Raw genomic sequence first — 72,089 nt, forward strand, 5'->3', positions numbered from 1 at the left:
TATAATTTTGTATCTTAAAATGTGGATGATATAGCATGTCATGTTAGGGTATTTAGATGGACTGACCCAGCTTTTTGAATGCTTGTGATGGTTTTATCTTCTCATTTTGTTGTATACGGCTAGCCTTATCTGATCATTCTTGGTGATTTGACATATTCACCCATTTGGTCTTAGATCTGAAAATGAGCAAATAAATGGGTTTTTCAAAAATAAAAAAATGGTTGTAATTTTTATGTAAGATGAAAAGATTCTTGAAGGTGTATATTGAATTTTTTTTTTAATTATTTTAAAATTTAAATTTTTTAAAGAAATACGATGAATTCAAAAATAAATTATTGTTCAGCATTTAGTTCTACGCCAAAGTCCTTCAAAGAAGGAAAAGTGCAGGGAGAATTTGAATGTTGAATATTTTCGACTTTCGAGCTTTGATTTGGTGTGGGTAGGTAGCAAAGTTAGATGAGTGATTTGAGCGGATGGTTAGAGCTTTTCAAGTAGAAATAAATGGCATTAAAAGGTATTAGAGAAGCTTATTAGCGTGCCTGCTCCTTGCCCATCATTGCTGACACCAAACAACAGCTCATCACACTCCCTCGGTTTAATTTTTTCAACTTCTTTTGAGGCATATTTATCAACATTCCTGACACTTGAACCATACGATTTTGCAGCTTTCCCCTTCATTCCCTTTTAATTATTAAGCAACTGAAAAGTCATTGAACATAAAGATGAATTCTAACTTTACTTTACCACCTTTCTTGTATGCCAAGCAAGGAATGCTTTCGACACACCAACCACCGCAACCTCACATGCCCGAACCAGGGCCACCCGTCAAAGCTAGGCTTATCCTCTGCAGACCTGGTTCTTATTCCATCCTAGATACCGAAACTTTAGTGGACTTTCAATAAAGGACCTATGAAAAATGCAAAAAGCGGATGATTTAGAAATCACGACTTGAATTTGTGTCCTCGTTTTTGGGATTCAGGAAAGTAAAATTGGGTAGATTTATTCTCTCAATCATGAACTTGCAAGAATTAGGAATCACCAAATATGTAAAGAACCACAACATAGAACTTTTAATTTAAAAGAGTGCTCATCTTTTTTACCAGAGCCACAACAGATGGCCTCCACCAGTCTAATCCAAATTTTGAACAATGACTTGTATTAAATATGGACTGCAAATACCAGAAACATAAAAATGTATTCAGAATACATCATGTCCTAATCTCACACGGTTTTGATGCAGGTTTGAAAGCCGAGTAATTTTCCATCTTTATGTGCTCACCCAACGATATCATATATCAGCTGTCCGGCAGTCTCATTGGCAGCACTTCAGCTGGTGGGCGCAAAGTGCAAACCATCTCTTTTGTCTTCCCAAAATAAACCTGCACATTTATGTGGGCAGTGAGCTCTCTAAATATGTACGATCAAGAAACAATGCTTTGGGACCTTATGGTAAGGCAGCAACAAATACAATCAAAGATGAGCAGAGAACAGGATACCTGATCCAAAGAGTTTCTCAGCTTACTCTCCATCTCTTCTATCATCTTTCCCATGTTACAAAGATGGCCATCAGCAATTGAGAGATCCATATTCATCTAGAAAAAAGGGGAACAAAACTCTTGAGCTTGCTATCTAGAATATTACATCTCTCCAAGGACAGGCAACAAACTCTTAATTATCACTTCATCCTTTGTGTGTTATCACAGAATTCAACCTTACCAATAATACAGTATAAGGGTGAGTATTCAATCAGTAAACATTACTTTCGAGTGCAAAGGAAATTATATGTACAATTGAAGATGAATTATCATGGAATATCTAACTCCTTAAAGAGACATCCAACCATGTGGATGGACTCTAAAGTCTATTAAGCAGGGCATTTCACCTGGAGAACTAACTTTGCTAACAAAAGTTCCATTAAGCATGGACAGCACCAAAATGGGTAGTGAAACTACAAGCAGGCAAGCAGGGGCCATAATTTCTCAAATATTGAGTTGCTTGCCTCTCATTGCCAGTTCCATGAGAGCTGTATCATGTTAGCAGGCAGTATAACATTCTCCAGAACATCTAAGCTCCATTTGGTGCAAGGGGATAAGATCCAGAAAAAGGTTCCAGAGAGAACTCCCAATATTGACAGTTATATTGACAATAATTCATGTGCCCTCCCAAATGAAAGGAGAATTTTCATTTTCATTCATATCTGTTATGCATGTAACTAAACAATATTGCATGCCAACATCATGATTATAGTTACAGATGATTCACACAACCAAGTAAGTAGCCTCATTCTGACCATCAAGCAGCCCAAGATCAGCACTCGATAATGCTACTTGTGGAACAAATGCTACATAATGTATTATTATTGTACAAAAGCAAAAGAAAACTAATTTGGCTTCTCTACTCAATTTGCTACATTACTATCTGAAACTCCAAGGTATGCAACTCATCACTATAACTAGAACAGCCTTCAGCAAAAGAGTTGAGCCTAAATTTTCAATAATTTTGTTAATCTTCTTAATGTAAATTACAATAAAGAAAGGTATTTGCAATGAAAATGCAAGAGCAGTAGCCATCTAGTTGGTAATTCATATCATACAAAGAATGAGGGATTACAAATGAATATGAGACAGCAAATTAAAGATCCCAAATTCTTTGACAAGCAGCAGCAAAAACCCCTGTGTAAGTACTTAAAAGAGCGTCAAATAGGTAGGAAAATTACATGACACCAAAACTACCTCTTCCTATGAATAGAGCTCATTCATACTTGAGAACAAATAAAATCAATTGCAGAACCTGTCTCTTTCTTCTTATTAAGATGACTGTAAACCTCCTTTTGCATGCACCATTGGATCATTCAATTGTCGATCAGAGTGATTTTTATCTTTCAAGATTTATAGACTAATTGCTTTTATAGGCAGGAAAGCAAATTTCAGTAATGTTGTGCTTCTTCCTAACTTTTCATAGATATGTTTCAAACATTCATAAATGAGCATAAAAGTTAAATTCTTAAACTAAATAACAAACATGAAGTACCTGTCTTCGAATTGATCCTGACAAACTGAATGTGCCTGATGACTGATCATTTGTAGTCAATGACAGCATAACAGTACTGGTTAAACAGTAATGGGTTATTCCTTCCTCATCTGGCCCAACCTACATGAAACAATTAGAGTTGCATGATGACAGATAAATGTATGACAAAATACTTGTAACAAGAATAGAAGGGGAGAGACAAACTGAACCCCCATCATTTTTGGATTCCATCAGCTGAGTCACTGGCAGATAGATTCTACCTCTATAACATGTATAGCATCCCATGACCCCTCCTGCAGATAACCTCTTCTGCCATGTCCTGTCTTTGATCCATCTTTATTCACAAGAATGATTGAGAATCAGTAAATAAAGTACAAACATTTATCCACTGGAAAATTGAAAAAATTACCTTTCTTTATTAAGAAGCAACCCACAAATCCTTCATTCTCGTCCTCCCACATATAAACTGATGAAATGCCACCTTCATAATACCTACCAATTTATTGGTTAATTGAAATGCTAATTTTGTGCTTCTTTTGAAAATGAGAGGAATGCAAAAAGGATCTGGAAAATAGATTATTTTTCATGTCAAAATTATCAAAGGAATGAACTCAAGTACGAGGTAAGTAAAGGACCTCACTGGTCACGGTAAATTGAGAAGACTTCATTTGCTTCAATTTCAAGTTTCCTCAACTCTGAAGATGGGTAGGGGCCGTCTTCCAGTGGTGGATGGTATTTATTTGACCAAGGTGATCTGCAACAAAAATTGGAACATAAAATATGATATACAAGTTATAGCTGATTTTCACTAGAGAGAAAAATGCAAGGTCATAAAAATTTTACTGAAGACATTGCCCTAGAGTGAAATTGGCAAAGCAATATTTAGGTACCTGACCCCAAATAATTGGATAATTTTTTCTGAATTGTATTGTGAAGTTCTTGTAAGTCTCGTAGGAGTTCTATTAATGTGCTAAGAAACCAATATATGGAAAGGAATCATTGATTTTAAAATATGTAAGGCTCCATGGTGCCAGTGTATTGCATGCTATGAGGTACATGTTGTATACATACAGTTACAACCCTCTGCATGTGGATTTGTCATATTATATATATTTGTTATAAACAAGTGAAAAGAGCCAAAAATATTTTTAACGATGAGATCATCGAGTTTAGAGGTAGGTGGCATGCTCCCCACATCATGCAACTGCAATTTATGGGATTCCTGCACAAAAATTTCCTAGAAGTGCTCATGATGAATGAACTCATCTTGAAAAGAGCTCAGTTTCCAATCCCCAATTCACAGGCTATGAGCAAGTCCACCGCCATTTATGCAGATTAGATCACTAAGACACCAGAAGGTGGCAATGCATAGTAAAACCTCTAGAGGTGGTGTAACAGGTGCCTGGGATCAAATCCCTTCATTAGGGTTTGTGTTAGTATGGGTACAGGTGAAATATGGCCCCATCATAACTCATTACTGCCCTTGGAATAAAATAGAAAAAAGAAGATAGCTATCATTTAAACTACAATTTTTGAAAGCAAATGGTTGTGCATTTACCTGTAAGAGTCAGCATCTCTGTTGTATTCACACAATATAAACTCCTTTCCACTGTCCACATCACATAAAACCTGCTTTCTCAAACTAAAAACCTTAGTCCTATACTTTCCAACTTATTCAACAGAGGAAGCAATAGTACAGAGAACCAATATTATGCCATAGAGACAAGGAAAATCGCTTTTTCACTGAATATAAGAATATTTCCAAAGGGATGCAAACTTAGGAAACAAGAATATTTGTTACCAAATATAATAAAGTAGACAGGACAATCAGTATAAGGCATGGCAGACTCTCCCACTGATAAAGGAAAAAGTGATATTTCCAATTTTTTTTAAAAAAAATAAAACCATAGAGAAACTAAGATATATTTGACAATGTTATCTGAATACATTTGAAAGATCTTTTTTAGTTTTTTTGAAAAAAGGTGTATCAAATATATGTTAAAATTATTAGCTCACAAACACGTTTTGGGAGTAAATTAGAGAATCAGAAAACTTTCAAAAATTTCACAATTATACGAGTTTAGAACAATAAAAATAGAGCAACTATTTGATGTACAATGCATGTTCCTAACGGAAACTTCAATTCATTAACTGTAAATTGTTTAAGCCCTGCAGGTTGTACTTAGGTTTCATGTGTTTAAAAAAATATGAATCTAATATGGCCTGATCTAGAAAATTTGTACATACCATTTAAATTAAATTGCAGAAGCTCTGAAAAAAATAATTGGACAAACAACCACAACATCAGATATTAATCGATTATAGATTCATTTGTAGCAATAAGCAATTTCTTTTAATCAAGGTCTTGGGGAATGTTTTTACCAGCTATGTCAACAAAAGAGAAGAGTCAACAGAGCAAAGAGTGAGTTTAGCACTGGTTCTGAGAGTAATTGTTTCTGCCTCAAGTGATATTTCCAGTATACCATGATTATCTCCCTCTCTTTGGCATTTTCTATTGACATTTCTATTTAGAAAAAAAAAAATCATCATCAATCATTTAAAGCTCTACTGGTAATTTATAAAACGCTCCTGATCCAATTGCTGAGACTCGATTTTTATGCTTTTAGAGTCTAGTACAAGTGCTAGGGCTAGGCAGCTTCAATATCTCTTCACCAAGGGTAATGTTTGGCTAGTGAATCAAAGTGCGATCTACATTTCCTTTTTAGGTTCTACATCAGCATAAGAGGAGCACGTTTCTTTATTCAGATGTGGTGGAGACAGTGCGCATTGAAATTTAAAATTCAAAAATTCAAAATTGATTTTTTCTTTCATTTTCCCAGGCTTTCACGGCAACCAACCGCGAGCTAGGGCTAAACACCTTCACACCACACCCTAAAACCTCCAAATATCAAGAATCTGAAACAATCCACAAAAGAAGTCCAAAAATCCAAAGAGAAAAAACACACAGAATTGAAGAGAGAGTTAGAGACCTGGAGAGGCTGATCGACTTGAGAGAGGAGATCGGAGGAGTGGTGAGGCAAGAGGCCGAGCAGCGCGGAGAGAGCCGTCTCCGAGTGCTTGGGATGAATCCGTCGCATCAGCCCCAACGCCGCCTCCATTTTATTCAACAGTTGAATTCGGTTAGGCTCTAGGCCCACCACCGCAACCACCACACAGCGGTCAACGTCGGCACCACCGGCGCTGCTCAGCCACCGGAACGACGACGAGAGAGCGTCGTTGGTTTGATTGGTCCGAGTTTCCCTCGCGGGAACCTTGTATACGAAGTTCGTGAGATTTGGTTTTTGGGGTGACTTCCGGTGCTTCGCAAGCCCATTTTCTTATTATAGGCCTACACACACCTCATTATTTTATTTCTCTTTTCAAACAAAAATAATCATTGCTTTTAGCTGCTTAGAAAAGGTTAGAATATTCAATATTGTTTTTTCACTTTTTCTTTTCAGATAAATAATAATAAGACATTAAGATCCATTAAAAATAATTTTTTTTAAAATAAATTATTTGTTAGAATAAAATTGAATTTTTTTTAGGTATTTATATTATTTATGAAGAATAGATTTGAGAAATTTTTTTTTCATATTTGAGTTTTCCAATAAAATTTTATTTATGAAAATAATTGAAATTATTTTTAAAAATCTATTTTTAATTAAGATATCATTTAAATGCATTTTTTTGTTTTTTGTTTTTTTTTACCCCTCAAGGTAATCTAATTGATTAAAGTGAACATTGGAAGTGTGTGAGTTGTCCTAATAAATGACACATGGTTCTCGATTTGAATCATATCATAAAGGAAGAATAAATTTGAGAAAATTGTTTTTTATATTTGAGTTTTCCAATAAAATTTTATTCATAAAATAATTAAAATTATTTTTAAAAATTAAAAACTCTTAGATATTGTTTAAATACATTTCTTGTGTGTTTTTTTTAACGTAATCCAATTGATGAAAATGAACATTAAAAGTGTGAATGGTTCTAATAAATGATACATGGTTTTAGGTTTGAATCCTGTTATTTGTGAAACCCTAAATTTATTGCATTGATTGTGATGAGATGGTCAACATTGCAAGGTTTTGGTCTCCATGGAGAGTTAAGGGTTTGGCCATGGAAGATTCCTCGGTTTAAAAATAAAAAATAAAAAAATACATTTTTTGTTTTATGTTTTTGCAAATGGAAAATGATAACAATGTCTATGCAAAATATAAAAACACTTTGAAACTAATCCTACCCTAAAAAGATAAAAATTATTCATGAATTGCTTAAAAAATTGAGGTATCAAAAAAAATTTACTACATTAAATTTTAAAAATAATTTTTAAGGAGAAAAGATAAGTTCCTACTTTATATACAAGATTTATTATATAAAATATAAAAATGATTATTAAAAAGAAATTGAATGAAAAAGAGGCTAGGATTTTTGAAATCTTGATTATTTCCAAGGATGGGGAATCCATGGAGCAAATGCATAAGGGTGTTTGGAAGTTGGAAAAGGTGTAATCCAAACTTGAAGACACATGGGCGACTTTATTGATACAGAAGCATATGGATATGGTAATGTAGGCGTGAAATGTGTAGTGAATTGAGGAGACAATTCCCCCTAATTCAGGGGAATACTTTTAGATCTCTTAATAGAATAGAAATTGAAAAGGGAATATTACAAGGCAGTATAGAAGGGAAGGGAATGGATAAATGTGGAGGGTGAGCATCATGGAGAGTGAGTTGTGTTTGGGTCCCTTTTGCCCACAGTGATGATGCTAACTGATGACTTGATTTCATGGCACCACACACAGCCATGCCAGCCATTTGCTTTTGTTTTTGCATGCCCATTTGGACCCACATCCACTCCTCTAATCATTCAACCACTCTCCCCCTTTCCTCCAAATCTACCATAAGCCCTTTGCCTCTTTCCCATGGTTGATTTATGTTATATACCACTTCCAACTTCCAAGTGAAACATGAAAGGGCAAATTTAAGATTGGATACAAAGGCCTTGTTTGGATTGATGTCTCAGAAAACATTTTTTTTGTATTCAACCAACTTAAAATACTGAAAAATAACTTCATATCGTCTATATAAATATAGGGGCATTGTGTACTTAGCATTTAACATCCTTCATCAGTATTAAAGTACATAATGAAGTCACTTGCATATTGCATATCATTAAAAGGCCTTGGTAATAACAAAAAAAGTCACCCCGGGTATAGATACAATTTGTTTTGAAATTTTCTCATATACTTCAACTCAAATTCAGTTCAGGAATCTGAAATTCTATTAGCAGCTTGTGCTTCTTTTGCAACAAGTATTTCAGTCTGGGTTCAGGCCAGATACTTTAACAAGGCTCAGGGTGAATATTGGACCACAATGGCCCAGACTCAAACCATCTAGACTGAGATTTCACTCTTTGGCCGGGTTGAAAATCACCTGTTTCATGCTCAAAGTAGATTTCTGGCAGAGACAATACACTTTGGGTTGCAGAAAAGCTATTCCTCACAGGAAAGCACCCGTCACGATGAGTTACTCTTTATCAAAGTTCAAAAGCTCAGGGGACCATTGAGTTGTAGCTCAGCAGTGAAGGGTGGGTTAGGCTAAGGGTGAGGTCCCAGAGTTGATTCAAAAAGCCGAAGAGCGTCTGTTATCACAAAAGGAAACATGAAACCTGAGAGTTGCTTTCATTTCCCCTGAGTAAAGGTCAGGTGATAGAGACAATTATCATAATTCATTTTATGAAACCAATTATTTCTCATTTCAAAGACAACATTACAGTGATGAACAGGAACTAATGTATATGAAACAATAATCTAGAAAATACTAGAGTAATGAACAAAACTGGTATGTTAAAAAAATAAAACTAAGCTAATGGACACATAAAATTAGCGACACTACTGAAAGCACCGAAATCTTTCTTCTCAGTTGTCTTGTTAAACTCTTACCTCATGTTCTTGAGTTTAATTTGGCTCGTCGCTCTTCATATGATGCTGTAACCAGTTGAACCAATAATAAGAGTTAGAAACCTTATTAGGTGTTGACATAAAATGTAGGAGATGACAAAACTTGGAGAAAGAGAGGAAAAAAACAGAAGAAGGAAATGCTGTAAGTGGGGGTTTTTATAAAAATGAAATACTAGAACTGATTTCACAACTTTTTTTTAAAAAAGCATGGGTAGTCTCATCCAGCTAGCAAGCTGCTTAACTACCAAAGGAAAAATAAACAAGGAAAAAATGAACCTCTGTATGCAAGGAAAATTATGCATCTAGCACTTCTGTTTGTTTTGACAGAAGTAATATATCCTTTATGACTATGGACAGCTGATAGCAATGATGTGAAATGCGTGCACTCCTCATTGTCATTTTCAAAGTTCAACACAAGTTCTAGAAATAACTTACGTAAATTTACTTACTAAGAAAAAATATTCTGATTTTTGGAGGAAGTTTTTCTTGTATAATGGACAAAGGATTACTAGACTTTGCTTTGCAATGTATACACTTCCAAAGGTAAATTTCAATAACAAATAGATAATATATATACACACACACATACATACATACATAGATTAACATTGAGGTTAGAATGAATAGTTCAAAACAAGTCTTTTCATGCATCCAATCATTTATTGAGAATAAAAAGCCATCAATAGAAACCCATCTTGTGAGCTCTCCCTAAATTTAAATTCTGTGGCTTGTATTTTTATACGCACAACATCATCACACCAAAACCCATATTTGAGTCCTACAATCAAAATTTTAGGTCCCCACTCATTAGAAGCTTACGTCTCTCTTGAAGTTTCACACGCCATATTCAAATTTAGTTTTACGGCTTGTGTGATCAAACAGAGATAGTTTTGGAGCTCAATTTTAATGATGAGGCTGATGAATGGAACTCATCCTAATTGTGCTTGAGGAAAGAGCTTGTGAGAAAATAAAGGTACCCTCATAATAGTCCTGCCATTAATTAAAAACTCCCACCAATTCCATATGAATAACATTCAAGCAACCAAGGGTTCCCATCTTATATCATGAAATAAATTTGCTAGTAAATATATTTAAAATGTGTATGGTATTGTAGGACTCACGCTCAGTTGGCCGTGACATTAGATCAATATGAGCAGCCTCCTTCTTGATGGTTCCATTATTTAGTGAATTCTGTTCTGAAGATTCAAAGGTGGCCTCATCAGTTAAGAATATAAACAAGCAGAGAGAAGTAAATGGAAAGAAGAATGATATGAAGGATTATTACTTTCGGCACTATTTGCTGAAGGCAAACAGGATAGCAGAGCCTCATGAAAGATTGCAGCTTGGAGCTGGTAAGTTAGGCACTCATTTTCCAAGTGCATGCGTAAAGCTTGGCTAGCATCTATGCATAACAAAGTAAAGCTTTCAGAAGAAATTCAATATTGCATGTAAAACCATACAGCAATCAGCCAGCATATAATGTAATAGAAAAATAGGATGCGAAAACAAGTGTATGAACTGCCCAAATTCAAACAGGCTCATTCTGATATCATTTACTATGAAATTCCAATCAGGAATCAAGTTTGTTTTACTTAGACAACCTGACTTGCATTTTCATTTTAGTAAGACGACTGCTGACATATTGAATAACTATGCCAAATTAGATGCGCAGTTATTTGGCAACAATATAAAAGTAAAATAACAGATATACAATGATTTTTGTAGATTCGAAAAATTGACAGAACCATAATTTCCAGAGTCCAAAACAAATAAAGTAAAACAAGCAAAGGTCTATTTCGCTACACTAATAGTAAAAAATGATACAGATGCCAGGTGCAGGAAGCAAAAGGAGGAGGGGGGGAGGGGGGGGAGGGGTGGTGGTGGTGGGGGGTGGAGCACTGTTGTGGTGCCATAAAAATGCTAAATTCACCAAATTTGATCCCCTCTTGATATTTAAAGCAGAACCATAACAAAAAGTCTCATTTTTTTTTCTTGATTAAGTCAAGTTATTTCATATGCTTCTGTGATTATTAATATATGAAATGGTGTTTGTCATGTCTTATAGACAAGATTTATTGAGTGTAGTGCAAGGCAATTTAAATGTTTGAAGAAACAAAAAGTTTAAAACAGATCCAGCTTTGCACCTGTGATTGAAGTACCTGATGAACAAATAAACTTGAGACCTTCAAATTCACAGGATTGAAGAACCAATGGAATCTCAGGGGCCATGACATATTGAGGTTTTCTTGATGTCCTTTCTGTATCCAATAATGCATCTACCACCTACACGCATAAAAACCAGATATGAGTTCCTTCCAAATTGTAGAAGTAGAAGATCTACGGGCAAAAGTCACTTTCCAAGAGATGGAAATTAGGTTTCCTCTAAGCAAAGGAACCATTTTTAATAGTACTTAAAAGATGCAGCTGAAGGGGCCTGCAAGCAAGAAGCTATGGCCCATTAGTTGGTAAATGATTTTGAGTTTTCCTATGCCAATTTTTTAACTTATAAACTTCCTTTTATTGATTGTTGTTTCAGGAGTGACTAAGCATTGAAAACACAACCATTTTCAGCCACAAACATGGAATGCCATTATTTAATTTATCAAACCTTTTGAAACTTCTGATGCACATAGCATAAAGATGACTCATGAATATATAGCAATAAATAGTCAGCACAAAGCAACATGCAAGAGGATTCATCTTCTAATGTCCCATCTAAAAGACCTGATAAAAAACATTAATTGTAAATTTTAGTTCGACTGTTAGAATATCATTTCTTAATGGGTATGGCCATATCAGAAGATTTCAGGTGCATGTGTAAGCTACATGCACTCTGTTGAATGAAGTTCTTGCCACCTCCATTCATCTCATCTGTCTATGTGTGCCTGCCCAACAAAGAAACATGCAATGTGGTGACAACAAACTGTTATTACCCATCCTTTTGGTTTTCTTGATCCCCTTGTAGATGTTTCTTTTTATAATTTATGAGTATGCCTGCTATGGTCTTGGACAAAATAAAATAAGCTGTAAAATTCAAAGTCGCTGGTTTTGCGTACATTGAATTCCTTCCCTGGGTGAAAAGAGTCTCACAGAAACAAAATCTAGAAAACAAGCAGTTATAAGGATTTCTGGTACGCACATCAGGGGATTCAAGACCTTGGCCAATCATAAATAGTACAGCAACCATGCACCGGACCTGGTGCCATAGGAAAGCACTGCCTTTAATTTTTATTGCCCAAAGTTGATTTCCATCATATCTGCAGATAATTTTGAATTTTTTACAAAAATTTTGCAGAATTCTGTACAAGAAAAATAAATAGACAATTCTCTTTTTCCTCTTACATTAAGAAGCTACTCTGCCAAAAATAAGTTACCCAAAATATGTGGCAAAATTAACAAACACAATTATACACAAATTGAGCAGAAAGGGATACATCAAAATACCCCTAAGGCCAGGTTTTAGAATTTAGACAACAAATATATCAACTAAACTATATATCCTGAATCACACTGTAAAGATACAATTGGGTTTCTTACAAAGATATGATAAAGAAGTTCTACACAAGAATAGTTAGGACAAACAAATGTAATTTTCCGTAAAAGCATATGCATGTTAAAGTATAATAGTATGAACTCCTATTTTAGCAATAATCATGAAGTAATAGAACATTTTCTTTTAGTAATATGCTGATATGAATACTCAATCAAGACCATTTTACCACAAAATGAGCCATATAAAGGCACCTAATACCCTCTATCTCTTCCCTCACAAGCAATCCAACATCTAATTACATTCCCCCAAGCTAGATAAGTAATACAGTTGAATAACTACATTTATTACAAACTTGAGCATCCATAATACATTCTTAGCTATATCTATCAATATATATCCATAAGCAAGTACGAATATATGCATGTATTAGTGTATAAAGTACATATTCAATCTTAAACTCTAGGGAGACTAATCCTGTGAACTCTGATTAGGAATTGGATAATCGCAATTTATATGTTCTTTGCTTCATGTTCATGTTCCATTGGAACAAAAAAATGGTTGCATGATCTTTTCAACAAAAAAATCAAATTTGGTTACAGTTCATGCCAAATACAAGTTTGGCTTCAGATTGGATTTTCGGTTCAGTATAGTAGCCTTGTTCCTGATTTTCAATCATGTAAGCCTAGGCTTCTATTCAACATAACTCCACTGATGCTACTTAATCAGTTAATCTTGAACCTGGAGACTAAAGAAGTTACACCATAATGAATATAGAGCCTAAATTTTCTACATCTTCCACATTACACAGACACGTTTACAGTAAGACACACATAGATGTGCACACACAGATATATATACATTTAAGTTTGGAAAAAAAAAATGGACCTAAAGAGAAACAGCAAAATTCAACTAAGCAAATCTCTATTGGACCATTTTGGCTCAGCTACCCAAATCCTTGCAATTTTTCTCTGTCTAATACAGGCAGAGAACTGTTTCAACAATCAATATCTCTCGTCATTTCACTTTCTTGCTCCAAGAATTGAATTGTCAACAGTTAAAAGGAGGCATTTTCTTACTTTTATTCTAATGGTACACTTTTGATGTGCCTTTCTTGTTTCTACAATGTTATACACTTCCCATGAATCTACAGCCATCATTAGTGTTCATTAGCTATGATAAATAATAATAATCATAATAACAATAATAAAAACGTGCAATCATCAGTATTCATTGGCTATGACTATACTGTCTCAGGGAAAAACAAGAAAAAAATGTCATATAAATAAGGTTTCTCCATGCTAGGTTACTTTTCAAATGAAGCCCTTTTGGGGGGTCTTATTATTGGTAAAGGAATCACTAATTTGTGATTTCCTTTTCTAGCAGGGAACTTGGTCAACTATATATATATATATATAATTCATAGCCAATAACATAATGTGATTATAGTGTTATGCATTTATGTCATCCCCAAATGTAGATGCAGTTCTTGCTGAATCACAATAAATCTTCTAGTGCACACATTAGTTTTCTCAATTACTTCATCACCTTTTCTTGGTGAGGGTGCATTTTTGGGTGAACCAACATTGGTATTAGAGCTTTCTCTCATTCTATTCAGAGCTGCAAAATAATTTTTTGTTGTAGGTGGATTCAACTGGTTTCCTGTCAAGTTGCATTTGACCACATTGGTCATGAACCATAAGGTTTTAATGAACATTTATATGGGGTAATTTTTCAAGGAAACTTCTTTGGGGTTTAAATGTTGGGAAGAAATTACTAATTTGTGTGATAAGGAATTTAGTTCCAAACTTGGTATATAATGTGATTCTTTGTCCAACAAAGAATTTGGTTGCGAACTTGGTATGTCTCTCAGCCATCAATGAGAGGCTCACTAGAGTGAGACGAGTGTCTGAGGATTAGTAAAGAGGCAAGGAGGAGAACAGAAGAGCATCATGAGCAAGGAAATAAGGTTATATTTCATGGATTAGGCACCAAGAACAAGGAATGGGGTTTTATTTCAGGGCATGGTTCTTATTATGGAACTTCCGGACAAAATAACATAAGATGCAGTCAAATAACAGAAGAGCAAGCAGTAAAACAATTTAGACGTTAAAAATTATAAAGCTTGGTGTCATCAGTCAGGATCAATGAAGGATATTTGCTAATTCAAACAAGTAATGGGACAGAAAATTTGTTTACTAATGTCAACCTATTATTGGTAGGAGCAATTTCAAATGAAATGATATGTCGTCTGTAGTTGTGAACATTCACTGCATCCATCTTACAGAAATTTCGGAAGTCATGTTCCCCAAGAAATTTCTTACCAGCACTCTCCATTGCCTGGTGAAGCACAAACCAAAGAAAAGGGAGTTTTTCAGCCTTCTACCTTTTCAGTGTGAGCAGTACTTTAATGGGTTGACAAAATATTAAACCATAGGAAAGGGGAAAAAAAATTTCCTACCAATATATTCAGATTTCCTCTCCAGAAAAAGTACTTATATTCTCTGCTCAAACAGCTAAACCTGCACTTGTTAAGAAAGCATTAGATTACACTAAACTGAGTGAAAGTAAGTGTGATAACTGAGCAATTGAAATTCCTATCAAGCCATTGAACTGACCACACTAAAAACAAAGCACTTGGCCACAATTCTGCCACTACGGAACTAAACATGTGCATAAAAAAAGAACCATACAACCAAAGATCATTTTTAGCAGCCAAATTTCATGAGCTTTAAAATACCAGGGAGAACCATTGGATCCACAAACTTTTAAGAGGTTAAAGATCTTGATTAAGTGTTTTACCAGAAAGATCATGATGAAGCATTTTCAAATAAGATTAGGAAGGTCAAAAACCATCCATAATCCATGACTAGAAAAGTTACTCTGGTATGCCAACTTCAAATTTCTTAGATTTCAACAAATTCTTACAAGCCAGTTTAAACTCCCTTCAAATCAAGTCTGTTGTGATTACTACCAATATATATATATATATAGATATATATATATATATATATATATATAGATATATATATATAGATATATATATAAGGAAAAAAAAAACTGGCAACAGAACTGATTTAAAACTTTGTCAACAATAACTTGAGTCATGAAAAGATCCAAAAGAATACAGGCCATATTGATGAATGGCTTCTGGTTGTCCACTCTTTATCATTCACTAAGAAATTCTGACAAAAAATAGACTTTGGACAGAAAATAACATATATAGGATCTAACCCTTAAAGGGACCCCCCTTTCTCCCTCACCCCCCAGCCCCCCCTTTTTTTTTTCACTTCAATTAATTTTGAGGGGGAAAAACGTTATAAAAGAACTGAGTCCTTTTGGCAAAACCTGGATAGACATACAACTTGATCATCATTGTTAGATCCAAAAGGGGAAAAAAAAAGAGGACAGGGAAATATTGTAAAGATAGACAAACCTTGCATGGAAACCAATTGGAACAGGACACCAGCCCATAACTCGAATATCTTTAGGAAGGACTCTATTGAGTACCCTCACATAATCAATTTCTCCTTCTAATAAAAGAAAAAATTAGAACAAAAATAAGCATGTGTGTTCAAGATGATCATATACTAAATCACTTGAAATTCCATCTGCAGAGATGCAAATGATTCAAATAAAGGCTAATTTTAATAATTTACACATTCTTACGTGTCAAACTATTTCAAACAAGTCAGGAAACCTACTATTTTCTACCTTAATTACATGGCTAGTTCCCTGTTACTTGTGTTGTTTTAATGCATCCCTCTCTCCCCCCTTTCAGCACAAAGCTCAAGCTTCTTGCATTCAAATGATTCATGCCTTCAGACAAAAAGATATGTTTTCAAGAAAAGGTTAGATACAGGAGCTAGGGTGGAGGTCAACAATTTTTTGCTCTTGTTTTATCGAGTCCTGTAGGGACCAGAGGGTAAGAAGTTTTGGTAGAAGGAGTTTTTTCATAGGGAAATCCTATCAAATTTCTTTCTTTTTGTATGAACAACACTTTTAAATAGGATTCTAACTATTTATAATTGGGTGAAAAATGTTGCGTGTGAGGAGAAAAAGGAGACAGTGAATTGTCTTTCAGTAAATACTAGATGGGTCTCCTTTCCAACCTGGTAGTAAGTAAATGGGCAATGCTGATGGTGCTGGTTTAACTTTCCATGGTTGGAAAGGAAGGTTTGTGAAACTGAGTGATTGGTACAGTATGAAAGGCAGGGCCCTTATGTATGATGCTGACTATTTGGAGGAAATAAACTAACATTTAGAGTGGGCTTTCTCTACCTAAATTAAAATGAGTTTCATCATATTCTCTATTTCATTATGTTTCAGGGGTGGATGATAATGAATGGGGATCTTCACTGACCTTTGTTGACCAGTTTTGGCTTTCTTTCAACACTATGATGGTGCGGCCAGTTTGGTATTACTGCATCTTTTAAGAAAATCACCTTTATCTGTGGTAGATCAATCAGTTAGTACCAAAAGCTACTAACTATTTGCTAAACTATGGTCTTAAAAATGTTGTAAGTTTCAAAAATAATATTTGAGTGTATAGTAAATTGGATTATTAACTTGCTGTGGACATGTATAACAACCAAAATAGAGGTGTTAAAAGTTTCAACAGTTTCCTTCATTTCAATACAAAAATCAACTTTTAATTAAAGAATTCATGCCATTATTTAAAAACCAATTATTACAATAATATTTTCATTTTTATTTTTGAAAAGGAATATTATAATATTTTCATCTTTACTTTTAAAAAGGAATACTCTCTCTCTCTCTCTCTTTTTTTTTTTTTAATGGAATTCAAGCATATTCATAATAATGGGTTCTTTTCTTTTACATTTTACAATAAGTAGTAAAAATTACAGATCCCAAAAGACTATATCATAGAGTAGAAAAGGATCAGAAAAGAAAAGTATGAGAAGAAAACGTTAAAGGAAATTCTTTGAAGACAAAATAGACAATTTAAAATAAAATACCCAAATTCTTGGAAAATCACCTTTGAAAAGTTACCTTTTCAATGTACTCAAAACCGTTTTTAAAGTATGTTGTATTATTTATGAATCACTTTTTATTTTCTTTATCACACAGGTCAGTGGCTTAAAATATTATTAAAAAGGTGATTTTGAGGGGTCTAAAATCAACCCCACGTGGTCTTGGCCTTGTAGAATTTGCATGTACTCAGATTATGCCTCCTTTTTATTGACACTTAACAGTGGATTTTTCAATTATAAATAAAATATGCTTTGTAACTATTGCCCTGTACTTGGTCATATGGTTATCTCAAGATTCTTAATCCATGAAGTTGATCAGCTGATAATGAAGAAGGGAAATCAAATCCTCACTGTGACTTGTACTTATACTAATATGAGGACCATTTCATTAGTTACCATTCCATTGTAAATAGCATTTTTTCCCTACATGATCTTATTTTACATCTATAAGCTTAATTAGTCTAAAATTACTATGAATCTCAGTTGAGATTAAGGTTGTATTGACTTCAGCATATTTTTATAAACATAACAAGCTAAATTTAGATAGTGCAGAGATTTTGGAAAACTGGAAGGAATTTCCTGGGGAATGGTATTAAGGAGGAGTTTACACATCAGTTGGTTGGGAACCAATTTATAGCCCCAACGAGGTTGGGAAAACTGGTTATCTGGTTAGGTACAGGCATGACCAAAGCCTTGGTAGGAAAGTTGTTAGGAGGGTTGAGAGGACTACATTGTTATTTAATGAAATTAAAGATATGAAAGTTTAAGGAAGTAGAAAACACAAGGAAGTAATGGGTGGTCAGAAGCTTCTTCTAATCATAGATCATCTCATAAGGAGGGCCTGGACTATAACAAAGTGTTGTTTGTGCAAGTCAAGTGAGGAATAAGCTAATCACAATCTCATCCATTGTGTGTGTATGTACGTTATGATCTTTACCACTTTCTTTGTCCACAGTGTGCCGTGTTGCCCCTTTCTATGAAGGATGAATTTTCTAGTTGATTGGAAGTTTGTTGGAAAAATTAGAAAGAGGGTATAAAGGATGGATCCTCTATGTTTGCTCTGGTTTATCTAGGAAGAGTGGGACATAGAGATTGAAGGACTAGAGCACTTGTGGTGTTGAAAGATTCTTTTCTCAAATAGCTTTGTTTGTGTAAATTTGTCTTTGTTGGATTTTGTAGATAATCTGAGCAGGAATTGAGGTTTGGGTATTGCTTTGTATTTTTTGTTTTTGTTTTTTTTTGTTTTTTGTTTTTGTTTTTTTTTTTTTTTTTTTTTTTGTTTTGTTGCTCCTTGGGTACTTCTTGGTGTATTAGGGTTACAGTCCTTCTTATTTAGGAACGACCTATTTATAATATTTACAATTTGCAATCAAAGAAAAGGACTTATTACCTCTCCCCCAAAAAACTAAGTGGGTTCCTCAGAAGAACTAATTGATTATAAGCTTTTTAATCATTAATTTAGATGAAAAATTGAATTAAGATGATGCCATTGTATTGTCTAAAAATAAAAACTGACAAACAACATGAATAGCAAAGCTCAATAGTATATATTAAAATTTTCAAAAAGAACAATTCAACAAACCATATTGTTCTTCTGGAACAACTTTCGTAGAATTTTCTTCCCTTGCACCAATTTCCTTAAGGTTTGATCGTAAAAATAGAGCAATCACCTACACCAAACATTCCTTGTGCTTTCAATGATTTGACAAGATGCTTCACAAATAGCCACTAGAGGCATATGGTGTTGTGCAATTACAATAAAATTAATCATATACAAGAACCATGAGATTTTTGTTAGACTTACTTGCATCAATGGAAAAGAGGAAAAAATCCACTAGTAGTGGTAAGCAACAACATAAACCCTTGATATTGTCTTTGTATTCTCTACAGTTCTAACAAAATGAGTGAAAATATCTAATCAAAAGAGAAAAGAAAGAGAGAGGGAAGAAAAAAAGGGAGAAAAAAAGAACTCTACCAAAAGATCAACTTTTAGAGCTGACCCTAAACCTTCATATTAGGCTTGTTGGGTAGCCTATATGGACCTTCCGCTATGCCTAGTAGTCCTAGCTCCTATGCCATCTAAAAGGGCTACTTTGCCCTTTAGGTATAAAAGTCTAGAAACATAAGAATGGAAGACAACTCACTAAAAACAGAAAAAACATGAAAACAAATGGAGGATATCACTAGATAACTTCAACCATGAAAATAATAAATGATGCCAATGAGGAACAACGTTGGAAATATCCTTTGAAGAATTACAAAAGAAGGGAAAATTTTGGTTCTAATGTCGAAGTCTTAATTTGGGACACTAATGACAATTTAAATTCATGTTGGACTACCATTTCATCGGTTTGTTAAGTTTCTATTTTAGTTAATGGTTAACTTTTTATCAAGTTTCTATTTCTTTTAGTCTTCTTATTATATTAGAAAAAGTTTCTTTTCATTTCTAAACAAAATTCATTCCCTATATCTATCTTTATTCCTGCAAGAAAAGATAAGGAATTAAGAATTTCTTCCTATTGTGGAAGGGTTATAAGAGTCCATGTATACCTATGTAATCTTTCAAATTCAAAAATAAAATTTTAGTAAAAATTTCAGCATCTTTCATGCTTCCTTTGAGGGTGTGATTTCCTTTTTCCTTAAGTGTGATTGCTTAGGAAACCCTAGGTGTGATTGTCTAGGAACCTATATGTGATTGCCAAGGATTACTTTTCTTTTTTCTGGCCATCTTTTATTTTCTTCCTCTTATCCTATAACACAAGAAAATCATGTAGTGCTGGAAATGTTAAGATCCTGCATTAGATGCCATCTTCAAATAGGTTTAAGAAGATGATTTCAAACAATACAAGTTTATGCCACCAAACTAGAACTTAGTTTTGTTCAAAATTATAGCTTCTTCAAAACTCAAACCTTTTTGCAAATAATTTCAATGAGGATGCCTGTTATCAGAAATAATAAATTTCAATAATGTATATAATTTTGATATTCATTTCTTTTCCTTGCAAAGTTCCACTAAGAACATAATGAAGAACCACATCACACCATATACATTGTTTTTACAAAGAAAGTTAGATGATGAATGAGTCTTGAGAAAATTACATTTGCATTTAATTTACATTTAGGTTGCATAATACATAGGATTTCAAAAGCATAATTTATATTATTGGTTTTGCATGCATTTTGAAAAAGTGCATAGCCTATGGTGATGGCAAATAGATTGAGGAAGGCGGTGGGGTTAATCGTTTCTAAGTCTCAGAAAACCTTTATTTATTTATTTTTTGATCAGAAACGAAGAAGATTATATTAATAAAAGAACAAATACAGGAGAGAAAAAAGAGACAATAGAAAGAGAAAAAAACCAAGGGAAGGATGAGAGGTCCTTCCTACACAAATACCAAGGAAAAACACCCAACAATAGTGTCAAAGGACAGCTTTGCTGTCCACACCTTCCTTATTTTAGCCCTCCACACCTTCCATATTTTAGCCCACACTTGCTGTCCACACTTCTTTCCTTAATTTAACCCACCCTTCTTTCCTTATTTTAGCCCACAATTGTTTCCTTATTTCTCCATTTATTATTCTGTACAGTTAGCATATATTATTTGACAGATTATAGTTTACATGTATAGGGCTAGAATCATGCTGGAATTTATTTGCTTTTATTTGCTTTCCATGTAAAGTATCCTTGTAAAGTCTATATATAATATACAAAACTCAAGGCCAAGGTATTCGGTCATTTACACAATATTTTGACATGGTATCAGAGCAAGGTTGCTAATTTTTCTTCCCTCAAATTCTTTTCTGTCTTTTCGGTTTCGGAGGTGCCTCTTGTGTCTTTTCAGTCAAGTCTGTGTTGATCCGTGCTGCACCCAACCACAACCATTTTTCTCAGTATTTCTGTGGTTGTTCAGTTTTCTTCTAGGATTTTTTTTTGGTCCATCCTTTTGTCTCGGGTTCTATTTATTTTCTATGGATTCCGCACCTCTGTGTGTTAAGTTTACAGGTACAAATTATTCTACCTGGGCATTTCAGTTTGAACTTTTTCTCAAGGGAAAAGACCTTTGGGGGTCATATTGATGGCATGGATGTTGAAAAACCATCCACTTTTGACAAATCTCAGGATGTTGGGTCTTCTCCTTCATGGGCTGTGCTTGATGCACGCATCATGTCTTGGCTTCTTGGTTCAGTGGAGCCTCATATTGTCACCCACTTGCGGCCCCATCGCTCCGCTCAATCTATGTGGGCTTATTTGAAGAAAGTTTATCATCAAGATAACGATGCTCGTCGCTTTCAATTAGAACATGCGATTGCCATGTTTCAACATGGTAGTCTTTCCATCCAGAACTACTACTCAGCATTTCTGACTCTTTGGCATGAATATGCTGATTTGGTTACAGCGGATGTTCCTATTACCGCTCTCTCAACTATTCAGACTATTCACGCGACTACCCAGCGTGATCAGTTTCTTATGAAACTACGTCCGGAATATGAATCTGTCCGCTCCTCTTTACTGAATAGATCTCCTGTTCCCTCTCTTGATATTTGTTTTGGTGAGTTACTTCGCGAAGAGCAACGCCTTAGTACTCAAGCTATTTTGGAGCAATCTCATGGTAGTTCCGGGACGACAACTGTAGCTTATGCAGCCCAAGGCCGCGGACCACCTATGCATTCTAAAAACTTGCAGTGTTTTGCTGCAAGGAATATGGCATATTGTTGCCACTGCCCTAAGAAGTTTGTTCTTATTGCAAGAAGAAGGGTCACATTATCAAAGAATGTCGTATTCGCCCCAGAATCGTCAAGCCCAAGCATTTCAGACTTCGGTTATATCCCTCTTGTAGCAACTTCTGCAACACACGACTCTCCTCAGCTGCGTGCTCTGTTCCTGCACCTCCTGCACCAGATTACTGCACCCCAGAAATGGTGCAACGGATGTTAATTTCAGCATTATCAGCAATGGGGTTTCAAGTAACAATTCTACTAAACTCTGGTACGTGGACTCGGGGGCCTCTAATCACATGACTAATAAATCCCACCGCTTTGGTGTCATGTTCGGCCCTACGCTGGTCAATCTTCCATTCAGACTGCCAATGGCACTCTTTGCCCATAGCTGCTATCGGCGATGCCTCCTCTAAGTTCACTGACGTGTTTCTTGCTCCTCAGCTTTCCACGAATCTTATTTCTGTTGGCCAATTAGTTGATAACAATTGTGCTGTTAATTTTTCTGGTAATGGTTGTGTTGTGCAGGACCAGTAATGGGAAGCCGATCGCAAAGGGACCTAAAGTGGGGCGCTTGTTTCCACTATTTTTACCTGTTCCAGATTTTTCTCCACTTTCTCTATTAAGTCTTTTGCTTGTAATAATGTTTCAGATCTAGTATGGTGTGGCATCGTCGTTTAGGCCATCCAATACTCAAATCTTATCTCATGTATTGAACTCTGATTTACCTGGTAATAAGATCGTTATTCTTTATCTCTTGAGTGTGATTCTTGCAACTTGGTAAAAGTAAAACTCTCCCTTCCCTTTGCATGCAAGTAGAGCATCTCACTGCTTTGATCTTATCCATAGTGATTTTGGGGACCTTCCCGGTTAGTTCACATGAGAAATTTAAATATTATGTGACTTTCATTGATGATCATAGCAAATTTACTTGGGTCTACTTTCTTCGCTCTAAATCTGAGGTCTTTCGAACTTTTACTGAGTTTTTAGCGTATGTTGACAATCAATTTTCTACTTCTATTAAGACATAATGCACAGATTCCGGTGGTGAGTATTTGTCTACTGAGTTTCAAGCATTCTTGGCTTCTAAGGGTATTATTCATCAACGTTCATGTCCCTCTACTCCTCAACAAAATGGAGTTGCCGAACGCAAAAATCGTCATCTTTTAGATGTGGTACGTACTCTCTTGTTAGAATCTTCTGTTCCATCCATGGTTTTAGGTAGAGGCTCTAAAAACTGCTACTCACTTGATTAATCGTTACCTTCTCAAGTCCTACATATGAGTCTCCCTATTTCCGCTTATTTGCTAAGCAACCTAGTTATGATCACCTTCGTATTTTTTGTTGTGTATGCTTTGTTCATTTACCTCCTCATGAGCGACATAAATTATCTGCTCAATCTGTTCGATGTGCTTTCTTGGGATATAATATGTGTCAAAAGGATTTGTTGCTATGATCCTACATTACATCGTACACGTATTTCTAGAATGTTATTTTCTTTGAAAATCAACATTTCTTTCCTATATCATCTTCTACTGTCATCCTCTTCTACTGTGGTCCTTCCCTCCTTTGAGCAACAGTTCTCAGATCTTCATCCAGTCAGTTCTCGCTTTCAACTAGGTATTGTGTATACAAGACGCTCCCGCCCACAGTCTCTTTCGGTGGCTCACCCGATATCTGATCCTACCATGCTCTAGATGCAGTCAGTTGCAGCACCTTCAGTACGTCGCCTTCTCGAGTGTCTGTACCTCCGAATAGGTATGGATTTCCCTCTCCAGTTCTGGCAATTCTATTTCAGCCCTTACTGCTGCATTGTCCAAATTTGATATTCCCACATGCTACTCACATGCTACTAAGCATGATTGTTGGCGACAAGCTATGCAGGAAGAAATGCCGCTCTAGAGGCCAACACACTTGGACATTGAGCCCTGTCCTCCCACTATTGTTCCTCTGGGTTGCAAATGGGTTACTCAGTCAAGGTCCGATCTGATGGAAGTTTGGATCGTACAAAGCTCGACTTGTTGCACTTAGAATAATCAGGAATATGGTGTCAATTATGAAGAGACCTTTGCTCCTGTGGCTAAAATGACTACTGTTCATACGATTCTAGCTCTTGCTGCTTCCAGTGATTGGTCACTACATCAGAGGATGTAAAAAATGATTTCTTCATGGGGATCTTAAAGAGTGTATTTATATGAAGCCACCCTCGGATGTTTCCCTCTCCGACTTCACATGTGTGTAAGCTTCGTCGCTCTCTTTATGGTCTCAAACAGGCTCCGAGGCCTGGTTTGATAAATTCCGCACCACTTTATTACAATTTTCATTCAGGCAGAGCAGTATGACACTTCCTTGTTTCTTCGGAAATCAGACATGGGTATGTTGTTCTTTTGGTTTATGTTGATGATATTGTGATCACTGGTTCCGATTCTGCTTTACTTGGTCAGCTCAAAACTCAACTCTCCGAGTCCTTTCATATGAAAGATCTTGGGTCTCTCACATATTTTCTTGGTCTTGAGGTGCATCATAGTCCCTCTGGTATTTCCCTTAATCAACATAAGTATGCGAGTGACTTGGTGGCTACAGCTGGTCTACAAGGGGCTACTTCTGTTGATACTCCCATAGAATTAAATGTCAAGCTTCGCAAAGAGGAGGGCGACTTACTTGCTGATCCCAGTTTATACAGGAAGTATGCGAGTGACCGGACATTTCTTTTGCTGTACAACAAGTCAGCCAGTTCCTTCAGACTCCTCGTCATCTTCATTTGGCTGCCGTTCGTAGGATCATACGCTATGTTCAAGGCACTTCTACTCGTGGCTTGTTCTTCCCTGCAGGCAATTCTACTCGCCTTGCTGCTTATAGTGATGCTGACTGGGCTGGTTGTGCGGATACCCGTCGCTCCATCACTGGTTGGTGTGTGTTCTTAGGTGATGCATTGATATCTTGGAAAAGTAAGAAGCAAGACAGAGTCTCTAAGTCATCTACAGAATCTGAGTACCGGGCGATGTCTCTTGCTTGTTCTGAAATCATTTGGCTTCGAGGTTTGCTTGCGGAGTTAGATTTTTCTGAGACCGATCCTACACCTCTACATGCCGATAATACAAGCACTATTCAGATCACGGCCAATCCTGTCTATCATGAGCGCACAAAGCATATTGAAGTGGACTATCACTCTATCCGTGAAGCCTTTGAAGCTCGTGTTATCACTCTTCCACATATTTCCACCGACTTACAAATAGCTGATATCTTCACCAAGGCTCTCCCTCGTCATCGACATTGCTTGCTAAGTAGCAAATTGATGCTTGTTGATCAACCTGCATCAATTTGAGGGGGGCTGTCAAAGGACAACTTTGCTGTCCACACCTTCCATATTTTAGTCCACACTTGCTGTCCACACTTCTTTCCTTAATTTAACCCACCCTTCTTTCCTTATTTTAGCCCACAATTGTTTCCTTATTTCTCCATTTATTATTCTGTACAGTTAGCATATATTATTTGACAGATTATAGTTTACATGTATAGGGCTAGAATCATGCTGGAATTTATTTGCTTTTATTTGCTTTCCATGTAAAGCATCCTTGTAAAGTCTATATATAATATACAAAACTCAAGGCCAAGGTATTCGGTCATTTACACAATATTTTGACAAATAAAACTCTAAAAACAAAATAAACCCCATCAATCTTCAAACTCTTGAGACGCAAACCCCAATCCAATTGAGTTGTAGAATGCTTAGAGGAACTCCTCTAAAAGCTTCAGTACAAGAAGCCTATAGAGAATAATAAAACCGGATCAAATCCTAAACCATCTCTTCCGTTCTCCCTTTATCCTCAAAGATCCTATTGTTTCTTTCTTGCCACACCATCCAAATCAAAGTAAGGCAAGCAATTTGCCAAAGTGCCTTGCCTCTTAATGAGTTCCCCAAGCCTTTAAAAGAAATAACCAACATGTCCTCAAGGCTCCTTGGAGGGACCCAAATCAAACCTACTAGATTAAACAACCTGTGCCAAAGTCCAATGGTAACGGGACAATGAAGAAAAAGATGGTCAATCGACTCTCCATTTCCTTTGCAAAGAATGTACCATTGAGGACAGAGGGCTTTGTAAGGTCTTGTCAATTGCAACTTGTCATTAGTGTTTACCTTCCCATGTGCTACTAACCAAGCGAGTGCCTTAACCTTTGAAGGGACTTTTGAGCTCCATAAAAACTTGGCCGGAAGGAACATCAAAGGATTTGAAACTTTTGACAAGGCATAGAAAAAAGATTTCACTGAAAACGAGCCTGACGAAGACAAAGACCACGCTCTTGAGTCTGATGAAGAAGGAGAAAGAAACACAAAATTAAGGGAGGACATTAATCTCTGAAGGAGATCAATTTCTGAATCCGTTAGATTGCGGCGAAAGTTAAAATTCCAAGACAATGGTAAGGAATTGCCAAGGACATTTGAGACAATAAGGTTTTTCACAGAAATAACTCTGTAGAGATCAACAAATTAAGAACACAAAGTTTGGTTTCCCCACCAAAGATCTTCCCAAAACCAAATTCTCTCCCCATTGCCCACCACTAGGCGGACAAAAGGGGAGAACTCCTGGAAAACTTGAGCAATAGCCTTCCAAGGACATTTGTGAGACCATCTAACCACCATATTGGCGTCCCATCCATTAGGATGTGTCCCATATATACTCGTAATAACCTTATGCCAAAGACCGCTCCTTTCTCTAAGGAACCTCCAGAGCCATTTCCCTAAGAGGAATATTTCTCATAGAAGTCTTCCCAAAGCCCAACTCCCATCTCCTTTGGTCTACTAACAACCTCCATCTGATTAGGTGATCTTTCTTCCATTCCCCAGCCCCAGACCAAAGAAAATCCCTTTGCATCTTTCATCTTTGAAGCTATAGATACAGGGATTTTGAAGAGGGAGAGGAAGTAGCTAGGGATGTGAGACAGACAAGACTGAATTAAAGTAATCCTCCCTCCCAAAGACAAATAGGCCTTTTTCCACCCATCCAGCCTCCTCGAAATTCTCTCAACCACTGGATCCCAAAAGCCTATTGTCTTTGGGTTCCCTCCCAAAGGAAGGCCTAAATAAGACAAAGGCCACTCTGACACTCTGCACTCCAAAACTAAAGCCAAACTAGACAACACCTCTGCCTAGTGTTAATACCTGAAATGGTGTTTTTTTCTAAGTTGATTTTTAAACCAGATACTTGCCCAAAAACCAAAAGGATAATCTTAAGGTTTTGAAGAAGGTCCAAAGAGGCTTTAGAGAAAAATATGGTATCATTAGCAAACTATAACAAGGACACTCTAGTCCTATCCCTCCCCACAAGGAAACCCTCAGTTTTCCCAGTTTCCTCAGCTCTAATCATCAACCTACTTAGAACATCTGTTACTAGAGTAAAAAGGAAAGGAGAAAGAGGATCTCCCTGTCTCAAACCTTTAGAGGCCTTAACCCAACCCTTTGCATTCCCATTAACTAGGATTGCAAAACTAGAAGAAGATAAACAGCCCCTCATCCAAGATCTCCCTTTCTGGCTGAACCCCTTCCTTTGAAGCACATGATCTAAAAAACCCCAATCCACATGATCATAAGCCTTCTCAAAATCAATTTTGAAGACTACCCCTTCCTCGCCTGACCTTCTTTTCTCATCCACCACTTCATTGGCTATCAATACAACATCCAAAATTTGTCTCCCTTCCACAAAGGCTCCTTGAGAGCCAAAGATTGTTTCATGTAGAACTTTGCGTAAACGCCCTGATAAGACCTTAGCAATTATCTTATATAAACTTGTAACCAAACTAATAGGTCTATAATCTGAGATTTTAAAAGTTTGGCTTTTCTTAGGCACCATAGCAATGAATGTCGCATTTGTACTTTGATTTATTACCCCCTTAGTGTGGAACTCAAAAAACACCCTCATTAGATCCTCTTTTATCACATCCCAACACTCTTGATAAACTACTATAGTAAAGCCATCAGGGCCAGGGGCCTTTTCCTTATTCAATTGGAAAACTGCCATTCGAACCTCCTCTTCAGAAAACGGTCTATCCAACCAAATTGCACTCTGTTCAGAAATAGGGGCCCAATCAATCCCTTCAATCTTCCAAGAGTCACCTTCGGGTTTGGAATAGAGATTCCCAAAGAAATTTACAATCTCCTCAGAAATAATCTCAATGTTATTTAAAGTCTTCCCCCTCTCAAAAATCAGAGACTTTATGAACTTCCTGCTTCTTCTTCCAGTGGCCACTCTGTGAAAAAACTTAGAGTTGCAATCCTCTTCTTTAATCCACTTAACCCTAGATTTTTGTCTCCATTGCACCTCTTCCTTCAATAACAAATCCTCTAGCTCCTTCCTTCTTAGGGTCCTTTCCGAAACCAGATCAAGATTTAAATTCCTTTCTTGTTCAATTCGATCAATTCTGCCTAAGTTCATAAGAATGTGCTTTTTCCTCTCTCTTAAATCTCCAAAGACCACTATATTCCACTCTTTCAACTTTGATTTAATAAACTTTAGTTTCCTCATAAACTTGTGACTTTCCCAACCTTCAACTGTACATTCTTGCCACCAATCTCTAAACTTCTCTTTAAACTCAGGATGGAGCAACCACATATTCTCAAACCTAAAAGGAGTCGGTCCCCATTTTAAAGGATTAGTTTCCAAACAAATTGGGCTATGGTCAGAGGTCCATCTAGGAAGGGCCTCTTGAATACTTTGAGAGAAAAAAGAATCCCACTCAGAAGAGAACAAAAACCTATCTAACCTCTTGCAAATAGGATCGACTTACATGTTTGATCATGTAAAAGCCGCATTCCTAAGAGGGGGATCCAACAAACCACTTTCTTTTATAAACTCATCAAAACACCTCATGTTGACTGTTAACCTAGAGTCACCCATCTTCTTAGATATCCTCCTGATCACATTAAAATCCCCTCCTACGCACCACCTTGGGGACGTCAGACCATTCAGGTCTTGAAGCTCCATCCAGAAGTCCTTCCTCCACATTGCCTTATTCGGGCCATACACTGAGGTTAACCAAAAAAACCCTTCCTCATCAGAGTTCAATTTTACAGTAACAGAGAAAAATCATAACACCTTCTCTGAACACTTGAACTTAATTGAATCCCATAAGATCACAATCCCCCTCGACGCCCCACAAGCAGGAAGAGCAACCCAATCCAGACTTTTACCTTTCCAAACACTACTCACGGACCTCCTATCCCAAATTTCACGCTTTGTTTCCTGAAACATCACCACATCTGGGTTTTGAGTACTTAAAAACCTTCTCACAGTCCTCCTTTTCTTCCTAGATCCTAAACCTCTTGTATTCCAACTTAAGATCTTCATGAAAACAAAAACAAGCCAACACAACCCACACCCAGAACTAATCCTCTCCTCAAGTTCCAGAGTCATTTTTCTTCTTTCTTCTGGAATAAACCTTGTCCGCAGAGAGAGCACTCTTGTACTCTCCTTCCACACCTTTTCCGTTATCCCTGACAATTCTAACCCTTAAACTCTCCATAACCGACTGAACTTGACCATCTTCCGAGGCGTAAGCCCCTCAACCTGAAAATCTTCCAACGGGAGGGTGGAAGGTTCTAGCACTGGGAACAAAGCCTCACCTGAGACACCACACACCTCAGGGTTACTGAGAGTTTCCCTAAGGAGAGGCCGGTCTTTAAATTTTCGGTTAGAGGTTTCTAGGGGAACCACCACACCTTCCGAACAGGACGCACCACCACGATGGTTGTTATTCACCACAAGAGAGATAAAAACGGAACACGTTGAACGGCGTAGCTTGACTCCAACGGAATCGAAGAAAAAGACTGACGACGAGAAGGGTGAACCAAAGAAACAGAGGTTTTGGGAATAAAATTTGGCTCAAAAGCCCCAGACAGAGGAAGATCTCGCTCAGATACAGCTGAGAAAGGAGTACGCACCTCATTGATCAATTTGCATTGCAGAATCCACTCTTCTCCCTCTGTCTCGCCGGTAGAAACTTTGGATGTTTCAAAACCAGTGGAGAGATCGCTCTTTCTGGAGTGAGATTTGCCCTGAGAAGTGTCTCGATTTGTCTCCAGTGAGCCACCTCCTTCTAAGTTTCGCTTCGGGGTAGAAGACGCCTCCTCAAATCTCGGCGGCCCACTTCTTGCTTTGCGCCTTACGGAGACTGAGGATCCTTTCGGCATTGACGACACTTGAAGATGACCTTTCGGCATTTTATTCTTTGCAGTGAACCCTGGTCTTAGGAGCTTTGAAGACGAAGATACATCTGGGCCGCCATTAGAGGATCCTTTATGGGCTGGACCCGCTAGGGGCCCAAAATCTTTCGCCCCAAATTGGGCCCAATCAGAACGGGCTTCAAAGGCGTCTGGTGTTAGCCCGATGTTGCTTACCGCCGTTGGGCCCAACATCCACCTTCCCTTTTCTTTCTCCCCCTTAGTCGATTTTGAATCTGAAGAACAAAAATGGGAACGATGACGAGGCATCCAGCTATGGCACTCAATGGTCTTGTCAATAGCTCGTAGCCCCTCAACGTTCTGTGGCTTCTGAAAGACGCAACCCCCGGCTGACCTCAGCTCATCCTTGCTGCGATTCGACTCAGGCCTGATAGAGTCTTCTCCGTCATCTTCTCCGGTGACTATAATTGGAACCATGTATGTCCAATCTCCATCTTCTACCTCTAATAGCGCTGGAAGCACGACATTTGGAAACATCTCCACCCACAATGTTACCTTCGTCAAATCAACGAGCTTCAATGATTTCCTCGCCACCTTCGTTACCCTCCCCCACTGCTGCAAAATGTGTCTCAACTGCACCTCATCCCACAGGTGGAAAGGGAGAACTCTTAGTTCCAACCACCCTCGTCTAAATTTTCCATTAACGACTGAGTTCTATTTTGACGACCATCTCCTCAAAGCAATAAGCTCTCCTCTCGCTGTGAAGCTCCCTTGATCTTGTATCCACTGAGCTTTCCTTGCAGATTCCATAAAAAAACACCCTTTGTAAGCAGAAATGGGTGTTACAGACACCATTCCTTTCATCCCCACCTTTCTCGCTATAGCTTTTCCAACCTCACACCAGTCTCGTATTTTTCCTTTGCTTTCACAAACTACAGCTCTTGCCCATTTTCCAACTGGCATCTCTGCACCATTCCTAGTTCTTTTCTCTGCAACCACATCAGCATAGGACCTCTCACCTTCGTACATTCCTTTGCTCTCTTGAGGCTTTTTTTGCTTCTCCTTCGAATCTCTTTCAGCTTGAACAGAGAACTCTTGGACTGAAACAATCACCTTCCTAAGATTTTCCCACCCACAACCATTAACACCTCTTGGAACAACTAAAACCAAAGGTTTTCTCTTTGCAACATATTCTATGATTTTCATATATCTCCCTCTGCTGTTAAAACATATCTCCATCAGATGAGTCTTAGTCTTACCCCTTATTTTTCGAATGAAACCCCTGGAAGCCTCCAAATCCACAGCTTTCTCTAACTGCTCCACTAACCAACTCGTCTCCTCCTCTCCAAAACCTAAAGAAACCACAAAACCTCGACTTCTCTCTGTTATTGAAATCCACGTTCCTCCATTGCAATCTTCAGACTTCACATGGAAAACCTTTCTCTCCACTACAATCGACTGATTTCGAATCATCTTTTGTTCAGCATTAGAATATTGACCAGACGCAATGTGCAACAACTATATAATCTCAATTATAGAATTTTATCATTGTCATTACCTTCCGAGTGTATGGTATGATATTTCCTGGGGAAGGGATATTACTACAGATATTTTTTGCACCATCATCATCTTCTCCATTCCTCAGAAAACCTTTATGAGGGGAGATAAATCTTGGATGTGGTTTTAATTGCTAATGAAGCAAGTGACTCAAGGATAAACAATGGCTTGAATGGTTTGTTATGCAAGCTGGACATAGAAAAGTCTTATGATCATGTTAAGTGGAATTATTTGCAAGAAATTCTGGACAAATTAGGGTTGGTACAAAATGGATCAGTTGGATCAAATAGGGCATCTCTATAGCTAATTTTTAGTGTTAGAAAATGAAACTTTGGTTGGCTTCTTTCAAATCTTTTGGGGATTAAGGCAAGGGGACCCTCTTTCCCCATATTCATTTGTTTAGCTATGAAGGCACTCAATTCTTTGCTGAAAAAGACAAAGGAAGAGGAGGTTATATTTTAGGATTTAAGGTAAGTGGAGGGGGAGGAGGTAAAGGAATGAAGGTGTCTAATTTGTTATTTTTTGATGACACTCTTATCTTTGGTGACGTTGGTTAAGAGAAAATACTTATCTAAGTTGGATCTTTATATGGTTTGAAGCTATCTCTGGTTTGACGATCAATTTGGAGAAAAGTGAGTTAATTCCAATGAGTAATATTTTGAATGTGGAGGGATTGGTGGTCAAGATAGGGTGTAGGAAGGGGAAACTCCTTGATGTGTATTTGGGTCTACCTTGAGGAGCTTACTATAAATTGAGGGCTAGTTGGCATATATTGAAAGAGAGAATTCACAAAAGGTTGGTTATGTGGAAAAGACAATATCTTTCTGAGGGAGCGAAGCTTAATCTCATCAAGAGCACTTTGTCAAGCTAGCCAATCTACCATATATTTTTTGTTTGTCTTGCCCAAGAATGTGAGTTTAAGGATTGAGAAGATTGAAAGGGACCTTTTCTAGGGTGGGGACTCATTAGAGAAAAAACATCACTTGGTGAGATGAGAAATCACTTGTAAGAAGAAGTGTAATGGAGGCTTTGGCATTATAAAACTAACAACCCTCAACTAGATGCTACTAGGCAAGTGGCTTTAGAGGATTGCCTTAGAGAATGAGTCCCTTTAGAAATGGGTTATTGTTGAGAAGTAAGGGAAGGGGAAAGGGGGTCGGTGTTCCCGTGATAGTAGGGGTTGTTTTAGCATAGGGTTGTGGAGGGCCATCATGAGAGGCTAGGAGGATTTTAATAGAAAAACCTCATTTAAGGCGAGCAATAGCAAAAGGCTAAAGTTCTAGAAGAATAAATGGTGTGGTAATTTTGCTCTCAAAGAATCGTTCCCCTCTTTGTATTCCATTATCTTTGACAAAGGATGCTTGGGTGGTAGAAGTTTGGGATCAGCAATGGCAAGGGAGGGCATTGGAACCCTCGCTTTTCCAAGGATATCAATTATTGAGAGATGTAATGGGTTAAGGTCTTTCTCTCTAGGATTTAAGGGAATATTTTGAGTAAGGATGAAGAAGACATAATAGAATGGATGAACACTAGGAAGAGTAAATTTTTAGTTAAATCCTTTTACACTTTTATGAGGTAGGAAAGAGTGGAAGTAGTCCCTATGAGGATATTTGGAATTTGATGTTTAGACTAAATTAGGTTATTTTGCATGTAAAGTGTCTTTGGGGTAGGTTTTGACTCTAGATTGGTTGCAAATAAGAGGATGATCTTTGGTAAAATGATGTTTCTTTTGTAAGAAAGACAGAGAATCAATAGATCACATCCTTCTACATTGTATCAAAGCTTTGGAACTTGGTGTTTCCTTGTTTTGGTTGCGTGGATTATGGCAAGGTTGGCAAGACATAGGGTGGCCTGGTACTTCTGTAGGCAAAAAATGAAAGAAGGTCTAGAAGGTTGTTTGGATGTGCATTTTTTGGACACTATGGAAGGAAAGGAACTAAAGATCATTTGAAAATATAAAAATATCTTATCAAGAACTAAAACTCTCATTACTTTGTAACCTTTTGTCGTGGGTTAGGTTATACATAGATGAGGGTTCCCTAACCACATTAGATTTTATATATTGTTAGGGTTTTCATGAGGGGGCTTTTGTTTTTGTTGCCCTTACCTTTGCAGTTTTTCCTTTTGGCATCCTTTGTATATGACTTGTGTGCTTTTTTCTAGGCGTTAAAATGTTTATTTTATTTACCTATCAAAAAAATAATGTTTATGCACATAAATATCGATTTTGGAAAGGTGGTTCACTTTAACAATGCCATTAGAAAAAATCATTGAAAGATTGCTTTTCGGTGGGAAAAGGGGGCTGCTTAATTGAGCCTTAGACTGATCAACTAGGGAAGTGCTTTTATGGAGAAAAAAAAAACTCATGATCTATGGAGACCGAATGATCAGGGCTCAGAACCTTAGAAAAAATAATTTTAAATGGTGGATCAATCAGCCGCTTTATCGATTGAGCCACGTGTTTTTTTGAGAAAAAAAAAATTGTCTTTAGAGGGTCTAAAAATTGGTTCTTTAAAGTTACGTGTTTTAACTATGGAGTGGTTGGCAAAGAAAGATTAAAAGGCATTCAAGGTTTGAATTGTTTTAGTTGATTGGTTAATTTGTGTAAGAAATTCATGAGTCAGAAATTTGTAACTTGTAATGAGAGTATTATGGAGTTGCAAGTATCTCTAATTTTGTCCTAGAATTGCTAAAGGGAGAAATTGTTAAGGAATATTTTACTAGTGTTGATAATTCCAGTCCAGAGTTCTATTTAGATGGTTAGATAGCCTTCTATTTTTTACTTCCATGCTACATTTGGTGTCTAAATATTTAATGTGCTTGTTATTAGAATTACCATATTTGAGTGGATTAATTAATTAGGGTCAGTAACATTAAGATTTTGGGAGTATTATGATTCACCTTCCCTCTTGGCAATTCCATAGTATTAATAACTGGTTTTTCAAGGAGCATTACTAGAATAGACATCATGAACACCTGAAGCAATATCCCAAGTAGGAGATTTTTCTTAACCAAAGAGAAGCTACAAAAAGATTATAGTGATAATCTTCAAAACTTTAGAAAGGGACGGTTCTTCAGCCAGCAAGGGGTTACCTCCCTAGATGGCTGCCTTATCTTTGGCAACAGTGCTTCCTAAATAAAGGGAAGTGCTTAATCACAACTCAATACGACCTACTGTCGAGGAACACAACACCCCATCAAAACTGGAAAGCATCAACTCATGCACAAAAGCTCGAGTGTTATCATCCTCTGAAAGTTCCAAGTTCCAGTTGGGCCTTGTCATATTCATACCAATTGCATTTTATACATGCATTTCTTACTCTCATATTAGGCATATAAATGATTAACACCTCAAGGTCATATCATGAAGATTTTTAGGCATCATATCCTTTTGTCTGATACCACTTGGCCTGAAAAAACACATTCCATGTTCATGGAGTTTTGATGTGGTTGCATTCACTTATCTGAACTCTGTCCACTAGGCATTTTAACACCCATAGAAATTGAATGTTCAATTTCAACTTCCAAAAAATTTGAAAACAAAGTTCATAATGTGATTTTGGTCATCACACAAATCAACAAACTGAAATCATAAAAACAAAATTGATGTCATATCTTGAAATCTAGAAATTAATCTTATGTTTAGTTAGTCTTAAAAAATATAAAAAAGAAAAGAGGCATTTACAGTGCTGCTGCAATAATTTTTATATACAAGAGTGTTCAACCAACTCTATAGCATTTTGCATAACAAAGTGGATCAAATTTATATAAACTTATGGGTTTTGTCAAACAAGTAGGCTAGCCACAATGTTCATCAACACAATAAATTTAACTAGAGGTTAAGCTTTGAAAAATATTAAAACTATCAAGTGCGAATAACCAGATGATTTTGAAAATTTTCACTGAGAGAAAACAAATACTCAATTAACAAAGATAAATCTGAAAATTCTGTGCAATCTTGAACCTAGCAATAGCAGCAATGAAAAGGAGAAGGGCGACTTTGTAACCAACATACTTGCCCAACAGAGGATACTCCCTTGTCTGTTCTACCACATCTTGAATACTGTAATTCCTTCTTGTCCCCAACTGCAAGCCATGTCTTCTCAAGAGCCTTGAAAATTTCAGACTGCAAGAACATCAAAATTATACAAAGAAAACCATAAGTGTCATGCTAAATGATTTTTTAAATGCAAATTAGATTTTCTAATTTGTTAACCCAGGTCAAACCTCAATTAGCATTCCTCATATGTTAACCCATGTTAGACCTCAATTCAATTATGATCACTTGAACAATTTTTTTATTTTTTTTATTTTTATTAGAAATAAAAAATGTATTAAATATGGATAAAGAAATATAAAAGAACTGGAATCGTCCCTAAAATACAATAAACTGATAAAAAAAAGTATGATTTAAACCTCCAAAATACTAACTACACCTACACATCAGTATACTACCACATGGGAATATACAAAAAACAACTCAAAGAGAGGAATGCTCCTCTCCTTGGTACACTAAACCTTTCGATTTGCACACTGAATATCACTCGATCTAAACCGCATTGAGAGGAATGTCCTTAAAGTTGTGGAACAAGAGGCCCAAAAGGAGGAGTAGAAATGAATGAGATCCTAATCTTTGAAATCCTTGCCTTATTCTAAAAAATCCTAGCATTTTTTTTTTCTGCTAAACAACCAAATCACGCAAGACAAGTGGTTTGCCAAAGAACTATGCCTAAAACGGAGATCCTCAAGCCCGTAAATAAAATGATCATGTCACAAATATTCCTAGGGGGAAACCCAATACAAGTTAGTTACTCTGAATGGATATCATAACCCTAAAGTCAAGTGGCAATGTAAAAAAAGATGATCCACCCTTTCTCCACTCTCCGTAGACAAAAAGCAAACGTCAAGACTATGGGCTTTGTAGGGTCTTCTCAACTATAGCATGTCATTACTGTTTACCTTATGAAACTTTAGATTTCCATAAAAATTTAGTTAGATAGAAAGGAACAAGAACCTGATGGATTGGACAAGGCTAAAAAGAAAGAATTTACTATAAATAATCCTGAAAAAGATAATGAACAAGCTTTTGCATATGGGCCGGATGGATATAAATACACACAGGTGAGAGAGGACTTGAGTAATCTTCTGTTTTCCTCGAAGTTCTTGGAAGACCCAAACAAGCAACCTACTGGTCATAACCCTAATCCAAGCAAAAAGGCCCTAAAGTGAACTGCTAATTTTCCATGTGGATACATCACACAAACTGAATGGTATCCAGCCTTAACCGTGTAAAAAAATTGGGCAGGCCTCCTCATGATGGTTATCAAGTCCAATCATAATTGTAAATTTATGAGCAAACTCCTAGAGATCCAGAATTTGATGTCCAAATGCCCAACCTATCACAGAGGGGGCTGTGTTAAATTGATGGTCAAGTAAAATCTTTAATTGAACTGATTGCATTAATGAATAAGAAAGAACAAGAAGGATGGGATATTCTCCTTGGGCAGACAAAATACTAAAAACTATGGAAAGATGAAGAATCAAACCTCTATGATGTGTGTGCGTGTGTGTGAGAAAGAGAAACAACAGTGGATTGCATTAATGAATAAGAAAGAATAACAATGATGGATATCCAACTAGGATATACCAAATACTAAAAACAATGCAAAGATGAAGAATCAAACCTCAACAGTTGGATCCATGTGTGCTTCCGAAGCAAAACCATAAAACCTGTAAGATAGCACAAATAGTAGCAAAGGGTTGTCATTATCATCTTGGAAATTATAAAATCAGTGTGGATTTGCCTAACATGAAGCAATGGAACTAGGAAGCTAGACAACAGAAAAGAAGCCCAAAAAAATGAACTTGATTTTCAGAAACATAATTTTCCTGTTACGTCACAACATACAAGGAAACCTCAAAGATGCATGCGCATAAAGTTACTATAACCATCCTCTTTTCCTCAGCTTGGATTAAAAGCCAAAATGAAAATTCTAATAAGAATGGGAATTGCATCAATTTAAGGTATGCTTACTCAAAATAGTGAATAAATTTTTTTATATAAAATTAAAGGTCTTTTTTCAATTTATCATCATCATCATCATCATCATCATATAAAGATTATCATATTCCTTTTCAAATTAGATTTTTTTTATATAAATATTTTCAGTCATTATTATTACTAGTATCATAAAGTATAAACTGTTAAAATAAAAAATGGACTGTATCTTCATCTCTATTTTTTTACATTTAGGTGCATAAGCCGTATGATTGTCATTTTCTGCAACATATCATTCACCCACTGTTTGTTTGCATGTTAAGAATGTTGGTGATTCCTTCATTAGTTTCTGTACACATTAGCAACTTCTCTTTGGTTCCATATTATTTTGTTACAATATGAATTAACACCTTTTTATTTTGTTTCAAGTTCTGTCATATATTGTTTACTGCATCCTTCTTCTTTCTGAAAAGTTTTCCAATTCTTAGACAATAGAAATTCTCTTGGAAATCAGAACTCTGGATCATGGTTGGACAAGTAGTGAGAAAATCCAGGCCCAACTTTGCTATTGGAAGACAGGGAAGATGTACTTCAATCACTGTCAGAGCCTGGGTCACCAAAGAGAAGCATATGAGTATCCTCCTGCAAGGTGTTAATCTAAGTAACCAAACTTCTGGTCTCCACAAAATACCAAGACAAATGCCTTCAATCCTCAAGGCAGCACTTTTTTGTCCACTAAAATTTCCCTAGCTACTTGGTGATTCGTTATCTTTGTAATAAATAAGTTTACTCCATCAGAGATGAGGATGGGATATACATTTGTCTTTGGACTACTAACATTATTTGATTTTGTTCTGCAGGTCATAGGCATGGAATAAGATGAACTAGACATTCAGGTAGAGATAGGAGTGGCAACGGGGCGGGTTTGGGACGGGTCATTCCCATCCCATTCCTGCACCCAATTATACAGTTATTTCCCATCCCCAGCACAAACCCGTGCCGGGGCAGGTTAATTGGATTCCATCCCTGTTAACAAAAGAATTAATAACCCCATCCCCACCCTGTCTCGAATGTCCATTGAGCCCTAACCCTAACTGGTGATGAGCAAATCTCATACCCAAATGCACTTTCCTTTCATTGATTATGATAATATACCAAATATGAAAAAATAATATCAAAGTTAAAATTAACACCACAACAATCAATAATTTTAAGCCCATAGTTAGCTTAAATGATTCAAAATTAATGCAAAACACAAAAAAAAAAAAAAAAAAAAAAAAAAAAAAAAAAACCATCCAAACCATTTACAAGAGAACAAAATGAAAACTGAACCAAACGAGAAAATGGGTCAATATCAGCCATGGATGTGAATCCCTCTTCAAGCCAATCTTTGAACCTAGACTTCATCAAATCCACTACTTCAAAGGCTTTCGCGTTCCTTTTGTGTTGTGCTCTCGGACAAAGACTTCAAGGTGATGCTCTAGATGATTGTGTTGCACATATTTAGGGCAAGGAGATCGAAGTCTGTGACTAGTTTGATGTCGCGAAAGAGGAGTTTTGGGCTTTGAGGCTAAACCAAGAACAAAATGGAATTGATTTCAAAGTATTTTAGTTGGTGTGAGGGAGGAAGAAAAAGTAGTATTGATCCTGGAGATAAGGTTTCAAGCAGTGCATCAAAGGAAGAAGAAGAAGAAGCGGCTGTCGGAATTAGGGCAAATGGGAAGAATGAAAGACCACTGTATTAGAGGAAGAAGAAGAAGGAGCAGACATCAGAATTAGGGTAAGAATTAGGGCAAATAGGAAAGAATGAAGTATATATATGGGGAGTTTTTTGACATTTTAGTAGTAGTTGAAGGGTAATTTTGTAAATGTATATTCGGGGCAGGGCGGGGTAGGTTGGAACAAAATCCATACCCGTCCCAAACCCGATTCAGGTTTTTAAAATATTCTCATACCCAACCTATACCCGTCTACACCCGTCCCAATAGGGGCGGGGCGGGGCGGGTTACCCAATTAGCCTAGAAAATTGTCATCCCTAGGTAGAGAGAGAGAGAGAGAGAGAGAGAGAGATTGTGCAAATGTAACCAATGAGTATGATGCACCAAATTTTACGACATGGTTGAGCAATGAATTCCAACAAAGCCAAACCTTTGTGCAAATGCAAGCAATGAGTATGATCAACCAAACTCTAAGGCACGGTCAATGAATGCAATTCAAGTAAAGGCAAACCTTTACCTAGCCTACAAGTTTCAAACTCTTTTTCTCATCATTCTGTGCAGTTCAAGGTTTCCTCAAAACCAGATTTCTTTACTTGGATGTGGTGGAGGAGAAGATTTTGACTAACCAACTCATAAGGAGGAGTTGGTTTTTGATTCATCAGTGTTATCTGAGCTTGTGTTATAAGAATTTAGCTAACCACATCCTAATCCATTGTGGTAAGCTCACATCATGTGAACATTATGCGTACTGTATACATCATGTGTACTTTGGCACGTCTCCTCTTAGTCACTTCTAATATTTTTCTTATTTACCTATCAAAAAGAAAAGGTAAGTTCACATTTCTAGCCCCTTTTATTCTCTCCTTTTTGTTGTCTCTTGGGTGGTGCCTTTCAGTCCATAAAGGAAGTTTTGCTTTGTTGGCATGAAAATTTTGTGGGGTTGAGGCATAATAAAGTGTGAAAAATCACCCCTTTGTGCTTGTCTTAATGTATTTGGAAAGAGCAAACTTGCAGAACTTTCAAGGACTGGGTGAGTCCTGATCAAGTTTAGAGAGTCTTTTCTCAGATCACTTTTTTAAGTGGGGCAGGGATTCCTTCACTGTTTCTAACAAGTCCTTTTTAGATTTCACTGATTGTAGAAAGAAAGGCTAGTCTGTGGGGCTTTCTTTTGCTTTTCTCTGCACCTTTGGCACCCTTTGTATACTTCCTGGATATTACATTAAGAACAGAAAAGAATAAACGTATTAAGAAGAGTCAAGAGTCATAAAGTACCTTGGACCAAAATACATGACTTTTAGAGCCACATATCTCTTGGAAATGTGATTCATTGTCCTCATGTTAGTGCCTGTACACAAGAGGGATGATATAAATAAACCACAAGGGCTAGCCATATTGTCCTAGCAATGCTTCAGAAAGCTGGTGCTTCTCACAAAGATTATACAAAGAATGTTGGATACAAGACATGCCATAATAATGAAAAACAGTACCCTAAAATAACATCAGCAAATCTTGAAATGGAAATTGATATTCATAATAAATAAATCTAGCATATCCAAAGTAACTAATGGAACAACTAGAACATATAAATTTCAAATTTCTCAGGAACAATATCAATCTCAGCATCAAAGAGATTTGGAAATAAACAACCACTAAATGAATAATAGATTAGGGAATGGATAGTGTGTATAAGCTATCAGTCCTCTAAAATCAAATTACCAACATGTATGTTTTTATTTTTATTTATATATTTATTTTTTTGTTTCTTCCCAACAGTTTTTTTTTTTTTTTTTTTTGGGATTGTTAAAACCTTTATATGTCTTCAAAATCCTCCTTATTGCCCTGATTAAAAGATCTAACATTATGCCTAGCATTTATAAACTCAAATGATACTCCAGAAATCGACACACAGATAGAGAGCAAAAGAAACCTGGTATTTTCCCCTTCAATTTTTTCTTTCTGGTCTCATCACCACCTGCTTTTAATTCATCACTTTGCTGGACCAGGCTGATAGAATCAAGTTTCTCCCTTATCTGCAGCATGATGATACATATAGAGCTTCAAAATGTTATGCTTTAATAAAATAACATTATCATCAGAAAGGGATAGGTCTGGAATAAATCTTGTATGAGTCCTCCAGTCCCTTTTTCCAAGTGTTCCTTCTCAATGTTTTCTGTCTGCTCAGCTCAGAATATGATCGTTTCTCAACATTCCAAATTCACATAGTCAGAATACATTGCAAATAAAACAAATGTATGAGAAGTTGAATGGACAAACCTTATGACAGTGGCAACTTGAAATTTGAGATGATAGCTTTGCATTCTCAGCCTCTAATTCCTGGGTTATGGATTTTAAATTAGGAAATAAAAATTCATACAACAGTAGAACTTTGCAACAATTTTGACATGAATTTCTGTGGGAGCTGGAAATAATTCATGAAACTGACCCTACATTTGGCTTTCCAGAGTATCTGATTAAGAGAAAATTCTACATGATAAGATGTTTTGCTTTTTGAAACAAGAAAAAAACACCTCAAATAAGTTAATAGCTGCACTAAGCATAGACACAGAAGGTTTTTCTTATCGATTCCCACACAATAAACAAACAGAGATTGAAATTTTGGCAAGGCATTTGATGTAGGGATACTTCCTTAATGTAAGAGTTTCACATCTTGATGAAAATGGTGGGTTAAGAAGAAGTTGGTCAGAATGTAAGGAAGGAAAGGTGCCAAATTGGAATTTGGTGTTTACTATAAGCTTCCATCACTGTGGTAGTCCTTTTAACCTTTTCCTTAATCACCATCTAGTGAAGGTGCATAGAGAGATTCAAAAAGAGAACATATTGCTGAATGGAAAGTTCTCAGTAAAGACATATTTTGAAATTCTATATATTGGAGATGAAGGAAAATTTTCAGCTAATAGAATATAAAGCCCAATGGTACTCTCAAAGGGAGTGCTCTTTACATGGTTGAGTGTTGTAAACAAGCCCTTGACATTTTAGCATTTGACAAGTATGACATGGCACTTTGAGTTGTATTAAAAATTTAGAATCCTTGGGTCTTGAATAAGCAAGGTTCAGAGAAGAAGGGGTGTCGTTCACAAGGAAGGAAAGCTTTGGCTTCGGGTGGAATCCAAGTCTTTTTGCAATCTCTATTGAAGAGTTTAGGGAGAGGCTAGAAGGTAAGGTTCTAGAGAGAGCCAGAGGGTTCTCTAGCTGGGAAAGTTTGAGGATTAGAGTGTCTCTTGAGGAGTGGAAGCTTGCTACAAAGGAAAGGTTGAAAACCATTTCCACAAGGTTTGGAAGGAAGGAAGGAGGGGTTATGTTCTAGAGTTGCATAGTGTTGGTGCAAGGCCCTTCCTTCAATTTTTGTGTATTACGAAAGCAAAAAAAAAATTGTTGGTGTTTCTAGAAGGCAAGCGGTTTCCAAGGTGATGGGTTGCTCTTGCATGGAAACTCTACAACCTTAAGGTAAACTATTATATTCAAGTGAGTCAACCTGCTTTAGTGGCGAAAATCATGCTTTCTATAAGAGGATCCTCAACAAAAGCGAGGACGTTTGCTTAAAATATGAAATAAGTTTCTTAGTAGATGTAGAGAGAAAAACATAATTTAAGGTGGGAGATAGTGTGTGGATCCAACTAAGTGAAAAGGAGGTGAAACAAAAAGTGGAGCCTTGTGGTGTTGCTTAGCAGGTAGATAAGGGGACCTCTCTAATCAAGCTCCAGAGCTATTTGCTTTAAGGATGTGGACCATCCAAAGTTTGTAATTGAAAGGTTAAATGAGATGTGTGCCTACCCTTTCTTGGGGGAGCTCTCATCTTATTTGGTTTTGAAAGGTTTCTGATTCAGAGATGATCCTTAGAAGAGGGTGGTTGAGGTCCTTTAAAGGATAAAATACTCTATCTAAACAAATGGACCCCAAAGGGTAGGTGTTCCCGAATAGGGATTCATGCCAAAAAAGTTTGGGTGAGACGTTTAGGGGGTTTAGTCTATGAAGGGCCTTTAAGGAAGATTTTTCAAGACGGTAGTTGGTGGAATTCCTTGATAACTTTGGAAGATTTCTTAAAGGATCTTTGCGTAAGGAGTTTGTGGTTTGGGTTTGGGGGGTGTTGGTAATGTATGCTTTTTTAAAGAGTTGTCTATTTCCAAGTTGGTTGAGTTTCATAGGCTTCTGATCATGCTAACTTACAAAGATTTCATCCTCTTTACAATGGATGCAAGGAAATGGGAGAAGGTTAGGGGGCTCTAACGAAGAAGAAACAAAGTCTTCAAAAACCAAAAGGAAGCTTTGGAAACTAGAATGCCCTGTGAACTACAAAAAAGCAGATGAGAAAGAAGGTGGGAATGGAAATGGTGGTTGGGAATTAGTTGGACTTAGTCAATGAAGTTGCGAATTCTTTTTCAAAATGTAAGAGGGGCTAGTGATAAGGAAAAAAAAAAAAAAAAAAAAGATTATTAAATCTCTAATTAGGTCTAGGAAGGTTGATTTGGTGTGTTATAAGAAACTAAAGTTCAAGAAATGACAGTGGAGTTGGTTAAGAGCTTGGGGGTGGGAACATTTTTAGATTGGGAAATGATAGATGCTAGGGGGAATTAATGGCATTATGGTCTTCAAGCATAGTAGAGTGTTGACATTGCTTGAAATGGAAATGAGAGCATTACAATTTTATTTTGCTTCATATGTTCAGAAGATGCTTTTGTTTAGGATTTCATTAGGGTTTATGATCCTACTCAAGGGAGTAGTTTTAGGTGGAATTAGGGATATAGAAGGTTTGTGAAGTGATCCTTATTAAGTTGTTGGGGCATTTAACATGGTCAGATTCCTAGGTAAAAAAAGAAGCTATGATAGAATAATTGCAACCATGAGATGGTTTACAAGATTTATTGAAGAGTTGAACTTGACTGATTTCCTATTGATTGAGGGCTCTTTCACTTTGTGTAAAGGCATGAGCAACCAATCCCTTTCAAGACAAGACAGTTTCTTAGAGTATGAATATTGGAAGAACCATTTTATTGGTTGTTACAAAGTGTTTTGTGTTGGGATTGAGCCCTAGAAAACATGACATGATGTAATAAATAAAAATTCATTTATAAATTTATTTATTTATGTTTCTTAACTTTCCATTTGTTATCCTATTTTGCATTAATCAGTTATTTGAGCATACATGACCCACATCACTTGCACTATACATGACTTAGGTGCATTAAGAGTTATACAGAAGATCCAAATCATGGGTTCCTTGCAGACTGATGAGTAGTCCACAGTCGATTCATGGATTTAGGCAATCCATTTGAGACTGTAGTGCACTACCTCTTAATTAGAGGGATGACTTGTCTTGGTTATCGTAATGGTTTTCCTATGGTGGGTGTACTAGTATATGTGATGCACAGTGTGGAATTCCAGGTTTATGGATGATTGTAAGATGAAATTAGAAGATATTACAGGTTGTAATTAGAGATTTGCTAATTGTAAATAGCTATAGATTATTTTCTATAGATAGAAGATAGTTTCCTCTCTTGTGGGATCTGACATAGTTTTTTAAGGAATTATCAAGTTGTTGGTAATCTCCTATTTCCTTATAAATGTATATTTCTGCAAAGTAAATAATATGAAAGAAAATTCTCACAATTATCTTCATGGTATCAGAGCAATTCCGCCTGGACCTATCACTTCTTTCTCGGTTTTAATCCAGAACCAATTTTCTGGGTGCAAACCAATCTTCTTCGTCCCAACTCATTGCTTTTTTAAGTTTTTGTTTTTGAGTCTAGTCTCTCATAGGTATCACTTTTCCCTATGGACTCGGAAACCAGCAGTAGTGTTACGGGAACCATATTTGGCCAGGAACTTGTGAGCAATGGTGGTGCAGAAGGTTCATCATTCCTCATCACTCAATGGGCGAGTCTGATGTTTATCACAGGCAAAGGTAAGGATGAATACCTTTTCAGCACTACTGAACCACCCAAGAAGGATGATAAAAGATTCAAGGTTTGGAACACCGAAAACAATCTGGTTATGTCTTGGCTAATCAATGCAATGGACACAGAAATAGGTCAAAATTTTCTATTTTATGATACTGCACATGAAATATGGATGGCAGCAAAGGAAACATACTCTGACAGTGACAATACTGCTAATCTATTTGACATCAAGGGAGCCCTACATGATCTAAAGCAAGGTGAGATGACTGTGACTCACTACTATAACACTCTTAGTCGTTTTTGGCAACAATTGGATGTGTTTGAGACCATGGATTGGGAGTGCCCAGGAGATGCTAGTTGATACAAAAGGATTATTGAAAAAGAAAGGGTCTTTAAGTTCCTATTGGGATTAGACAAATCCCTAGATGAAGTAAGAGGGAGAATCCTTGGAACCAAGCCTCTCCTTACTATTCGAGAAGCTTTCTCAGAGGTTAGAAGAGAAGAAAGCGGGAAGAAGCTGATGATGGGAACAAGGCCATTCTCCAATGTTTAGGAAGGATCAACACTCATCTCCCAAGGCTCCACAAACATTCAAGAAGGAACTGCCCTTGTTTCCTGAGGATCTACGTATGATGCAAGGCAGAAGAAAGGAAGACCATGGTGTGATCATTGCCGCAGACCAGGTCACACCAAAGAAACATGTTGGAAAATACACGAGAACCCATTGACTAGAAGTCAAACAAGGAGAAGGAGGCACGAGCATTTGTGGCAGATCCTAAAGGGAAAGAAAGAAGTACCAATGATTCCGCTCTCTTTAGCAAAGAACAAGTGGAGTGGTTGCAAAAGATGTTTAGCCAAGGATTATCCACTAACCCCATTATCTCAACCGGATCCGCTGCTTAGAGAGGTAACTTCCTAACTGCTTTACACACAAAAACTGAAGATTCATCAGGTTAGATCATCAATTCGGGTGCCTCCGACCACATGATAGGTGATATATCAATACTCCATGCTTGTAACCCCTGCCATGAGAATTACAAAGTAAGAATTGCTGATGGCTCTCTTTCCACCGTGACTGGTATTGAAAGAGTGATTATTTCCGAGATCCTAACTCTTAATCAAGTTCTTTTGGTTCCCAGCTCTCATGCAATTTATTGTCAATCAGCAAGCTTACCCGAGACCTAAATTGTGTGGCTAAATTCTCTTCCTCTCATTGTTTGTTTCCGGATTTGGCTTTGGGGATGATGATTGGCAATGCTAAGGAGAGCAAAGGACTTTATTGGTTTAGGGCAGCTGGAAAACAAGACTCTCAAGCACATCATGTATCTTTCTCTACTCTTGATCCTAGGTTAAACCTATCTTTAGATTCAAATAAAGAAAGTACCATCATGTTACTGCATTATCGCCTAGGACACCCAAATTTTATGTACTTATCAAAGATGTTTCCAGCACTATTTAAAAACAAAAATCCCAAACTTTTCCAATGTGAGATTTGCCAAATTTCTAAGCATTGAAGTAACTCTTATCCATCCCAAAATTACAAACCATCAAAACCTTTTTCCATTATTCATAGCGACATTTGGGGACCCTTTCGTGTTCACAATATCTCTAGGGCTAGATGGTTTGTTAGCTTTGTTGATGACCATACTCGAGTTACGTGGGTATTTCTCATGAAGGAAAAATCAGAGGCAGGTTCTATCTTCAAATTCTTTCATTCCATGATTCAAACACAATTTCAAGCTAAGATCCAAGTGTTTAGAACAGACAATGCCAGAGAGTACTTTAATGTTATACTCGGAAATTATCTTCTAGAAAATGGGATTATTCACCAAAGTTCCTGCATTGATATCCCACAACAGAATGGGATAGCTGAGAGAAAAAATCGACACCTTCTAGAGGTAGCCCGATCTATTAGGTTTACCACTCATGTCCCAAAACAATTCTGGGGAGAGGTTGTTTTAAATGCTACATACCTAATAAATAGGATGCCTTCTAGAGTCTTGAAATTTGATACTCCATGCCAAACCCTTTCCAAAAACTTTCCTCTAAATCGGATTATAACTGATATACCTCTCAAGGTCTTTGGATGTTCTGCATATGTTCATCTCCCTCCGCATCAGCGAAGTAAACATGATCCCAAGTCTGTCAAGTGTATCTTTATCGGTTATTCCTCTTATCAAAAGGGGTATAAGTGCTATTGTCCTTCCACTCAGAAAACCTATAACACTATGGATGTGACATTTCTTGAGAATGTACCTTTTTACACCAAAACTCATATTCAGGGGAAGAATCCAGTCAATCAGCAAGCAGAATATCAGTTTTGGGATGTGCCCGTGCCTGACTTTGGGGTGCCAGAACCTAATTTTTCCAGTGAACCATCTATGGCATTGGATGGACCACCATCAGAGTCACGTCAGATTCAAGGAGACAAGGAGTCCATTGGCAAAGAACTTCAAGTTTACTCAAGGCGTCAGAAGAACCCTAAACCGGTGGACCTACATCCTGAGCTTCCTCTTATGCCTTATCAAACTGATGACCCGAAATCAAATCCCACCGGAGTCATTCAAGGTAATATTGATTCTCCTGTTATTACTGATGACATTGACTCTATGGATGATCTCAATAGGCCCGTGGCCCATAGAAAGGGAGTAAGATCTTGTACTTAGCATCCCATCTCAAAATTTGTGTCCTATGAGAAGCTATCTCCTAATCTTTGAGCTCTCATCACAAATCTGGAGAGTATTGCTCTCCCAAACTGCATACAAGAGGCCTTACAGTATCCTGAGTGGAGAAAGGCAGCGAATGAAGAAATACAAGCACTGCAGAAGAATGACACTTGGAAGATTATGGAATTACCACAAGGAAAACGCCCCGTGGGTTGTAAGTGGGTCTTCAATGTCAAATACAGGGCAGATGGGAGGATAGACCGGTATAAGGCAAGGTTGGTGGCCAAAGGATTTACACAAACCTATGGGATTGATTTTCAAGAAACTTTTGCACTAGTTGCAAAGTTAAATACAATCCGAGTCTTGCTATCCTTGGCAGCCAACCTTGATTGGAATTTGCATCAACTAGACGTCAAAAACGCATTTCTCAATGGTGATCTTGAAGAAGAAGTCTACATGGAGATTCCTCCAGGCCTAAAACTCTCCAGTAGCAACGACCTAGTCTGCAAACTTCAGAAATCACTCTATGGGCTTAAGCAATCCCCAAGAGCTTGGTTCGAGAGGTTTACTAAGGTGATTAAAGGAGAGGAATTTTCACAAGGGCAATCTGATCACACTCTTTTCATTAAGAGATCATCTGGTGGTAAGATTACAGTTCTTATAGTCTATGTTGGTGATATAATTGTTACCGGGAATGACGAAGAGGAAATTTCCCGACTTAAAACAGTTCTAAGTAAAGAATTTGAGATTAAAGATCTAGGAACTTTGAGGTATTTTCTTGGCATGGAGGTAGCAAGGTCAAGCAAGGGTATCTTTGTATCACAACGAAAGTATACTCTTGACTTGTTAAAGGAAACAAGAATGCTTGGATGCAAACTCTCTAATACTCCTATGGATCCATTCAACAAGATAGGCTCAAAAGAAGATATGGCTGTTGTTGACAAGGGAAGATATCAAAGACTAGTTGGAAGGTTAATCTACTTATCACACACAAGACCTGACATCAGCTTTGCAGTGAGTATGGTTAGTCAATTTATGAACAATCCCACCGAAGAACATCAAGAAGCCGTATATAGGATACTATGCTACTTAAAAATGACTTCAAGTAAAGGATTATTCTTCAAAAGAGTGGCATGCCGTGACGTGGAGATCTTCTTAGATGCAGACTGGGTTGATTCCTTAACAGATAGAAGGTCTACTTCAGGTTATTGTACCTATGTCTGGGGCAATCTAGTTACTTGGAGGAGTAAGAAGCAATCAGTTGTGGCACGCAGCAGTGCAGAAGCGGAAGTTCGTGCCATGGCCCATGGAATTTGTGAAGGGATATGGTTAAAAAGGCTGCTTGAAGAACTCCAGCTCGCTCCTCACGGACCTATGAAGTTGATGTGTGACAATCAAGCAGCAATCAATATCGCAAAAAATCCAGTCCATCACGATCGAACCAAACATGTTGAGATTGATCGTCACTTCATCAAAGAGAAGATAGAGCAAAAGATCATAGAAGTGGACTACATCCCTACATGGCAACAGATTGCAGATATAATGACAAAGGTTGTTCCTAGAACCCAATTTGACATACTTCTCTCCAAGCTGGGAATGATTAACATTCATTGCCCAGCTTGAAGAGGAGTATGGAATTCCGGGTTTATGGATGATTGCAGGATGAAATTAGAAGATATTACAAGTTGTAATTAGAGATTTGCTAGCTGTAAATAGCTGTAGATTATTTTCTATAGATAGAAGATAGTTTCCTCTCTTGTGGGATCTGACAGAGTTTTTTAAGGAATTACCTAGTTGTTGGTAATCTCCTATTTCCCTATAAATGTATATTTCTGCAGAGTAAATAATATGAAAGAAAATTCTTACAATTATCTTCACACACTAAAAAAGACCTATGGTGAATTATGACATAAGACTATTACATGTCATCATTTAGCAAGCTACTATACTACATAAACTCTCGACCTTGAGAGGATATTGAATCTGTGCCAAAGTCAATAGGAAGCTTTGACCTATAGGTGAGACTCCAAGGTGGTCATATATCCTTAGGGATTGGGTCACTGTTGATAAAGGTTGGTGACAACAGGTATTTTTAATATAGGCACTATGATATCTCATGGGATTGAGATAGTGTATCCCTTTAGGTGATCCAAAAGACATGTGATCTAGAAGACTATAGTCATAGTATTTCCTTTAGTGGAAATTTGATATATGCTCCTTGGAGCCAAAGTATGTTAATTGATCACATAATAAATGTGATCTGTAATTCAAGAATTGGAGAGGTAATCTTGGTAGGTGATAACATTACCTTGTTAGATTATGAACACCAATTTATGAGGAGTCTACATATAGTGGATAATAGATCACAAACTCAAGCTCTATCTTATTATTATTTACATAGGATACTAGAGTGCAGTTGATTCTCTTTAGTGGAATGTTGAAGCAACTTCACAATTGGATTATAGGGGGAGCAATACTCCTATGGGTCATAATGGTCCCTACTTTGAGCTCATATACCATGATGACATGGTTTATGAGAGTTGGATTAACTCTCGGTTCACTTTTGTGCATAAAGACATTTTGGTAATTATGCAAGGTTGTACAGAGAATAGCGAACAAGTTCTCTGGATTGAGTTAATTGATTAATTAGATGGCCTTATAAGATTAATTGATTGATTACGCAAGGGCGTCTTAGTGGGCTCAAGTTGCTTAAGCCCAGTCAGAGAACCCTATTAAGGTTTCTATCACTTTTGTGAGACAATCATCTTCCACTTCTAGAGAGTGAGAGAGACGACCCACACTTTCGAGCACTAAGATCATGGTTCAAGTCATAAGGCGGACGATTTTGGATGTACAAGACCTCCAAACAATTCAAGCACATTCTTTACCGTGAGGAATTGATCTAGGAACATTCAAATCTAAGTCTGATTACTATCTTCTCTAGTTTATTATTCTAAATGGTTTTAAAAGCCATTGTTTCCACTAGAATAGTTTTTATAGAAGCCTGGGGTAGACTTATGTGTACCTATTCGATCCAGGGTTTGGGAACATAGAGATCCAGGGTTTCTAGCATTTTGCCTAGACCAATGTTGAATCATTTGCTCATTTTGTTCAATGGAAGTGGGATAAGGAGTGGTAAAACTCCTTTTAGGTTCAATAATGTGACTACAAGTGAAAGCTTTTAGAGAGCTGTTAAGGAGCTAATATCCATATGGTTTTTCTTTAGCGTCTAAGTTGAAGGCATTGAAGGTAGATCTTAAAGTGTGGAATCATGAGGTGTTTGTGATATCTTTTTTTGAAAAGAGGAAACATTGAATCATGTGGGTTTTAGGATGCCAAAGAAAGGGTAGTAATTCTTTCTGAGGAAGAAGTTGAGGCTAGAACAACAACTTGAGAGGAATACCATCAATGAGCCTTCTTAAAAGATGCATCATGAAGGCAAAAGTCTAGGGAAATTTGGTAGAGGAAAGGAGACAAAAATACTAAGTTCTTATATAAAACGAGGAATGCACGTTGAAGAAGGAATTTTATGGCTAAGATCAAGGTAAATGGTGGTTACCTTAATGAAGAGAAGGAGATAAAGGATGTGATAATTCAGCCCTTTTGTAGCCTCTTTTCTAAATTGGGAGACTGGAGACTTGGCATTAGTGGGATGAATTTCGAGACTTTGTCTAAAGATTATGCTAAAGGTTTGGAGATACCCTTTTCAAAGGAAAAAGTCTTTTTAGCTCTAGCTTTGATGAGTAGGGATAAAGTACTAAGGCAAGATAGGTTCATAATGGTGTTTAGGCAGCATTGTTGGGAATTTGTGAAGCATGCAATGATGGGTTTCTTCAAGGATTCTATGATCTTAGTTTATTTGAAAGAAGTTTAAATGTCACTTTCTTGGTGTTGATTCCAAAGAAGGAAAGTGCAAAGGATTTGAAAGATTACAAGTCTACAAGTTAGGTGAGTAGTTTATACAAGCTACTAGCTAAGGTTTTAAAAAATAAGTTAAAGAAAGTGATGGGAAAAGTAATCTTAAATTCTCAAAATGCTTTTATTAAGGAGAGACAAATTTTGGATGTCGTGTTTGTTGCTAATGAAGCAATTAGTTCAAAGTTAAAGAGCATTTCTAATGATGTGTTGTTACACAAGTTTGACATAGAAAAGGCCAATGACCATATTAGTTGAGTTTATTTGCTACCAATCTTTGAAAAAATGGGATTTGAACAAAAATGGGTTGGTTGGATTAAATGGTTCATATCTACAGTGAGATTTTCAATGCAAGTGAATAGAACTCCCATCAGTTTCTTCTAGAGCTCTTAGTAATGAAAGTCCTGAATTCTCTTTTGAAGAGGGCAAAGGAAAGAGGTTGCATTTATAAGTTTAAGGCGAGTGAGATGGGAAGCATAGGGATAGAGTTGTCTCATCTTTTATTCATTGATGATAATCTCCTTTTTTCTGAGGCTAGCCAATATCAAATATTATATCTAAGTTGGACTTTCATATGGTTTGAAGATGTCTCAAGGCTAAAGATTAACTCAAAAGAAATGTAAGCAAATTCTTGTTGAGAGATAGGCAACATCTTTACAAGACCGAGAGACTTACTCTTATCATAAGCACTCTATCAAGCTTGCCCATTTATTGCATGTCTCTTTTTATCATTCCTAAAAGGGCAAGTATGAAAAGTGAGAAGGTACAAAGAGACTTTTTATGAGGAAGAGGTGCTTTAGAGAAAAAGTTGTACTTGGTGAATTAAGCAACTGCATGTAGTGAGAAACGAGATGAAGATTTTGGTATTAGAAATTCTTTATCAACAAGACTTTGGTGGGTAAGCGGAATTGGAGACATGTCTCAATCATTGAGTCTTTTGGAAGTGAGTTTATTATTGGGACATTTGGGAAAGAGAAGGGTTGTTGTTCTTGGGAAAGGAGGAGCGATGTTGGAGTAAGGTTGTAAAAGGCCATCAGGAGAGGTTGGGATGGTATTAATGGTAGAACCTCCTTTGTTATGGCAACTAGTAGTGCATAAACTTCTGGGAAGATAAATAGAGTGGTAATTCAACTCTCAGTGAGTCTTCTCCCTTCTTATACATTATAGCTTTGATGAAGGATGCAAGGTTATGGATGTTTGGAATCAACTAAGTGAGGGAAGTTGTTGAAACCCTCACTTTTTAAGGAATATAAATGATTGGGAGATGGACAGAGTTCAAGCCTTCCTTTTGAGGCTTTAAAGCAAGGTTGTGAGAGAAGGGATGAGAAGGATAGGATAGAGTTGTTGAAAGCAAAGAAGGGCAAGTTTTTAGTCAAATCCTTCAACACTTTTTTGTGTAAGCTATTTAAAATTCGTAGTGTCAACAAAATTAAGGTTCTTTGCTTGGGAAACAACTTGAGGAAAAGTCTTGACTTTGGATCTGTAAAGGAGAGGATGGTCTTTGGAGAAATGATACTTTCTTTACAAGGACGAAGATGAGTTTGTTGATTATATCCTCTTGCTTTGTTGCTAAAGCAAGGGCGTTATGACATTTGGTGTTTTCCTTGTCCAAGATTGCATGGGTTTTGTCTTCTTCCATTAGAGAAATTCTCTTAAGGTGGTGTGGGTCTTTTGTAGAGAAATTAAGGAATAAGGTTTGGAGGGTTGTCCCATTATGCATATATTGGACATTATTGAAAGAGAATCAAAGATCATTTGAAAGCAAAGAGAATTTCGGTCAAGCTTCAAATCCACATTTCTTTATAATATATTGTTGCAGGTTGGGAGGTACATAGATGAGGGTCCCACGTCCATGACATATTTTATAGATTGGTTTAGGACTCAGAAAAGGGGGATTTTGTTTTTTGTTGTCCTTTTTCTATTTTCACTTTGCCTTTTGGAGTCTTTTGTATATGCCCTATGGACTTTGGTACGCTTTATTGTTTGGTGCTGTTAATATGTTTTTATTTACCTATCAAAAAAAGCAGGATTTGGATCATTGTAGAATGTGCATTATGTGAAACGTGATTGAAACAGTGAATAATCCATCCTTACATTGCAATACCCCTCTGGAATTGTGGGAAATTATCTTTACTCATTTTGGCATCCAGCGGCTGATGTTAAGTCATGGATGGAGCATTGTTCATAGTTGGAGTATATGAGCCAGAAATAAGAGTTTAGGGATGTTTTGTTGCTCCACCCGCAATTATTGGAAAGAAAGGAATCAAGAATTCTTGAACACATAGAGGTATCATGGTAAGGTTGAAGCTTTTATTGGCAAAGAGTCCTGTTGTTGTTGAGAATTGCAGAGTTTTCTACATTATGTCAGGTTAGATAAACCATTTGACGAATTTGATCCCAAAAAAAATAGCATTACTGTTTCCTAGCAGTTTTCATATGAATTGGTCATTGTAAATTTTAGTAAACAGTATAGATTGATGTCCTCACAACAGTTTAAAAAACATAAAATTGCCCCCATCCATGGCTTGGCTCTACTGAAGCCCTTCTACACCAACCTTGATTTCCAAGAAAAGAAGAAAAAAGACAACAATACATTCATTTTCTTTTCTCCTCTCCTCTGACTCCACTCCATTTCTTCCAACAAAAAGGTTTCTTACTTTTTCTGTTCTTGTTATTATGCCAACTAAAACTAATATACTCAGAACTCCCATTTATTTTCCCTTATATTTTCCTAGAAGTCAAACACTACCCACAAATTGTTCATTCTAATTTAAGTAAACCTTTTAAATTTCATTACAACACTTCAATGAAGCAAAAATGCCCTAGCAAGGCTCTTCACACCATTGATGAACATCTCATAAACAGCCTCTCTCTGTTCTCAAACAAGAGCTTCACCTTTCCTCCCTCCTTTTACTCCATTTGGTTTCTTGCAAAAAGAATTATCCTCTATGTTTTCCTTTGTTGGTGCTTCAAAAACTGGGAGAGTTAAAATACATCCTCAAAAACTTCCCTTTAATTTTCCCCACATTTTCCCAGGAACCAAACACGCAATTTAGTTCGTTTTAATTTCAAGCAATTTCAAGTTTTTAATTGTTTCACATTTCATTATGACATTTCCAAGAAACAGAAATGCCCTTGAAAGAACTTGGCACCCAAACGCCATAAAACCTCTTTCCAGCAGCCTCTCTCTGCACTCCTCTTCTCAAAAGGCACTTCCTTAGAAGTCACCGCTCCACCAAACAGGCCCTTACTAACCAGCCAACCGGAGTCTAGTCCTCCCTTTGGTTCCCAAGAAAACAGAGGAAAATAATATGAAATCTAATTTTGATCCATTTTCTTACAAAAATTTCCTTACGTTTTGTACTGTTATTTTGGTGAATTAGGGCGCACTTAAACTAACATCCTCAAGGTCAATCTACTTTCCCCCGCATTTTCTCGGCAACCGAACACTAACCCCAGAAAAGGGAAAAAATATATAACTAGTGTGTATTCGCAGTCGTACGTACCTGTACTCTGTTGCGGAGAGAGAGCAGTTGAGATTGAAGGGTGGAAATTAGATCAAGAGCAAGATCGCCCTCTGAGTGAGGATCAGCTGTGCCACTCCTCATGGTGGTCGCTCCCGTAACTGCGACGATGCCTCGAGAGCCAAACACTTCCGAACAAAACGACGAGTTTTGGGGAAGAAAATAACTGAACGACTAATTCGTTCCAAATTTTAATATTTTATATAATTTTTTTCCCCAAAATATTCCTTTTTTTTAGCCGTATAAAAGAAAATTAAAGGACAGTAGTAAGAATTTTGAAAGTACTCAAAACCAAAAGAAAAAAAGACTGCATTTTTCCTTTTCAATCTTTCTCAGGCCTCTTCTCCAAGTCATTGGTGAAGAGGATCATCCACTTTGTTTGGAAACAGGGATTCATGAGGTCTGTCTTTTTCCTTTCTTTTTTTTTCCTCGTTCATGGAAAATGTGCCTTCATTTGATAATTGGTTTGCATTAACATATAGAATTTTCTAGTTGCTGTTCATAATTCTGTGTAATCATTGAAAATGAATCCAGGATTGTGATTAATGTTGAAGAGAAAATTTGCAGAAAGTCTTCATTACATATGGAAAGAAAACTGCTAATAGGGTTTTGATTCAACTTTATTTTGCCAAATTTCATAATTTATTAGGGTTGAGATTGATTCTTGAGGTGTTCCTCATTGAAGGATTCATATTATGTCAAACAACCTTGAAGAATTCAAAACTTGGTTACCAGAGAAATTAAGAGAAAAAAAAAATCTATGAAAGCATGAAATTCAAAGAGCAAAATGTTGATTGTTTTTATTTCTGCTACCAAAAATCAACTTGAATCTCATCCAAGGAATCCTAGATTGTTCTGATATCATGGTAGATGGGTTGATTTTATGATATTCATTGGGTTTCATGTCTGTTTAAATGTTTCATGCAGCCTTGACTTCATTTTCAGAATTCTGGGAAGCCTTTTGTACTGTTGGGGCAAAGTGGCTCAGGACAAAAAAACAAAAAAAAAAAAAAAGATATCATGTTTCTGAAGGTGTGGTTTTGTTTTAAGATCCTGTTATTTTGTCATGATCAAAATAATTTAAAATTAATAAATTATTATTATACATTACTCCAAACATAAAAAAATCATTTTTCTTAATATTTTTTTTTGTCGGGAATAAAGCATATAGACTATATGTCCAATGTCATTGGCATTTGGGGAGTAATGGTGTTCGATGTTTTGTCTTTGAAAGCAGTAAGCTGATGGAGTACAGTGATGGTTTTGTATCAAATGAGCATCAGGAGCTTCACCGATCTGTTTCAGAGAGTGCAGATCCATTGTCTGTTTCTCCATTGCAGATCTCCATTTCTCCAAGGTCTCCAAAATCTCCAAAGTCCCCAGGTTCTCCAAGGTCCCCAAGTTCTCCCAGATGCAGACAAGGCACAAGCAAGGGGGGGAGCCCCCTCAAGGATGATAAGCACTCTCATTCTCCGAAAGATGGGCGCCCTAAGAAAGGTGACTGACTGACTGATTCCTAGTTTTCTCTTGTAATAGCATGACTGAAGGCTGTGTGCTTGAGAACTTTGATGTACAGAATGTATGAAGCAATGTTGGTTGTACAGGTGGTTCTGGGGGAAAAGGAACATGGGGAGGTTTGCTTGAAACTGAGGAAGGTCATGCTCTTGACCTGAATGATCCAAACTATGATAGTACTGAGGTGATATACTCTGTTCTGTTCTTATTGGCTTTTGTTCTTGATTTCATTTTGAATGATGATGCTTATAAAACTTTGAAATTTGAAAATGGATACAGGAATGCGACCATACAAATGTGAGAAAATCAGCTGAGGAGTTTGCCGAGTACAAGAAGAAGGCTGCTGTGATTGTGGAGGAATACTTCGCTACTGATGATGTTGTCTCAACTGCCAGTGAGTTGAGAGAAATCAGCTTGCCACGCTACAATTTTTATTTTGTTAAGAAGCTTGTCTCAATGGCTATGGATAGACATGACAAAGAGAAGGAAATGGCTGCTGTTCTATTGTCTGCACTCTATGCAGATGTCATTGATCCCTCCCAAGTATACAAAGGCTTTGGTAAATTAGTGGAATCCTCAGATGACTTGATTGTAGATATACCAGACACAATTGATGTGCTTGCTCTGTTTGTGGCTCGCGCTGTGGTCGATGACATTCTTCCTCCTGCATTTTTGACAAAACAATTAGCTTCCTTGCCCAAGGACTCAAAGGGTGTTCAAGTCTTGAGAAGAGCTGAGAAGGGCTATTTGGCAGCTCCCCTCCATGCAGAGATCATTAATCGGCGATGGGGAGGTAGCAAGAATACGACAGTTGAGGATGTGAAGGCTCGGATAAACAATCTACTGGTGGAGTATAGAGTGAGTGGAGATGTAAAAGAGGCCTGCAGATGCATTAAGGATTTGAAAGTCCCTTTCTTCCACCATGAGATAATTAAGAGGGCTCTTATAATGGCAATGGAGAGGCGGCATGCTGAAGACCGCCTACTTGACTTGTTGAAGGCAGCTGCTGAAGAAGGTTTGATCAATTCTAGTCAAATATCAAAAGGGTTTGGTCGGATGATTGACAGTGTTGATGACTTATCACTTGACATACCAAGTGCAAAGAGTATATTGAAGTCACTAATCTCCAAGGCAGCATCAGAGGGCTGGTTGTCTGCCTCATCTTTGAAGTCCCTGTCATTAGAGCCAGAGAAGCGATCGCTAGAAGATAATGTTGCCAGAACTTTCAAGCTCAAGGCCCAATCTATTATCCAAGAATATTTCTTCTCAGGCGATATTTCAGAAGTAAGCAGTTGTCTAGAATCAGAAAACAGTCCTTCATCAGCTGAACTAAATGCTATATTTGTTAAAAGACTGATAACACTAGCCATGGACCGAAAAAATAGGGAGAAGGAAATGGCTTCTATTCTGTTGTCATCCCTGTGTTTTCCAGCAGATGATGTTGTAAACGGGTTTGTAATGTTGATAGAATCTGCAGACGACACTGCTCTAGATATCCCAGTAGTTGTTGAGGACCTTGCAATGTTCTTAGCTAGAGCAGTTGTGGATGAAGTCCTCGCTCCACAACACTTGGAAGAGATTGGGAGCCAGTGCCTGAGCCCAGATTCCATAGGCAGCAAAGTGCTTCAAATGGCCAAGTCACTACTAAAGGCTCGTCTTTCAGGCGAGCGAATCCTAAGGTGTTGGGGCGGTGGGGGAAGCGGCAGCACTGCACGTGCGGTTGAGGATGTAAAGGACAAGATTGGAAAGCTGCTAGAGGAGTATGAATCCGGCGGGGACTTCAGGGAAGCTTGTCGTTGCATAAAGGAGTTGGGCATGCCATTTTTCCACCATGAGGTTGTCAAAAAGGCACTGGTGACAGTGATAGAGAAGAAGAATGAAAGACTATGGCGCCTGCTGAGGGAGTGCTTTGGCTCAGGACTCATCACCATGTACCAAATGATGAAGGGCTTCTCAAGGGTGGGGGAAGCTCTGGACGACCTGGCCTTGGATGTGCCTGATGCCAAGAAGCAGTTCACATATTATGTGGAGCAAGCCAAGATTGCAGGGTGGTTTGATGCATCATTCTCCATCAGCAAACCAGAACACGCGGCAGAAAATGGCTCCTGTTTATGATACTGAGAGGGAGGCTATTTTGATCACTGCAATCCTTTCCTCTACATGTCTTCCATTCTGCTCTTGCTGCCATCCTTTGTTCTTCATGTCTTCCATTCTGCTCTTGTTGCTGCGATATCATCAGGGCATCAACAACAATTAATATAACTGTTTGTTTTTTTTAGGTAGTTTTCTTTTCGAGTAAGTTGTGATTATTGTGACAAAATTTTTTGTTAACTGTCTCTTAATCTATTACCCTGATATGAAATTTTTAACAGTTAATTTTAATTATTTTAGCTGAATATAATTTTACTCCGGCATTAAATTTTTTTATTATATGTTCATTGGTTCGTTGAATATAATATGTGATAAGATAAGATACAAACATACTCGTAAATTATCTCATCATTTATCATATTCCGTCTTTGACCAATAGATAAGTTATATTATCCCGATTTTTTTTAATATATGTTATCCATGGGATACAATAATCCCAGAGTTAAAATACGAGACATACATATCTTATGAATCATAAATGTACATTTTTTAATCTTTTTTTCTTTATTTGTCAATTACATATGTTATTTATTTGTTTTGATTAAAAAAATTTAAATTTATGTTTAAAAAATAAATAAAAATATGTATAAAATATACCCAAAATTAGTACTAATATTTTTATTATTTGATATTGTATTCAATATACAAAATATTTTTAATATTTAACAACATAATATAATATTTTTATTTATAAATTTTAAATAGTTTAATCTTAAAAATTATTAATAAAGAAATAACCACTTACTGAATCATAGATTATAGAATGATTTTCAAATAAAATTAAATATGTGAAATATTTCACATTTTTTATTAGAAAATATTGAAATGTAATATAATTTTATTTTATACAAATATCAGATATTGAAATATAATACATTTTTCATTCCATTTTTTTTTCTTTGTTTTATAAATCAAATATAAGTATGACATAATATATGACATTGAACATAATGCCTTGAAATAATATTTTATTAGATATAATATCCAATAATATCATATCCCGATAAAAATAATATTCTAAGTTATATATATCCTATCCTATATGAATGTGTTAAGTCGTAAAGTAGTCTATGTGCAATAATAGTAAAGGGTTTTGCTTGTTTTGTATTGAGTTTCGACTCTTCTTCCTCTTTCTACCAAACTTGTAGGTCGTGACAGCTTTGAAAATGATCATCGCAAAAATATCTGTAGTTTGTAGCATTATTACGAATGCTTGTCAAAAATAATTGTGAACTCGGATTAACACTACAATATTTTAAATTGCTATTTATGAGAGTAATATGAGGTAAGCAAGAGATCTCAAATGATTTGGAAACATCTCATGCTTAAAAATTTAAAGTTTTGATGGTCTTATATTTTTCAAGCATTTAATCTAGTTTTGATAAACAAATAATCATATTCTAATTCAAATTGGTAACCAATTTTGAAAAAATCATGGTGATTAATAATTGTGTAACATGTGTCTAATATATGTCATGTGTGCTCCATCGTGACATATGGCTAATTATAGAGGGGCAAAATTTAATCTTTTATAGTTTAACACATGTTGAAATTAAGTTAATTATGGATCAATAGAAAAATCAAATATTCATAATTAATTTAAAATTTGACAAATTAAAAGTTGCCACATGGATCACGAATTTTACTAATAAAATAATATTATGTGTAACATGGGTCATGCCCAAAGACAACTTGAAGTTGATTTTCCATGGCAAGAAAAATATATATTCTAATAATTAAAATATAATTATTCGAATACAAAAAAAAAAAAAAAAGTAATTTTTAATTTTTGTTAGGAAAAAAATTGAAAATTATTAAATGTAGTTTTTCAAATATCTTTAAATATTATTTTTAACTAATGAAGAATATTTATGAGGAATTAAAAAACTACCCAAATACAATATTTTTGGTTCCTATAAATAAGGTTAATTTCAAATCTTTTAGTATAAGTTAGAATCCAAGTGTTAGAGAGAAGTTTTTCAAGGAAGATCCAAAGTTTCTACAAATCTTGAGAGGAGACTTCAATAAATCTTAAATTTCTTTAAAGTGTCTTCAAATCCTCGAAATCTTTAAAGCCTCAAGTTTCAAGATTTAAGACTTTAAAAAAAAAAAAAAATCTAAAATCAAATTGTTTAAGCCCTTAGTTGATGTTGTTCAAGTCGAGCCAAGACTGAAGTCACAACAAACCTCAAGTCACATTGAGGTCCAAGACATACCAAGATTCAAGTCATATCAATACCCAAATCAAGCTAAAATTCAAGTCTTGTTAAGGGTCAAATCAAAACTCAAGTCATGTTAAAATCTAAGTCACATTAAGACCCAAGTTATACTTTGATGCAAATTAAGCTAAAAACCAAGTCAAGACATAACCTAAGTCAAATCAAGACTCAAAACTAAGTAGGTGTTTAGTAAAGCAACATAATAACTTAAAAGAGACTTAATAACTTAATTTAAGTCATTAAGCAAATTAAGTATGTTTCATAAAATAACTTAAAAATATAACCTAAAGTTCACATCTTCATTTTATCTTTTTATCCTCATTGGTCCTAATTACCTCCATGATCTCTTTTGCTACTCCATGACCTCCATTGTTACTCGATCTACTTTCCCTAGTTATAATTTATGAAAATAAATATATCAATTTGATAATTTAAAATATTTTAAACTAATTTTATCTAACAACGTTAATACCTAAAGTAAGAATTAAGTAATAAATTTTAAGTCAACAATTTAAATATAATTTAACTTAAAGTCAACTTAAGTCATTAAATAATAAATATTAAGTTTTATCAAACACCATAAATTAAGTCACAGATCAAATTAAGTTCAATTCATTTGAGACCAAGTTTCTTTAGGCCCTCAATTAATAACTAAATAAGAAAGTACCAAAAGACAAAATAAATATTATACTCACATCATTTTTTAAATTAATAAAAATTCAATTTAACTACAAATCATATTTCTTAAAGAAAATTAGTGTGTACACCATTCTCCACTTACATGATGTGTCTTGCCCTTGATCTTTAATGTGTGAACAAATTCATGTTTTCCCTACATAGCTTCTATGTTATAATGTCGTGTCATCTAAGCATGGATGATGTCTTTCTCTATCTTTAATGGATGTCGAGTGGATCTCTAATATTGCTTTACCTCTTGGAAAAAGTGATACTATGTTCACCTAAGAAGATTGATTATTCACTCCTATTATAGGAAGAATGTTTCCTCCATAATACTTATGGCTAGATAATCGTTTACATCTCCCTTAATAGTGTCACCCTTAAAATAAAGTTATAATGCTAATACATTTGTCTAGGCTATTTGAGGCGGGGAAGACCTAGAGGCAGTGTAGCTCCCTGATATTTTCGCCCACTCAACTGAGAGCGATGCTTTCTTCCACTCTCATCTCCTGCAAAAGATGTCCGAACAGGTTATCCGGACACACCCTCCGAAGCTCTAGTTAGATTGACAATAAAACGTATTAGTTTTATGAGGATTTTGGAATGAATGCCTTTACCTCCCCTTCCATTAAGTCATCGGGAGGCTTTTATAATGTTTGAAGCCTTGTCATATCGAAGATGGGGAGGCTCCTTGACTTTTGCAGTCATGATGGTTGCTCAGAGGGTGGGAGAGCAATCATTATCCTTCAGGCGACTGAAAGAGATTGTTGGTGGGACGACTTGTCGTCTCACTTGTCCTTTCATTATGTAGGTGGCCTAGGGCAGGGCGTAGCAGGTCGCCTGAAAAGACTTGGGGATGTCCTATCGAGTGTGCTTTTGGCGGGATGAGTAATGATTGCCCGTAAAATATGGTCAGGGGTCCTGCTTGGGACGAAAATTACTGGGTCCAGACTAGACGTCCGGACAGAGGGTAAGAGGTGCCACGTGTCCAACAGAAGGGTGCCTCGTGAGGCCAAGGTAATCTGTCACGTGTCCGCTTAAGAGAGGTTCCTACAGGCTAGAGGTAGGGCTTGGAGAGTTTGATATGGATTTGGCATATCTAGATGGTGGAGTTAGTCTCCTACCATAGAGTACTTTGGAATTAGTTTGAAGGTTTTGATTCAATGGCTAAAGTTGGAAGTTTGTTGACTTGGGATTAACACACATTGAACCCGTCTCAACTTGAATAATCAGGAGGAGAGACCTTTGTATCCTTGTGACACTTGTCATTGGTATATTAATGTGGCGATTACCATTTTGCAGCACTATAAAAAGACTTCATTTCTAGCTATCGGAAAAAAAAGGATAAGAATTTCTTATCTTTTTGGATTCTTTCCTTGATTTTGTTACAACTTTCTCCCGTCTCCTCTTGTATCTCACCCTACTACACTCTCCTCTCAAACTCTTTATGTGGCTAACATTCCACATATAAGTAACCTACATAAAAGAACTCAATTTTCTATCAAACAAAAAAAAGAGAGAATTTCCAACTCTCATAGGTTCTTTCCTTAATGATATTACTGCTCTCTTTAACTCTCTTACTTCTTACTTTGTTTTACTTTTCCCTCAAACTCACATCTCACATTCTAATGCGGTTGACCTCATATATCTAAGAACCTTGCATAAACTTTCGTTAGCGCCTCAATATGGTTTTTGATGTTTGTTTTTTTGTTGAATAGAAAAAGTCAAAATATTTGGTTTTTTCTATTCAACTAAAAATAACTTATTGATATCAGTCAACATTAGATACGTGGGTATTACAATATTAAATAAAATTTGTGCCTATGTTACATGTAATGTCCACATATCTTTCATGTGAATTGTTTTATGTAGCCTTGATAAAAAAAAAAAAAAAAAAAAAAAATCCTAAGGCAAAGTGTTATTTGACAAATACCCTTGTTGTGGCCCACAAGATTGTAGGACTAAACAAAGGAACATCCCTACGGGGTCAAACAAACCCCCACATCGAGGTCACGATTCACCTTCATTTCTATTCTACTACTATTGTCATGTACTTAACACATCTTAAAAGTTTAAGCCAAACCTACTCATTTCCAAGTTACAAAATCTTCTAAGACGGTCATACAATGTATTCACAATGCTACTTTGTTGGTAAATTTAAAAGTTCATAATATTTGATTTCAATGATTCAATTATTAATTAAAATGTACTTATTTTCACAAAGCAAAAAAGTTCCATCAAATTTTGCATTTTTTATTTTCAATTTGGAAGTTAACTACTCATATTCGATATAATCTAATAGTGAGACCTCTTACCACCATTTTTAAGAACAAATATTCAAAATCTAAGTATGACCAAATTTTATTTTGGTCATGAAGCTAATATGAAATTCCATCAAATATTGTCATGTAGAGAGAAGTTATAGTGGAACATTGAACAATTGAAAATAAAATAAAAAGAAAAATTTGACAATGTTTTTATTAAAAATATTTTTCATCGAAGTGTTTTTCTACAAAAATATTTTTTAGAAAATCACCGATGCTTCAAGAGGTAATATAATTAATTTTTCAACATCTAATTTTCCTTTAAAAATATTTTTCATATTAGAAGCGCTTTATAAAAATACTATTAAAGAGACTCGAAATCCAATGATTTTGAAAGGTCATTAATATTATAAGGTCATTAATCTAAGAGAAAAAATATATAAAATTTTAACATTATCATTTTGACCTAATTAGTAATTTGGAATCCAATAATAGCTATCACTTGCAAAACCAAAACTTAATAATCTTGGTGTTTCTTTTTAACTTAAGTTGTTGGTTTCTTAAGTTAAAGAATACACCATAAAAATAGAAAAAGAAAAAAGAAAAAAAAAGGCAACATTGCATGGTGTAGTTATAGTTTTCAAATACTTTGAGAAGACTCTATTCCACCATAAATATTTATGGTTGATCAAAACCAAATTAATATTATGTTTTGTTCGTTTATTAGAATTATTTTAGTGGGCTTTGAGTTGTTAGTTTTCTTTGGAATTTGGAGTGATGGCTTTATTAAAAAGTTAATTTTTATTAGAATTAAATTTGTATAATGAGAAAAGTGTATTTTCATACACCCATATAAAAAAAAAAAAATCATAAAATAGAAACACAGGTTTATAAAATATAAGTTAAGCCTATATAATTAAAAAATAATAGAAATTAGAGATAGTAATATTTCCCCCCATAATTATTTTAGGTTTTTTTTTTTTTTTTTTTTTTTGAATTTTTCATTCTGGCTGTTGACACTTGGTATCAGATTCTGAAAATTAAATCATAATCCGTTGACCAATCAACACGACATACGTAGTGCATTCAATTGGTGTGTAATTTTACTTCTTTAAGCCTCTATCTAGGGCCATAAATTTGAGAGGTCACTCTTGTGAGCTGGTTTAGTGTGAAATGGGTATCATCTAGGTAATCAAGAACACCATCTTAGTTCTTCCCATGCCTTCTCAAATTATTTCATCCAAGCTCTCTCTTTATCATGTTGAAAATTCACATGCATCCATGAATCCACTTCAAGGATGGTCTAACTCACTCCTTGGTGTGACTCCTAGGTGCAGTCACTCAGATAAGATGGATTGAGGGTTGATTGTAGTTGGGCAAGCGAAGATGGATCAATATAACTTTCATAATTAACATTTGGTCCATATAACTTCCATAATTGATGGAAATGATATAAGATATTAAAAGACCAATATATTATTTAAATTTCTATATATTATCTTTTAAGGATATAAAATAGTGATAGACTAAAATACCCAATGACCTTTCACATAAGCTTTTTTTTTTTTTTTTTTTTTTTTTTGTCTTTATTGCACCACTATTCATGCAACCATTATAATTCTATTTTAACAATTTGAATTTTTCATTGTTTTTAAATTTTTTTATAAATAATTGAAAATCAGCATTATTTTCTATTTTAAATTATAAATAAAGAAAAATTATGTTTAGAAACTATTTTAAAAAATACTTTATAAAAAAATGGTAATATGATTTATATTTTTTATATTTTCTTTTTGAAAAAAAATTTAATTAAAAAATGAAAACTATTTTTAAAAATAAAAATTGAAAACCTTGTTTAGTACTATTTTTTATATAAAAATAATAAAAAGAATTAAATTTCATTAATTGATTATCCATTTTTATTTTTTTTCCCATTAGTTATTTTAATAATAAAATAAAAAAAATATTATGTTTACAATTAAATAAAGAAATTGATCAATTATGTATTTTTTGTGGGACTATCTTTTACATGAAAAATAATTAAATAACTAAATTATATATATTTATTACTCTTTTTAATTTAATTTTCTTTATTTACTTTCTGTCTAATAGAAAATTTTAATATATTCATAATTCACAAAGTAATAAATCAATTGTGCGCATTTTAATCTATTAAAATAAATTACTTTCTAATTTAAATAAATAAAATGAAATAAGTAAATAAATTTGAGATTATTTCTATTTTTTTAACATATCTTATATCAATATTTTTTATGGTTAAATAATTTTTTTTTATTTTTTTCTTTAATTCCAAAAATAAAATGAAATAAATAAATAAATTTGATATTTTCTAACTGATCTTATATTCATAATTTTTATGGTTAAATAAAATTTTTTATTTATTTTTATTTATTTCCAAATATAAAAGGAAATAAATAAATAAAATTGGCTTAAATAATAGTTTTTAAGTAATTTCTTTGTCTTATTTTTAATTACATTTTGCATTGAAAATATAATAAAATAACGGTTTTATTTGTTTTAATTATTTTAAATGTCAAACTATTGGAAACATAGTTTATACACTCATGTGAATATAATTTATTTATATATATATATGAAATTTATACTATTATACAAGGTTATTACACTAATTGTACAAGGAGTGTACAAAATAGTACATTTTAAACAACTTTTTTTTTTTCTTGTTATCTAGGGATTATACGTTCTCCTACCACAAATTCTTTTATTTCATGTACTTTATTTAACTCACATATAACAATTTAAATATTTACCTTAATAATGATGTTTAAAGAAAAATTTTGTTTTTATCATTTTTTAAATCAAACTATTAAAAACATGGTTCACACATCATATGTGGCACATAATGTATGTATATGGATGAAATCTGCACCATTGTATAAGGGTGTGTTATACTAACTGTACAAGGTAAATGTTCAATTGGACAAGACAAATGTTTTAACTATACAAGACAAATGTTTTAACTATACAAGGGGTATACAAGACTATCATTTGTGAAAGATTTTAATCAATTTTGGACAACTTTTTTTTTTGTCTTGTCATCTGAGGATTGCACACTCTTAAGGTACACATTCCTCTATTACACACTCATCTTATGCACTTTATTTAACTCGCATTTGATAATTCGAATACTTATCCCATTAATGATGTTTCAGAGAAAATTTTGTTTTTCTATCTTCCACTATTTTTTGAAACAAACCAATGAAAACATGATTAACCTACCTATGGTTACATATTGAGTAAGAGGTATATGGAATTTGAGTCACTTTACAAAGTATTTACACTAAGTGTATATGACAAATATACTAACTGTATAAGGGTATATAAGACTATTATTTGTGAAAGATTTTAAGTGATTCTGAAAAACTTGTTTGTTTATTTCCCCTAACCGGGGATAAATGACATTCCTTACATACATTAGTTAAGCATGCATTCATCTCATGCACTTTATCTAACTTGTATATGGTCATTTTAATAGGTACCTCACTTATGATGATTGTAAAACAAAATTATAAAACAATTTTTCTTCTTTTTTAAAACCAAACCAATGCAAACATGATTAACCGACCTATTGTTAGATATTCATGAGATGATGTATGAAATTTGAGTTATTGTACAAGGGTATTACACTAATTGTACAAATTTACTAATTGTACAAATGTGTACAAGACTATTTTTTGTTAAGGATTTCAAGTGATTTTGAAAACTTTTCCCATTTTTTTTTCCACTCAGATTTTTTTTTTCCCTACTCAAATTCTCTTACTCAAGAATTGTTTTGAATTCTATTTTTAAATTTCCTCATCAAAATTTTGTAATTGCATATTTTGTTTTTGTAGTTTTAGCAATGTTCTTTCTTTCCACTATTTTTTTTTTGTCAAATTTTATCCAAATGAATCTATATTTAAAATTACAATCATATTTATCAATTTTTTTTTACTAAGATTATCTTTAATTTTTTTAATATATTTATACTCATTTATTTAAAAAAAAATAGATAAGTTTGAAAGTCAATAAAAAAAATTAAATACCACTTTCAATAATTTTTAGATAAAATTTTATATAATATATTTTATTTAAAATTTAATTTCTAAAGTTTAATTAAAAAATTGTATTGACAATTTTCTTGTTATGAGTCAAAATACTTTGCATTAGTCTATCTAGATAAGAAAAATTATTAATAAAGTGAAGTGATAGTCAATTTTTAAATTTTTTAAAAATATGGTTAATGTAGAAAATATAAAAAAGAATTAAAAATAAGAGAAAAATATAAATGAAAGGGTAATGCAAATTTAAAATAAAAAATGAAAATTAAACTAAAAGATAAATACAAAAAGATAAAAAATATTTGGATGAAAAATCCTCAAATTTTTATCATTACTTATAATAAGAGCAAAAAGATTCAATATCTTTAAAAATGAAAAATAAAAAAACATTATTGCTTTTTATTTGACGTAAAATAGAAATATAGATTGGAAGAAAAAGAAAAAAAAAAAGTTAGAAATGAATAATACTTAATAGGAAATAGAAAAAGGAAAAAAAAAACACAAAAAATAAAATAAAATTCACACGCACTTGTACCTATGTAAGGGTTTAGGGTATTTAATGAAAGACAATATCCTTTATCTTAATTTTCATAATTTGTTTAGATCTTGGGCTTAAATATGCATGATATATGGACCAAATGTTAATTTTTGGGCCCAACTAGACCCAAAACATAATTCTCCCTTTGGAGTTGACACTTGGTATCAGAATCTGAAAAATTAAATCATAATCCATTGACCAATCAAACACGACATAAGTAGTGCATTCAATTGGTGTGTAATTTTACTCCTTTTAAGCCTCTATCTAGGGCCATAAATTTAAGAGGCCACTTTTGTGAGCTGAAATTTTGGTTTAGGGTGAAATGGGTATCATCTAGGGAATCAAGAACATCCTCTTAATTCTTCCCATGCCTTATCAAATTATTTCATCCAAGCTCTCTCTTTATCATGTTGAAAATTCACATGCATCCATGAATACACTTCAAGGAAGGTCTGACTCACTCCTTGGTGTGACTCCTAGGTGCAGTCACTCAGAGAAGAGCCCAAGGCTTGAGTGGATTGAGGGTTGATTGTAGCTAGGCAAGCGAAGATGGATCATCCTACACTAGGTAAAGCTCTTAACCTATGTTCTTTGTTCTTGAAAAAATTAAAAGGAAATATGAAGAAAAAATAGAAAAAAAATAAAAATAAAAATAAATTTTACATGCATCTTCAAACACATTTCACTTGTTTTTCTTTGCTATATAAGCATCAAATAATTTAAAAGTATATAAAATTTTAACTAATTTTGATCATATTTTATTCTCCTTCATTTTATTCTCCTTCATTTTTTTCATGGTATACCAAAGTTACCTTCTGCATTCTCATTTTTCCCCCTCAACAACTAAACACAAGGCAGCATCATGCTGGGAAGTCTCCTCAACTCCCCCAAAACTCTCCTAACATCCTAATGTAGAAGGGTGAGGAATACAAACAACTAAGATTCATTCAAGTCTCCATATGCCATCCGGATTAATTCTTGTAAAAAATGTAAACTAATAGTACATACTTGGAAAACAAAGTTGCTCTTCTCATTGCAGCAGCATGAACAAAGAACTCTCTATACCATATAACACTCTAAATAAGATTTAAGATTTCAAATATATATATTCTCACCAAAAAAACAAAGATCCGAAAAGAAAAGTTGAAAGTTAAAATAGAGGCAAAACAGTGATATTAAGGGAACAATGGAGTTTTTGGAAGCTGCCTATCCTGAACAACAGTAATTTAACTTGCTACAAGAAGTTTTATGCTAGGATACCTCAGGCTTGCGTTGAATCACTTCCAGTAACCATATTTCTTTAACATGTCCTTAGTTCTCTTCCTCATGCGAGTAAAAACAATAACAGCACAGGCAAGGACCCATGGAGGGAAGTTCCCGCCTGAAATGTATAATTTCTTGATCAACTCTGGAGGCTCCTTCAAAACATACGTTATCATAAGGGTTAAAACTGCGACTCCGAACAAAATTTTGGATATAGGTTTGATCGGTGAGTCCTGCAGTCAGAGAATGTAAATGAGATACGAATATAACACCCTTCATAGTGTGTCTGTGCATATACTCATACATTAAAGATGAAAAGGCATGTAGACATTGAAAACCTCTGTATTAGGCAGAAAAGAAGACACAAACGCCATCAGGGTGCGTAAGTGTTGAAGATGCAGGCATAGTTGTCCTACTCATAAAATGTATTGTGCATCTTTTTCCTATTATTCTCTATCACAAAGTTTCTTTTTTGCACATGTGGAAGTACTGAAAAAATATGTAAACATATGTTGCAAGAAAGAACCAAAATATTAGGCCAATTATCAGCAACAAATCTAAAATGAAGCTCATGGAAAGATATTCGTTGAGGTAATTTTCCCTTTTCTTCTTCTAACCTGGCTTTATGCTATTTTGGGAAGGAAAGACCCCCTAATTTTGTCATTGTACTCTTTTCAATAACACTCCATCTTAGTACTTTAATTTCATAGAATCTCAAAGTGTGGGAAATTCTAAATTGAATCTCTCTCCTTATTTCTTTTGAGAATGCGGTTTTATCCGCTCCCTGGAAAGAAGATATTAATCCTTTAACAAGTTGAAGTCTTTATTTTCCTCAAAGCCCTTTCTCCTTCTTTTTTTGGATAACCGAGGAAACCTTCTATGGCTGAGCCCTTCAGACTCTTCATAGTGATCTAAACCTCAGGGTGCTAATCATGTCAGCCATAACTAGCACCAAATAATCCAGGGCATTCAACCAACAATACGAATCGAACCCAAGAGCGTGCACCTCTACCACATATTCTGGCATTCGCCTTAACCAATTGGGCACCCTGACAAGCCTCAAAGCCCTTTTTCTCTTAAAAATGGATAATCTGACTTGTGTTATGTTAGTTAAACTAACTTGGAGATCTAAAGCAACCAAAAGCCATTCCATTAGGTATAGAGGCTCATAAGAAAGTAAATGTCAGTGATCAGCCCCAACAGATGTATTCTTTAAGGGAGTGGAGAATTTGTTATCGCTTATTTCTCCATCGCCTTTTCAACTCCAGCTCATCTAGTGGGTGCTCATGTGAGAGATCCTTAATATCCTGATTAGCAGAAATAACAACATCAATGGTAGATCCCTAACAGAAACATATGAGACTTGAACCCTGTGCGTCTTTTGTTAAACCAACCCCCACCACCAAAAAAAATAAAACATCTCCAGAATATGGAGAAACTGTTCCAATCCAGTAGGTCTCTGATGCTCAAGTTCACCTGCTGTCATGTCAGAAGCTGAACCACAAACAACAAACTCCCCAATAAATCTCCCCCCAAATCTAGGTGCATCATGTACCATCAAGATGCATTGCATATCGAACACAAAGGCTCCAGAAATTCACTCAAATCTACCACATCAAGCTTGCCCCTGTATTTTCTCGGACTGAAAACTCTAGTTTGCCATCCATCTAACCTCTGTAAGTGAACTAAGGATTACTACATTGAGTTAGTAAGATCGT

General features: G+C 35.6%; 4 protein-coding genes across 7 annotated transcripts in view; 1 reads left to right on the forward strand and 3 right to left on the reverse strand.

The window, feature by feature from the left end:
• Positions 1-1,045: 1,045 nt before the first annotated feature.
• On the reverse strand, positions 1,046-6,319 carry LOC117907866 (probable F-actin-capping protein subunit beta). Its single transcript, XM_034821536.1, has 8 exons — positions 6,021-6,319; positions 4,589-4,659; positions 3,671-3,784; positions 3,440-3,522; positions 3,291-3,364; positions 3,031-3,150; positions 1,497-1,592; positions 1,046-1,379 (listed from the first exon to the last, which is right to left on the reverse strand). The coding sequence occupies exons 1-8, from the start codon at positions 6,147-6,149 to the stop codon at positions 1,296-1,298; spliced, it is 771 nt and encodes a 256-aa protein (XP_034677427.1). The 5' UTR covers positions 6,150-6,319; the 3' UTR covers positions 1,046-1,295.
• Positions 6,320-8,111: 1,792 nt separating this feature from the next.
• Positions 8,112-55,840, reverse strand: LOC117906817 (tRNA pseudouridine(38/39) synthase). 2 transcript variants are annotated; one of them, XM_034820033.1, is made up of 16 exons: positions 55,644-55,840; positions 41,916-41,975; positions 41,569-41,671; positions 40,914-40,986; positions 37,610-37,655; positions 35,941-36,051; positions 19,059-19,146; positions 15,919-16,015; positions 14,944-15,004; positions 14,692-14,822; positions 12,132-12,249; positions 11,152-11,275; positions 10,278-10,394; positions 10,114-10,188; positions 8,975-9,019; positions 8,112-8,673 (listed from the first exon to the last, which is right to left on the reverse strand). In XM_034820033.1, the coding sequence occupies exons 1-15, from the start codon at positions 55,743-55,745 to the stop codon at positions 8,976-8,978; spliced, it is 1,350 nt and encodes a 449-aa protein (XP_034675924.1). In that variant the 5' UTR covers positions 55,746-55,840; the 3' UTR covers positions 8,112-8,673; position 8,975. The 2 variants fall into 2 exon arrangements, with proteins under 2 accessions (XP_034675924.1, XP_034675923.1); XM_034820032.1 differs by having other exon boundaries at positions 11,137-11,275.
• A 27-nt stretch (positions 55,841-55,867) lies between these two features.
• LOC117906816 (MA3 DOMAIN-CONTAINING TRANSLATION REGULATORY FACTOR 2) lies at positions 55,868-59,547 on the forward strand. 3 transcript variants are annotated; one of them, XM_034820030.1, is made up of 5 exons: positions 55,868-56,061; positions 56,589-56,693; positions 56,899-57,158; positions 57,266-57,360; positions 57,456-59,547. In XM_034820030.1, the coding sequence occupies exons 3-5, from the start codon at positions 56,906-56,908 to the stop codon at positions 59,289-59,291; spliced, it is 2,184 nt and encodes a 727-aa protein (XP_034675921.1). In that variant the 5' UTR covers positions 55,868-56,061; positions 56,589-56,693; positions 56,899-56,905; the 3' UTR covers positions 59,292-59,547. The 3 variants fall into 3 exon arrangements, with proteins under 3 accessions (XP_034675921.1, XP_034675922.1, XP_034675920.1); XM_034820031.1 differs by having other exon boundaries at positions 56,607-56,693; XM_034820029.1 differs by lacking the exon at positions 56,589-56,693.
• A 10,572-nt stretch (positions 59,548-70,119) lies between these two features.
• LOC117905928 overlaps positions 70,120-72,089 on the reverse strand; it is a 4,523-nt gene continuing 2,553 nt past the window's right edge. The window contains exon 2 of the mRNA XM_034818812.1: positions 70,120-70,604. Coding sequence (XP_034674703.1) covers positions 70,386-70,604 — 219 coding nt within the window. The 3' untranslated portion in view covers positions 70,120-70,385. The remainder of the gene's footprint in view (positions 70,605-72,089) is intronic.

The sequence above is a fragment of the Vitis riparia genome, chromosome 18 (assembly GCF_004353265.1).
Source record: "Vitis riparia cultivar Riparia Gloire de Montpellier isolate 1030 chromosome 18, EGFV_Vit.rip_1.0, whole genome shotgun sequence".
NCBI classification, from domain to species: domain Eukaryota; kingdom Viridiplantae; phylum Streptophyta; class Magnoliopsida; order Vitales; family Vitaceae; genus Vitis; species Vitis riparia.

Bases quoted from the DNA above. Each gene is read 5' to 3' on its own strand.
- LOC117906816 (XM_034820029.1), top strand. The intron at 57,159-57,265 runs GTGACTGACTGA...TTGGTTGTACAG, and splicing joins AGATGGGCGCCCTAAGAAAG to GTGGTTCTGGGGGAAAAGGA. The intron at 57,361-57,455 runs GTGATATACTCT...AAATGGATACAG, and splicing joins CAAACTATGATAGTACTGAG to GAATGCGACCATACAAATGT.
- LOC117907866 (XM_034821536.1), bottom strand. From the start codon at position 6,149: ATGGAGGCGGCGTTGGGGCTGATGCGACGGATTCATCCCAAGCACTCG. The intron at 4,660-6,020 runs GTCTCTAACTCT...TTGAGAAAGCAG, and splicing joins AAGTCGATCAGCCTCTCCAG to GTTTTATGTGATGTGGACAG. The intron at 1,593-3,030 runs GTACTTCATGTT...CCTTTTTTCTAG, and splicing joins CAGGATCAATTCGAAGACAG to ATGAATATGGATCTCTCAAT.
- LOC117906817 (XM_034820032.1), bottom strand. From the start codon at position 55,745: ATGAGGAGTGGCACAGCTGATCCTCACTCAGAGGGCGATCTTGCTCTT. The intron at 12,250-14,691 runs GTTGACATTAGT...AATTATCTGCAG, and splicing joins ATTGCTCCTACCAATAATAG to ATATGATGGAAATCAACTTT. The intron at 9,020-10,113 runs GTGAGTCCTACA...AACTGGTTACAG, and splicing joins AATGTCACGGCCAACTGAGC to CATCATATGAAGAGCGACGA.